At 50.2% G+C, this 71,563-nt stretch overlaps 3 long non-coding RNA genes across 3 annotated transcripts in view; 1 reads left to right on the top strand and 2 right to left on the bottom strand.

The window, feature by feature from the left end:
- LOC123479846 (uncharacterized) overlaps positions 1–11,362 on the bottom strand; it is an 11,837-nt gene extending 475 nt beyond the window's left edge. Inside the window, exons 1-3 of the long non-coding RNA XR_008425262.1 lie at positions 3,994–11,362; positions 1,105–3,918; positions 1–840 (exon numbers count right to left, since the gene is read on the bottom strand). The exon at positions 1–840 is cut by the window's left edge and continues 475 nt beyond it. This is a non-coding gene — a long non-coding RNA (uncharacterized lncRNA). The remainder of the gene's footprint in view (positions 841–1,104; positions 3,919–3,993) is intronic.
- A 38,141-nt stretch (positions 11,363–49,503) lies between these two features.
- Positions 49,504–52,357, bottom strand: LOC128779373 (uncharacterized). The gene is made up of 3 exons (XR_008425264.1): positions 51,626–52,357; positions 51,296–51,513; positions 49,504–49,607 (listed from the first exon to the last, which is right to left on the bottom strand). It is a non-coding gene; the product is annotated as an uncharacterized lncRNA (long non-coding RNA).
- LOC128779372 (uncharacterized) lies at positions 50,215–60,589 on the top strand. Its single transcript, XR_008425263.1, has 3 exons — positions 50,215–50,418; positions 55,384–55,517; positions 60,066–60,589. It is a non-coding gene; the product is annotated as an uncharacterized lncRNA (long non-coding RNA).
- Positions 60,590–71,563: the final 10,974 nt, after the last annotated feature.

Below are 71,563 nucleotides of genomic sequence, written 5' to 3'. Positions count from 1 at the left end.
TTAAATTTAAATCTTACAAACAGAAGCGCGGAGGCAGGGGAATATGAGGAAGTTATGGGAAGACGATGCAGAAAGGATCTTTCTGATCTGACTTGTGGAACTCGTTGCAGAGTGCAATCACAGGTGTTTTCATTTCCTCCTCTCGACAAGCTTGTGAAGAGGTTTTGTCTCCAGTTCACAGGTTAACCTGGCAGACTTGGGGTTCAGACTCCGGTCACTGGGCTCCACGCCCGGATCACTTCTCTCTCTGCATCTATGAGGTGGCTCCCAGGAAAGCTGCTCACAGACCAGAGATGGCGGGCTGCAGGACCAAGGTGTCTGATCTGGGGGAGCTGGCACAGAAGGGGCCGAAGGACTGTCTCTGAAAAGCGCTACACCTGCTCCGTTTGGCTCTGTGAGGACACAGAGCTCAGGTCTAGGTAGCCAACCCCTCCGAGAGGCCCGGCCACACAGGGTGGTGATCGCCCATCACCAGATGAGCTCAAAGCAAGAGGATATGCCTTTGGCAGGAGCCTGTGGCCCAGAGCCCAACAACAGGCTGGGCTCGAAGACTCAAAGTCCCGAAGATTTGAGGAGTGCTGGCCAAAGAGCCTCGGGGAGGGTGAGGGGGATCCACAGAACGACCAAAGCGGGCCGGCAGGACCTGTGGGTCAGGACCGGGCTGGGGCTTGGAGACAAGGCACGGGGAGGGCTGGGGAGGAAAGTCCACAAAGCCAGGGAAGCCACGGGCGCTGCTGTGTCCTGTCTGGTGAGCTGGGGCAGAAGGAGACACCGCCCACCATTCTACCTTCTTCCTCCCTCTGTTCTGGGAGAAGGTCTCGGACTGCTGGTGTTTCAGAGCTAAAGGAACGTCAGAAATGATTGTCACCACACTCACCCGCCCACCCTACACACACCACACACACACATAACACACACTCACACCCATTCCACACAGTCACCACACACACGCGCACACCCACCATCAGTATCGGGTATTTTACAGATGAGAAAACCGAGGCTCAGAGAGAGAGGGGGAGTTGTGCCCACAGCCACACAACCCCCACGCAGATCTGGCCCTTAACCCCCATCCCTCACCCTTCTCCCCTCAGCTCTCCTTGTCACCTGTCATTCTCCCTGGCCAGCAAGTGAAAGGGCCAAGATGGACCCCATAATCCTGGGACCCCGATGCCAACAGCCAGCTGCCCCAGGGCAGGGCGGACCACATGCAAGCTTTGCTTTGCTCTTCGCCCAGCACTGGGCCAGGCTGGCACAGTTGGAACTTTCTGAGGGGCCTGGATGTGGACAGAGAAGGCTAGAGGGGTGGGGGCAGGGGCATCAGGCCACGGAACAAACCGCTCCTGCTGTTTCCAGGGCAGAAGCACTGAGCTGGCCCATTGGCGGGGGAGCGCCTTTCAGGAAGAAATAAGGAGCTGGGACCAGAGTACTTCCCTGGGTGTGGGCGGAGACTCGGGCTGAGGCCCTGCTGCTGGTGGCCAACATCTCTCAGACAGGTGTCCCTGCTGCCTCTCCGCCTGGCCAGAGGAAGAGGCCGTGTGACGTCGGCTTCAACCAGGAAGGGGCTCCTGGCACCAGCGCCTCTGAGCCCAGAGATTGTTGTGTCAGCTGGGACAGCGTACATCTGCCGGCTGTCACAGGGGGTCCCCTAGGTATGTCTCCAGGAGGAGTGGCCTTCCTGGGGACAGACTGGTCCTGGCCTGCCTGTGGCTGCCGGGCTGCACTTCTGCAAGGGAACAGAGGCCTCCGGGCCTCCCGCAGCTGCCACACCTCATCTTGGCCTGAAGGACCTATCGGAGGGAGAAGAAGGGTCACAGGCAAGACCCCCTGCATCCCGATGAGAAAAGTGAAATCTTTTTGAAGTGAGGGTGTAAAACCTAAGGGATCCTAAACAGAAATAAAAAAAACACATCTGTTTCCAAATTTAGAAAGCGACCGTCTCTCTTCTTGGTAGGGTTTTCCACTTGGAAGGTGGGTGTTGGCTACTGTACGCTGGCCAGGTGGGCCCCCGGACATGGGAGGTCTAGGAGTGGCCCAAATGTGTCGAGAGAGCAGATTCAGCCCCTGCAAACCCATTCCCATTCCCTCTGGAACTTAACAAGGCATCTGAGGAATGTGGGACCAATTCCTCCAAAGGTAGAGAAGTGGACTATTTTTAATTCCTCCATATGCACAACAAGCTAAACGTTAGAGAAAGAATTTGTAAAGCTGAACCAAACCGGTAACGGGGCCTCCAGAGCATCCTGAGAAAACCTTCCCATTTAATAGAAATCACATGCAAATTTTTCCCTTCTGCCAGGCTGATACCACACTGTGCTTCAAAGCTGCAAACTCTTTAACTCTCCTGGGTCCGGCACCTCACGTGCCAGGCTGTTCCTGGCACCTGAGGAAACATTCCAGGTGAGCCGGAAACACGGAACACAGTTCCTTGGTGACCCTAGCTGTCCTGCCACACAGGTCCGATCCTAGACTGAGGCCTCCCAGACACTGGGACCCCCAGGCATAGCCCCCTGACTCCAGTCCATCCCATTTCATTCTCTTCTGCCTCCATCCCTCGGGGCCCTGCTCCATGTGATCTGACCAAATAGCCCTGTAAGATACTTTGCCTTACTTCTCCACCTCCCTCAGCTCTTCCATCAGAAGCTTCCCCACTGTTTTCCTGATTTCCACACACACAAATTGTGGTCTCCTCTGCGCCAGCGCCATGAGGTCATCGTCATGGGTACAATAAAGTTTTCTCCTGGAAGACTAGCTGGAGGATTCAGCCTGGGTCTCGTTGAGGGCCTGGGAACAGGGAGAGGGCTGATGTCTACTGAGCGTGAACTGGGCACAGGCTCTGGGGAGTTGAAAGGGAGACTGCAGCATCTGGGCTGGAAGGAAGGAATTCAGACCCGAACAGTGATGGAGACGTCACCCTGGCTGGTGTGGCTCCGTTGGTTGGAGCATCATTCCGTAACCTGGAAAGTCACCTGTTCAATTCCTGGTCGGGCCGCACACTAGGTTGAGGGTTCGGTCCCTGGTTGGAGCATGTACAAGAGGTAACCTATCGGTGTTCTCTTTCCCGTTGATGTTTTTCTCCCTCTCTCTCTCCATCCCTTCCCCCTCTCTAAAATCAGTATGTCCTTGGGTAAGGATAAAAACGAAATGACGGAGACCTCACAGAGGAGAGGATGGAGCAAGCCCTGTCACTAAAGCAGGTTTAGAGCTGGAAGACAGCGGAGGGAAGGCAGGTGGGCCCTGAATGGCGCTCCTTCCTCTCCTCCCTGCAGAGCCACTGCCCTGCCTGCACACACGTCCACGCCTGGTTGCTCAGTGACCCGTGGGCTCCTTGCCATTGATCTTCCCACCAGTGCGCCTAACGTCGTTCCTGGGCCTCAGTGCCTGTCTGATGAATAAATGACATTTTGTCTAGAAGCCCATCAGCACAGGGGTGCCTTGGTTGGAGGGAAGTTTCAGGGAAATATCCCCAACAGCAGGGAGCTGGATGGAGGTGGGGATGGGGGGTGGAAGGCAGGAGATGGAAGGATGGGAATCTATGAAGATGTCGTCCCTAGTCCTGGCGCCGCCTTGACTTCTCCGGCACCCAAGCGCTGCCACCCTGCATCCTGCTGAGCATGGAGACCGGACCCCACACCCAGTCTCAGTGGCCCAGCTGTAGCCCCCAGGGGTGCTGAGCTCCCGAGGCCAGCTACCTCTTCCTCGCTCTTCTCTTTGCATGTGACTGAGCACTGCCCTGGGCCAGGAGCCTGTCAAACCCCAAGCCCCAAGTGAGCGTTCCCTTTGCACTTTTTTTTGTCACTGCCAGGGACAGAGGTGACTGGTTACCTGTCAGCTGTGCTCCGGGAGAAGCTCCTAGGCTGGTTCACTGCCAGCAGAGTGGGATTCACAGCGGAAGCGCCAGGTTCTCCTTAGACAGCAAACCTGTGCAGGTACAGGACTTGGGAGCTCTGGAAACACGTTCCATAAGCTCAGCTATAGGGACCACTTCTCTCTTACCTTGGCAGCTCAAGGGCTGTAGAAACGCAAAGGAAAAGACCAATGACCAGCTCCCCCCACCCCCAAGAAGTGTCTCTGGTCCTTATCAGGCCCATTCCTGGTGGGAGGCAGAGGTCACAGCCTCTCCTGCTATCAAGGAAGGTCAATAACCAGAAGCCCGGCCTCCTCAGAAGGGACCCAGCTCTTTCTGTTCCCAACTTCCCCTTCCTGTGCTCAAGTAGGTAAACACTTGGTTCCAGGGAGCAGCTGCGATAAAGGCCAAGATTCTCACACACGTTATCTCACCCCTGCCCCCGCCTCCCCTGGTTTCTAAGGGCACGCAGGTGGACCAAGGGGCTGGGCTCCTGCCCTGTTCAGTAAAGCTGACTTCTGGGCCCTCACTTCCTCCTTGGCATCCCCTTTGCTGCTTGAGCCATGCTTCTGGTCCAGACCAGAGGCAGCCTCCCCAGGAGCCCAGGGGGTGGGGGGAGGTGGTGCAGGCCACAGGCCCTGTGATGCAGAGCAGCTGGACTTAGCACCCCACGGTCCCTGATGGCTCACCTTCTTACTCCTCAACCTCTCTTTCCTGTCGATTCTGTCATTGCATCTTTGCCACCTTCCACATGTCCCTTCCTCGGCACCGCTAAGTTATTTCCGTCCTATTCCTTCCCTGTCACTGTTTCTCCAGGCCTCCTCGTGGTCCCTGAGTCCAGGAAGCTCCCCCATGCCTACAAACGGGAGCTCTTTTTTGCTTATCTAAACACTCAGATGAGAGAAAGCCACGTGTCAACCAAGAACATAATATGGTTTACAAGCTACGGAAAAGGGGAGGGGAGTACACGCCGATATTTAAAACTCTGAACTTTAACAACCACTCCAACGTAGAAACAAAAAACAGGAACTATTAAAAGACCCTCACCACTTCCTGATGAATACTGTCGTCCCCCATCATTTCATGGGAAGAGCCGCCACGTCTGAAAAGGGGTGTCATGCGGGAGCCTTCACAGCCACGTGTCAGGAAGCCTGGGCCTGACCTGCGAGAGTGCTGGGCCACAGGCAGGGAGCGTGGCAGGAAAGCCAGACAAAGGCACAGCCTGTGGCCCCACGGTGACACTCGTCACTGGAGCAGCACTGCCCTCTCCCTTACTCTGCTCGAGCTTCTACAACAAAATACCAACTGGGGGTGCTTCAATGGCCAGAACTTATTTCTTGCAGTTCTGGAAGCTGGAAGTCTGAGATCAAGGTGCCAGCTGATGCTGCTCCTGGGGATGCCAGCTTCGGGCTTACAAACAGCCACCCCTCACGCTGACCTCACAGGGCAGAGAGAGCACTCTCTCTCGAGTCCCTTCTTTTTCTTCGGAAGACACTAATCCCACCGTGGGGACCCCACCCTCACAAACACATCAAAATCAAATTACCTCCCCAAGGCCTATCTCCAAACGCCTGCACATTGGGGGTCAGGGCTTGGGCATACAAATTTGAAGGGGGGACAATTCAGTCCATAGCACACTCCCCGCCTGGGAGCTCCCTGAGCAGATGGGTACCCCAGGGTAGGGGCTCTGCACTGCTGATCACATTCCCCATGAGGCAGAGCCAAACGGCTGGAATTCAGAATCCCACCTCTGTGCTGGTTAGAAAGGTCGAGCAGCCGCGAGGGGATGGATCTCCCCAGATTAAGCTGTCCTTCGGCCCATCATCCAGGACACAGAGGGCCCGGTGCTCTGTGCAGCCGAGTGGTGACTATTCTTCAGAAAGAGATAAGAGCAAAGCACTCGTTTCCACGTACTAAGAGCTTGGACACAGGGACAGGAGGTAAGGGCTGAATGTGGAATCACTGAATCATCTTCACCAGAGTGCGGAGCCAGAAAGGCCGTTTGGTGGGCTGGCTAATGTTAAGTCTGTGGGGGTTACAGGGTTCGTTCGTTAATAATTAATCACAGTCCTCGTTGCAATTCTGTTGCCCAGGATAATATATTTTAGGCCAGCTTTCTTTCTATTTCCATTAAGCAATTATTCATAATGGTGAGTGAGTGCGAAATGATTGCTAAGTTTGTAATAAAAGTGTAAAAAAGCTGACCTAAAAAAAAATTGTCTTAAGCAATAGAATTGTGACAGGACTGGGATTATTTTCGTAGGCAGTTACAATGCATGTTTGAATTTCTAAGTAAACCGCAGAGCAGTATGGACTAGAAGTGTGAAGAATATCATTCTGAGTCACACAGACGGGCTTTTTTAAACGCTTCCTTGTTGCCTCCCATAACTCGACTCCCAGATTTATGCTGGGAACAGTAACCCTTCCCGTCTTGCTTCCTTGGGCTCCTAATGCCGATGTCACCACTTCTCTGTCTCCAGAAGGATGCGATCTGTTCTTTTTCTGAAACCCCATGTCCCTCATGGCATCTCTGTCTTGGTGATTATAATCTTTTTGGAATATAATTATGTGCGAGCTTGTCTCAGCCTCTCCCTAAACCATTACTCCATAGGGACGCAAGGACGAGGGCACCTAGACGTTGTGTTTAATGTTCTGCTTCATCCGTGATACACACCTTATAAATGTGTGTGAAATGACTATCAAACCTTAAATCGAAATGTGATAGAAAACGGGCCTTCACAGAGCCATACTGATTCTTAATTTTATGCCTTATCCAAGCCATAAAGGTAGGAAGGGGCAGCTTTCTTCCCTAAAGAAGCTAAGGCTCCCCTTCCCTGCTGTCGGCCCCTCATTGGGAGAACTCCCATTCTTCTTCCTGAACCCAACGTCTCAGGCCAGAAGCAGTGCTCCCTGTACCCAAGACACTGCTGGACTTCGGCCAGCCTGTCCTCCCTCTGTGGGTGAACATCTTGAAAGCCCAATTTTTCATGTTTCTGGGGGTTGTTTTTATGAGAAACAGCACTAGGAGGTTTGGCGGGTGGAGAACAGAAAGGCTAGATGGAGAATCAGCGTGACTATAAAAAAATCAGATAAGGAAAGAACCATTTGGTGTTTCTAAAGCTGAAGAAATACATTCCATCTGCTATTTGGTTCCATGTGTTGCAACTAGAGACAAAAGAATTCTTGAAGGAGCATAAAGTTATTTTCATTTTTTTTTTATTTTGAGATACGTTGCTTCACTAGATGGTACTTCTGGTGAGCTTAGGTCTGACAAGGGCAGCTTTGTTTGTAAGCCAGATGTAGGATGAGAAGACCAGCAATGTGGTAGAGACACAAGGGTCCCTGGGCTAAAACAAAAATGTCCAGGAGCAAGAAGTTGGTGGGGTACACCTGAGGGAAGGTAGTGGAGAAGAGGGAAATGAAAGGGGAAATGTTTAACTGAAGAACATACATGGGAAAGGAATTTAAAGGTAAGCTATATTTGGACTAAATGGATAACACAGATGACAAGGACAAATCCCTTCAAAGCCACTTCTAATAAATATAATTCTTCATGGCAGATACCAGAGCTGAGGAGTTTTCCCAAGAGGGGCAGGGGTTGGGCAGAACAAGTTGGGATTGGACCTTTGTACTTTTAACGTGGGGACTGACCAGCCCAGAAACAGATCCGGGAGTACTGGCCTTCTGAGGGACAGCATGGTGGGAAAGGGGTCCCCGCAGAGGACAGGGGGCTGGGAGGGATAGCCGCAGGGGGCCTGGAGCCAGCTCTCCAACCCAAACCCACAGCCGAGCACCCGATGGAAGGAGACTATTGCTGGGGTCTTGAAAGCCACGTGGGACAGATCTGATTCTAACGCGCACGCCCATCCCCAGCTGTTGCTCTTCTTGGTGAACCCCGAAGTTCACTTCAGACGCGTAAAAAAGCCCTCGAGTAAGCTGTCCTAAGAGACTTCTGGAACGTCCCCTCTGCACATGGCTCATGCTGTAAGTGGAGTTGGAGGTTAGTGACATAAGGATGCGACTCATTCACATGAATTCCGGAACGTCTCATCCTGGAGATCAGACGTGAAGGGAGCGTGGGCCCCGGAGCAGCTGGGAGACGTAGAGGGACGAACGTGGTGTCTTCCCTTCCTTCGTGCCATGCCGAGGTTTTGTTCCAAGTGGCCTAGAGAACAAAACTGAGAAGGATCCCCTACCCTTGAGTACTTAGGGGGCTGTGTAATCCTCGGGCAAAGTGGATTTTCCTTTCTTCTGGTGGACCAAGGGGCTTCGGCCCTATAGGATTGTTTATAGCCTGAGGATGAGTCCCGATTAATGATCCTGAATTTCTTCATCCCAAAGAGGATTTCACGTGTAAACGTTTACCAGAAGTAAGAGCGAGGCCTGCTGCAGGCCCCTCTACCAAAGTTGGTGCACGAGGTGGGAGGCAATCCAGAATAATCCGTGTGCAGCTAGGGGGGGAATGCGGACCTAAAGGGGCAGAAGCGGGACAAAGACCCAGGTCCCTCTCCCCACATCCCTTTAAGTGAACCTAGCGCTAACCTTCCCAGGCTGCTCCTAGAATCCATTCGCATCTCCTCCTCTTACCCTCTCTCAGGTTAACAAGCTTAGGGACAAGGCCCATCTGGGTTGACCTTACATAAAAACTTCTTGGTCTAGGGCCAGTTTATATTAGTTAGTTTATGGTATTTTACTCTTTGTCCCTTTTAACTGAGGCCAATTACCATAAAAACTTTTTCAGGAGCTCTTAATAAGTACCATGCACTATTCAAATATTGACATGTATTACCTTATTCAAATATGATAGTAACCCAGTGAGTCAGGTGGGCACTGCTGGCGCTACCAATCTATAGATGAGGAAACTGGAGCTCAGAGAGGTTAAGTTACATCTCCGCAGTCACACAGCTGGTGTGTGGTAGAGACCAGATCCAAAGGCCACCTCTCTTACCTGCCTCCCCCACTTCCTAGTCCCTCCACCTGAACCACTGTGGGAAATTAGTTACCCAAAACTACAGTCTTTTTAACATTTCTGTTTCTCTTATAGAACACAAAACCCAGAAAATCAGAGACACAAGAGCATCAAACCCCCCCTTGGCTTATTCTGGAAGATCAATGTCAGAGGAAGCGTGAAGGCTTTCATGGAAGAGCATAGTTAAAAAGAGAACATCAGATGGAGCGAAGATCCCCGAGGCCTGGGCAGGACAGGGCCAGGCAGCAGTCTCTGGCGAGACCCCGTACCGGTGCAGCACCTGGGCACTCAGCGCGCTGGCCTTCCTACCCCACCCCCCGCCCCCCTCCAGGATGCATGTTAGCGACCAAGTTCCAGAGGGGAGGAAGGGGAAGGCAAATGGCAAAAGGCCAAGGGGACAGCCAGCCAAGTCTGTCCCCTGTGACAACGAGGCCAGGGTCACCCCACAAAGCCTGGATCTGGGCGGGCAGGCTTCTCACAGCTGCCCACCTCTTAGGTGTCAGGCAGGGCTGAGCTGCAGAGAGCCCAATGGGCCTGACAGCAGAAAGGCAGGAGTGGGCTGTAGGGAACCCAACAACTCACGGAGTCATTGGGAGGGCAAATGCAGGCCACGTTAGGCCTTGGGTCCATCTCCCAAAGCCACACCAGGGGACCAGGCACCTAATGACCCGCCCTCATGCCAAGACAGGGACCTCCTAGCCATCAAACCAGAAAGCTCCAGTTGTCATGCTCTCTCTGGGCGCCCCAACAGCCCTGCCTGCCTCCCCACTTAACTCCATTTCAGATTAGTTTCATCACGCGCCGCTGGCCCTCAGAACCTGCACGGCATCCAGAACCCTTGTGCAAAGGAGCTGGGAAGCACAGGCTAATGTCTCAGCCTCTGCACAACCCAAGACAGTAGGAGGGAGTTGGATCAGCTGCTGAGTAAGCCGATTGATGGGCGACATCACAGCAAATAAAACTAAGTATTTTAGCTTCTGAGCTGTGGTTGGGGGGCAGGGCAGGTCAGGGTAAAAGCAGCACATCTTATTTTGCAATTTAGAGGGCTTAGGTTGCAGGCAGCCCGCCGTCCAATAAGAAGCAGGGAACAGAAAAGTGACAAGAAGCTTCCAAAGAAACATGGCCACAGTGTTGCTGTCCTGAACTGCAGAAGGAGTCACCCTGGCTCTCCTTGTTATAACACTTGTTATTGCCCCCCAGACCCGGGGTGAGTGCCCACTGCCACTCATCAAGTCTAAAGAGAGAGACCCAGAAGGGGTGGGCCATTTCACAGATAAGCTGAGGCCCCCAAACTAGCCAGCCCTGCCCAGCGTCCTCTGGGGTAAAGCTGGGACCACCGGGCACATACTCCCAGGCAGGGTATTTCCTGCCAGCAGCAAGCCCCCACAGCGACCCAGGCTACTGAGGAGCTCAGACTCTGTGGAGCCCCCCAACTCCACATGCTGATTCAAAGAAAGAGCCATTTGTTTGGCAATTTTAATTAAAATCAATTCAATTGCTGTTTAGATTTTCAACAACACAGCATAAGATGGAGTTTCACACACAGCAAAACTAGTCTTAAATCCTCTTTCTCCATCTCTTCCATGCGCCCTCCAAAACTTCTCTCTAACTCTCTGTTCCCCACAAAGCCTGCCTCCTCGCGGCCCCACGTGGGTACCCCTTTATTTCAGCCCTACTCTTAATTCTCCCCTGTAAGTAGATCTCTCGTTCTTATGACGCATTTTCCAACCATCTCCCCACCACCTGTCTCCTTGACTCCCCCTGTCTTTCCGCCTTGCCCTAGTTTAGCCCTAGTTCTAAATCAGAATAGCCCAGGAATGGAGATGGCAAAGAGGGAACCCACTTTGGTTGGGGAAGTACAGAGGAAGCTGTCGATAGAGAGAGGCCTAGTCCCTTTTTGCTCCCGCAGCGGACAAAGGAAAACGGAATCTCCCACTCTCTTTGGAAGGCGGCTCAGCATGTATCGTCCCTGCAGGGAGCCCTCTATACACTTCCACATCCCATTAGCTGACTACCACCCTCACCCCATCACTGTGTTTGCACAGCAGATAAAGCTCTAGAACATGTCACGACTTGCCCAGGCTCATGGCAAAGGCGGAAATACATTACAAGCACCTGGCTCCCAGCCTCTCCACCTCCACCCTGGCTTCTGGACTATCGAATGCTTTTGTGTTGTGTGAGTAAAAAACGTGAAGGTTTCCAGGGTGGAGCAGGCTGGGAAAACAGCAGGTGCCCACAGCTTGGCCTGCCACTGCCCTCAACAACGGCTCAAATACTCGAAGTTCATTAAATCCGTTTACCAGGGACTCCGCGCCTTAGCTCAGCAACAGTTCATGCCCCTGACGGAGATCAAACCCAGGAAACATTTAAATATGATCTCCTGCCCAGCAAGGCACACAAATCATTTCCATCGTGGAAAAAACCAGGCAGGAAAACAATAGCGCATTGATCGCAGTTACGCAACCAACAGCGCCTGCGTGGTCAGAGTCCTGGCTTCCAGTTAGCACGGGGCACCCAGGTTGAGAGGGCCACCTGTGTATTGATGGGTTGATTGTGAGGTGAGGAAACCTCACCTTTTCCCCATGTTCCCCCACTGGCCAGAGGCCCAGGAAGTGCGGTATCTCCAGCACCATCCTGCAAAGGCAGAGAAAATTCCATTGGCTCCTCCTGACCTCCGGGGTGCCAGTGCCCCCACATTCCCCAAGCTAGACCCCTCAGGAACCTCTGGGCCCCTCTTTGCCCTCGTCTCCTCACGTGGCTGTGCCCCACGGCCGCTGGCACCCCTGCCCTCCTTCACTCCTGTCTCCGACTTGGCCCTCTCTCACCCGGACAGTAGTTCATCTTTCCAAATCTCACATCGGGTCACAGATATCCCTCAACAAAAGCCCGTCTTTGGCCAATGAAATGTGATGGAAATGATGATGTCACTCTGAGTAGAAGCCAGAAGAGCCCATGCCTGCTTGGCCATGCTCCTGTCACAGTGGCTGGCCACGTGGGACGAGGTTGTCCTGTGAGCCTGGGTCCTAGTGCCAAGCTCCTAAGAGGCAGAGAAGCAGCGACTGGGCCTGTGGAGCACAAGTGAACCACAGCACTTTGTACCAGCAAAGCCCCTGGATCTCGGGGTGCCCCCTCCTGCAGCACAAGCTCACCTGCCCTGGGTGGAGTGACCAGAACAGGGGAGCCACTCTAGCTGCTTCCTTCCTTACTTCCTCAAGCTCACGGCTAATGCACAAGTTAGAATCTAAAAAAATAAAACTGGAACACTAAGAGCCAGTATCATAGCATAAAGAATTTGACTGGCTTTTGTCCCTGGTTCCTGGAAGGGAGACTATGCATCCTTGGAATTTTCCAAGTAATAAGGGTGTGTTTGTTTTTCACGAGTCCCTGCATCACGCCCGAGGTTACGCTAGCAAAGTGATTCAGGTGGTCCCCTAGATAGATTCAGGGTGGGCTGGCTGGTCGTGGTGGAAAGACCAGCAGTGTGATCAGTTAGAGGGCTGGGACTTTTGAGTCACTGATTTCAGCCCAACCTCCCGACCTCCAGGGAGGGGTGGGGCCCGGTTATTGAGTTCAGTCGCATGGCTGATGATTCAATCATGCCTTTGTACTGAAACCCTGGTACAAACTCTGGACACGGGAGCTGGGAGGAGCTTGCTGGCTGGTGAGCACGAGGATGTGCTGAGAAGGTGAGGCGCTCTGAGTCCTTGGGAAGGGAACCCAGAAGGTCTGCGTTCGGGACCCTCCAGAACTCACCCGATGCACCTCTTCATTTGGCTGTTTCTGATTTGTATCCTTTAGAACAGAACTGTCATCACAAGTATAGCACTTTTGTGAGTTCTGTAAATCACTCCAGTGAATTAAACCTGAGGGGGATCCTGGGCCGCCCCCCCCTCCCCCCAGATTTGTAGCTAGTCAGTCAGAAGCTAGAGCAGGCCTGGTGTGTACTGTGTTCTTTAATATATGGCTCCTGCTCTAACTCCAGGTGGCTAGTGCCAGAATTGAAATGCAGAACACCCGGGGTGTCAGAATCACTAGAAAAATAGGTCACGTGGTGAATCAAGGTGGGAGACCCAGGCAGGAGCGCAGCATCAGAATGATGAGGTAGAGATGGACAACTGTGGACAGGCAGAAGTATTTCTCATTAAAACTCACATCAAGCCCTGACCAGCATGGCTCAGCTGGTTGGGCATCATCCTGCAAGGCCAAGGGTCACCGGTTCAATTCCTAGTTGGGGCACATGCCTAGGTAGCAGGTTCAGTCCCTGGCTGGGGTGCGTGTGAGAGGCAAACGATTGATATTTCTCTTTCGCATCCATTTTTCTCTCTTTCTCCCCCTCCCTTCCCCTCTCTTAAAAAACAAAAACAAAAACCCAAGTCAGATTCTTAACTCTCTCCCATTCCTATACCTTGCAGCCAAATGAGACCATTTGTTGCTCAGAGACCGGTTTTGGTCTGGCATCAATTGCCCTTATAGAAAAAGCTACCAAATGTCTCACTGCTCAGAGAGTGAGGTGTTCCTGCAGGGGTGGTGACAAGAATCCTTTCCCTCTAGTCTGCTCCGTTCTACTCACGTTCTTATTCTGTGCACACGGGGCTCAAGGGTTAGGGCACAGTCCCCAGGGATGGCAGGTCCCTCCAGGCTCCTCCTAATTTGCCTTCTAGAAAATTCTAAAGCTCATTTGCATACCAGGACAGGAGGGAAAAAGACACAAGCCCCTCAGGATAGGCCAGCTCTCTTACAGAAGCTTCACAAACTGTCTTCCTACAAGATGGCTCACACTGAAAATATATCACTTCAAAGAAAGAGTTAGGTGGAAAGAGAGATGACATCCGCAACCCCAGTCCAGTGTGGAGTGAGCATCGAAACCGCGAGTCTGGCACAGTCCTAGGAAAGAGGTGGCGGCATTGGGAGAATGGAAAGAAATGTGGCACAAACCTCAGCCACAAGGCCTGGACCATCATTTGAAGAAACCACGTTTCAGTGGGACAGCACTGCGAGGTGGGTCGTGATTAAATTTCCACGTGGCTCAGACAGAGCCAGAGTCAGTCCGGTGAAGAATTTAAAGAAGGAATTGAGCCTTAGGTAGACATCACAAATGATGTGGGTCTTGAATGGGTTCTCACCGAAGAAGATTTGTGTTTTAAAATTAGGTATTCTCACCATATACTCTTAACTTACTGAAATTGCATTCAAACCCACATCCATCGGTTGTCACAAAATGTCTAGACACCGTGGTCAGGATGCCCGGACCCCTGTGTGTACCCAGCAGACCGGCTACATTCTTAGGGGCAGCTGTCCTAAAAGGGCGGAAGACCAGGCACTCTGCCACCCACCTCTGTTCCTCTTCTCCCCAAGAATCTGTCTCTTGCCTACTTTTTTATACTTTGTATACTTTGAAGTGTATACATACAAGGTACCCCAAAACCAGTCCACTGGGGGTCAAGAGCCAAACAATATCAACATAATGCCAGAGCACCAAACTGAGTAAGCCAAAAAAAAGTTAACGTGTTACCAAAATCAGTGCAACGGAACCACATAGAACGCTCTGGGTGTAGTGAGTACGGGGGTCAACATACCTCCTGCCAAAGCTCCTACCTTCATCTACGTGAGCTCACTGGGGGGCACAGCTGGGATCTCAGTCAAGCTACCAGGAAAGGACCCCCCAAGAAACCCCACAGAACCTCATTCACCGTCTGGGTCTAACTGTGAATTTGATGACTGGGTGTGGGGGAGCCTTGGCATGGTGGGGCAGTGGCCATGGCTGGGGTTGTGATGCGATGGGCTGGCTCAGCACCGGAATCCTCGGGAAGTGCAGTCCTGAAAGGCAGCAAGGGTGTGTCCTGAGTCTGGTGGACTGTGAGCTAGAACAGAGCCCAGGCATCTGCAGCGGGAACAGGGAACAGGCTGCGCCCTCCAGGTGAGATTTAAAATCAGGGCTTCAGTCCCAGGAATGGCGTGGGAGACTTCCACCTATCTCTGGGAAATCTTCCCTAGACAACTCCTGCCTCCCCGGGCTGGGTTAGGAGTCCCTGCTGAAGGCTTCTGCAGCATTCTCTTCTTCCCTCCTCCGTTATTACCCTGCAGTGGAATCCTCCCTCTCCCGTCCTGCTACCCGACTGGGATGGGCGCACCTTGAGGACAGTGTCCACCTGTGACTCATCTTTAGAGCCAGCAAGCAATGCCTGACACTTGACAAGCGCTCAGGAAACATTTGCTGCGGCTGTTGCATGTGGATTACAAATCAGGGAATCAAGACAGAAACCTGAAAAGGACCACAAAGGCAGATCGACATTAGGGGGGCTCGTGGTCCTGAGACCATGTGTGAGGCCAAGTCTCCCCGGCATGTGAGACCTACGGCTACGGCAGAGACATCACACAGAGCCCGTCTGAAAAACAGAGAGGCTGAGCCCATGGTTCGATGGCTACTGTGGTCCCGGAGACATCAGAGCCTGTGGCTGATGGTCACTGTGGTCTCAGAGACATCAGAGCCTGTGGTTAGGTGGTCACTGTGGTCCCAGAGACATCAGGGCCTGTGGCTGGGTGGTCACTGTGGTCCCAGGGACATCAGGGCCTGTGGTTGATGGTCACTGTGGTCTCAGAGACATCAGAGCCTATGGTTAGGTGGTCATTGTGGTCCCAGAGACATCAGAGCCTGTGGCTGGGTGGTCACTGTGGTCCCAGGGACATCAGGGCCTGTGGCTGGGTGGTCACTGTGGTCCCAGGGACATCAGAGCCTGTGGCTGGGTGGTCACTGTGGTCTTGGAGACATCAGGGCCTGTGGTTGATGGTTACTATGGTCCCAGAGACATCGGAGCCTGTGGTTGATGGTCACTGTGGTCCCAGGGACATCAGAGCCTGTGGCTGGGTGATCACTGTGGTCTCAGAGACATCAGGGCCTGTGGTTGATGGTCACTGTGGTCCCAGAGACATCAGAGCCCGTGGTTAGGTGGTCACTGTGGTCCCTGAGACATCGGAGCCTGTGGTTGATGGTCACTGTGTCCTGGAGACATCAGAAGTCGTTGCTGGGTGTGACTGGGGAATGTTGCAAGCTGAGAATTCATGAGAATCCTCATTGGGTTCTCCCTCTGTTGAGTGTGAAGACCTACTCTGAGTAATGAACTTAACAATAGTCTTTCCCCACCCTCGGCAGTGAAAGGGCGGAGCTGTGCTCAAAGGCAGCCCCGGCTCTGTCTTTACACTCAGGACCGTGTTTATGGCACACACACTGTTTAACCTCCCCCGTGTTGTCACAGCTCTGCTCCCCGTACCCTGTGACCAACGACTGGGGCACTCATATAAACAGCTACAATGACGTGTTTACTGTGTAAGGAGATGTGGGGGAAGGAAACCATTCCCACCTAAAATCACTGCAGCTTGCCAGAAGCCAAATGGAACTAAAATCAGACAGGAGATGAGATGAGAATGGTACCTGCCCTCAAGCAGGGCCAGAGAAATAGTGGGCCGTGGGGTGAGGGTAGGGGTCTAAGCGGCATCTCTGTGGCTCCGACCAGGCTTTTCCCGTCCTTCTGGGTGGCCATGAGCACCATCTGGACTACACAGCCCCAGGTCAGCAGACCCTTCCTGGTAGCATTGGGCCAGGAGAGCCCAGGAATTGAAGCTCGCCCTGCTGCGCAGGGGGCAGGGCGTGGTCACAGGAACAGTCACCCTCCCCTTCCATCTCCCCTCGCAGGGGCTCAGTCATTCATTGCTCCGCCCGTTGCAGACTGTGGGTGGCAGATGTGACCTCCCCCGTTTTAGCGCTGGGGAGAATAACAAGTCACCTGCTTACCTTGTGGAAGTTCCCGGCTTCCAGGTGACTTAGTGAGTGCACAGAACGACCCTGAGGGGTGGGATTTTGTCCCCGTTTCTCAGGTAACCGAGGAAACCATGTCTACTGGGAACCCCCTTCCCCGAGGTGAGGGGCTCAGGAGCAGGCAGAGTCCCAGATAAAGGCTCTGGGCACCCTGCTTCACCTTCCCTGCCTCGGTGGCAGGCTGGCAGAGGGCATAGCCAGGCGCTCAGTGCCCTGGCAACTTTTCGTGGGATTTACAATCAGATAGAAGCTCAACCGCTAGAGATGGTCAGCGTCTCTTCCTTCTCCGCCACTCTGTGGACTGGCTTTTCCTGCCCGTCCTCTCTGCTCAATTAAACCTGCTTTTCCACTTTCACCCCTTTTCTGGCTCCCTTCTCGAATTCTTTCCTGCCTGGACCGAAGAACCCTCTCGGCATGGGGCTTTCCCCTCAGGCGTCTCTGAGCGCCAAAGGGAGCTGGTGTAAAGAACTCAGCCCCCCAGCAGTGCTTGCTAATCCCCTACCACCTCTTTGCTTCCAGCGATGACTTTTAGGCCTGCGAATGCCTGGCGCTCACTACGTTTGGGATTCCTACCAACAAATTTGTTAACCTGGGATTTTAACCTCCCAGGCGCAGAGCTCGGGTCTCTTTCAAGGTCATTGTACTCCCCTAAGGGCATGACCACAGGCAGAAAGGCCCCGACTCCTCGTGGTGGGGCGTGCAGACCGAGGTCCCTGCACTTCTGATCCCTTGTCAGCAGGCATTATCTCAGCAGCCACAGACCCATCAGGGAAATGCACCCTTCACCCCGTGCCAGGCCGTCCTGCCTCAGACTTTCAAATCAAGCTATTACTAGCCTAGAAGCTCTATTGTTATTCATTGGGCTTCAGCTTCTTAGCTCTTATCTAATCAACACACAAACCCAGTTATTCAGCCAGTATTTACATAACCCCTTCCCTCCTCCTCAGCCCTCCATCCTCCAGCTGCTCCCCTGGGCTCAAAGCTCTGGTTTCACTTAATCGAGCGATTGTCCCAGGTAACAATCCATCTACGCGTTTGTGTTGGCAGGATTTGAAGGTGAAGGAAAGACAACACAGAGCCCTCCCTGCTGGTGCTCAGGCCTGGGGAACAGGCTGTCCTGGACGTGTTCGAGCAACGTCACTCCTTTTGTGTCCAGGACTCATGTGATTAGATTTCCTTCAGCAACTCAGTCTCCGCTGGGGACAGAATGCCTGGCCCACGAGATCCCCCGCCCGTGCTCCCCACGGGCGGAAGGCAGATAACAGGCAGGGCTGGCATTAACTCGGGGCAAACGCCACACTTTAACCTTGACCCCGACCCTGAAGTGTTGTTATCTCCACTTTACAGATGTGGAAACTGAGGCTGAGGAACTTGTCCTAGGACAGACTGCTGGTAAAACCGTGCTGGATGGCTCAGCTGGACCGGGGCCACTCAGCTCGGCTCCACACAGCCAGTCTCCACCCCCAGAGACGCTGCTTCCACAGATCTGGGAGGCTCTCGGAAATCTGCCATTCTAAAGCTCTGGGTCTGAAAGATGCTAATAAGAAAGGACGAGGTGGAGGTCCCCACCCTTCCCCTTCTTATCCCGATGACTGTCCCCATGTGCTGTCCTGTGCTCCCACAGTGGGACTCCCACCAAGTCAGGGCGCCTGGTTCACAGGAGGACAAAGGGCACCCCTTGGTGAGGAGGCCCCAGACCCCTGGTGCCGGCTTCCCCCTGATGGCCCGGAGGGAGGAGATCTCGGCTGTGGACCCCAGGAGACTGAGGTGCTGGAAGAACAGGGGTCAGAGTCAAGTGTCTTGAGCCCTGGCCAGGCTCATCTTACGACACACATTTGCCACTTACCAGTGACATCCTCTTGGCCTAGATGCAGGGACGGGCACTTCTGCTCAGGGCAGACCACCCAACGGATGGCCGTCACTCCAGCAGGCTGGGTTCGTCTCTGACACACATCTAGGGCGAGGCCTCAAGGTGACAATAGGAGCTTTGGGAGGTGCCTTTGAACGGAAGGTCCTACCCTGCAGTGCACCCTCACAGCAGTGTCTTCCCCGCCCACCCTGTCCGAAAGGGCACGGGCACGTTCCAGGGTGAGGCGTCCCTGCAGGCAGGCCCTTGGGGGCCTTGGGCATTCAGAGAAGCTGTGAGAGCAGCTGATAGGACCTTGGAGCTCTCCACCCCGAAGCCCTCTGTGGGCACAAGTAGGCTTGGGCACACGTAGGTGTGGGCACCCAACGAGCAAGAGCCCTTGTCTGGGCCCATCTGCAGGGCCAAGGTCCGCCAGACAACATCACTGGGTGAGGATGAGAACTTTCAGGAGTCCACCTGGGCAGGCACTTCCCAGCCATAGCAGCATTTTGAAGAGGAACTCCTGGCCCTCCAGCTGGAAGACTACCCCCAGGGAGGAACAGTACTGTGGTGGGGAGCTTGGCTTCGAACCGGTGCCCTGAACAGGGCACCGTGAGCAGCTGGAGTGTTGACGCTCTAAATCAGTGGCCTTGGTGGACAGACGTCCTCTCCATGAGGCAGAGGCACGAAAGGATGCGGAAACAGCATGGTGGTCTCACATTTGCTCACTGCTCTGCAGGTGTGCACACACACCTGCACACACACGCACGCACACAGACACCCCGAATACATCCCTCTCACACTCACTCACCCTTATTCTCCCCTCCATCACTTGCTCACTCACTCCCTGCTTGCCCCTTCTTCCTGTCTCCTCTCTGTAAATCAGGGAATCTCAGGCAACCCGGCCCGTCCCCTTGGCCCTCTGCAGAAAGGCCTGCAGAAACATGAAAGTGACGTGGGGGACAGAGGCTGGTTAGACTACCAGAGACCACGCACTGGTGGGCCGCGCTCCCGCCCCAGCGATGCTGCAACATCCCAGAGAGTGGCGTCAGAGGCTGGAGCCAAAGCCTGGACCGGTAATGAAGTGCTCTTTTGCCCGGAACTGTCTCCTGGGCTCCTCTCCCACAGGAGGGACACAGAGTGGAGGCTGAAGATATGAATCGGGTTCCCGTGCTCCTGGCATTGGTGGCTCTAATTTCCCAACGCACAAGGAGAAGTGCCTTTTAACTCATGACTTTGCAAAGTAGCAATTGATGAAGGTGAACAGAACTGAAATCACACTATGGATTAAATATCAGCAGGTTGCTGAGCATGAATACAGAGAGATGCCATGTGCATCAGCTTCGAACCCCGCACACACGTAACTGTGAGCTCATTACTAACCTGCATCCCCCTGCTGCTCAGCCAGTGGCCCAGCCCTGGTTTGTCCAGGTGTTCCACTTTTGTCACCTGGCTCTGTCCTCCACCTGTGTGTCCCCAGCTAGTCCAGACTTGTCTCCTTCCTGGGTCGGGGGGACAGGCTGGTGCAGCAGCTCAGCTCTCCACCGCCCTAGCTCCAAGTTCAGTTGTACAAGTACAGAACCTTCCTGCGTCAGCACGCTGCATCCTCACAGCTAGCCTGCCGTCTGGCCACGGGGAGCCCTGCCCGCCCTTGAAGGATAAAAGGCCTGGAAGTCTTCTGCACTCCCCTCGTGACATGTCCCTGCTGGGGAAAAGCCTGTGACTAGCACAGGGTGTGGTGGAGAGATCCACACACCTTGTAGGGGCAGTGAGGGGGAAGGTGCCTCTTCTGCAAGGAGCGCCCTGGAGCAACCGTGGGTCCATCAGGACCCTTCCTCTTTGTGATGGTTTCCTATCTCTCCCTCAATATGAAACCTCCCCCCACCTCTGGTATAAAAAACAGAGCTAAAAACCAACCACTCACGGACTGGTGGGTTTACCGTTTTCCTGCTGAGTGTTAAGTGTCCGAGACACAAGCAAGGATGGGGCTGGTAGTAAGACAGTGTGAGGAAGAGCCCTGGAGAGCCGTAAGTATAAGCCCTTGACTATATACATGGACTTAACCTCTTTATCAGCCACCTTAGGTTGATGTGCGCTCCCCTAGCAAACACCCCCAGGATTTCAGCAACTCACTCGTGTCAGAGCCAGAAGGGTCAGCTTTGGTCTCAGCCTGCTCTGTGTTGTCAGGGCTCCAAGATGGAAGGGGAAGGAACAGCTCCCCTGGGACACGCTGGTCTCACGGCAAAGGGACACTGGGGTCTCACGGCAGAGGGCAAAGAGAGATGGGCAGCCATGCAGTGGCTCTTCTGTCTCCTGCGAAGAAGTGCCACCATGCTGACCCTCTGTTCCAGATTCACTCCATGGTGCGCTGGCTCATAGCAAAGGACTGGGGGGTCAGTGGATGAGGACAGTCACCTGGCCCTGATGACTCAAGTAGTGCAGGCAAGTCATCTGTCCTATGTCACCTCATTCAACCGTGTACCTGAGGCCTGCCTGGCTTCTGGGAAGCAAATCTGGGAGCAAACCAGTCCCAACAACTCTTCGTGTTACCAAGAAGACACGTGCCTTTCTCGTAATAACTGAAACCCACTGGCCTCAGGCCAGGGGTGGACGCCTTCTTCTTTTACAGGCTGCGTTCTGGCAGCAGAGCAGGCTGGGATGTGTTCTATTGTCTCCAGTCCATCTCCCACCGGCATTTACGTCCCTTCCACGAAGAGGGAAGAAACAGTGGGCTCCAGGGACCCAGGGAGACTTCCTTCAAAGCAACTGATTGAAGCTTGCTTGTCTCCATGCCTCCGTTTTGTCTTCCTTCGCTCAGGAAAAACATATGAAGTCGTTCCTTGAGTCAGTTCAGGGGACGATGACCGCACAGTATTCTAGAAAAACATAGCAGCAGATTTGCTGGAAGAGGAAGGAGGGTGGCCCTATGGACTTGGGAAGACACGTCTTTGACACGAGTTTGAAACTCCCTGATAAACACTTTGTCAAAGAGCTGAGTCTTTAACGCTCCCTGACAAAATTAGAAACCACCTTTGTTTTCCCTCTGTCTTAACAGCCCCAGTGCTTAGTCAGCGATTGTGCAGGAAAAAGAGCCGTGTGCTCTAAGTCGGGAAGTCTGTAACGTGGAGGGCGGCCTCTGGTTTCCAGACCCGCCCTGTCTAGGGACCGCTTTTCCTTTCACCTCTGACCAGATACCCAAGTGGAACATCTGCTGGCCAGCGGAGGAAGGAAATGACACAAGGAAAAAGCCCCCACAAATAAGTCAGCTTTGCCCAGGCGTGCACTTCAAGTGAGGTGCATGGAAAAGGGTCAAGCACTTGGCAGAGGGAAGGGAGAGAAGGAGGGGCCCGCAAACCCCGCCAGGCTCCGTGTCTCAGAGATGCTCCCAGGCTCCACACAGCATGGGCTCACGTCCCACCTCCGCACTCCCTCCGTGATGGCCACATGCACTGTTGTGGGGTTTCTTTCCCCATTCTAGCCCTGGGCACCCTGAGATGCTGTGCAGAGCGTGGGCCTGCCCCTATTCACCTTGCAAGGCAATGCATGGACCAGTGACTGCACGCTTTCTCTAGGAGAGGGCAGCAGGTGTGTGACTGAGCCCACCGTATCGCAGGGGAATGCAAGGCAGCTGGGGTAGAAAAGGGTGTTGGGAGGTGCGTGGAGTCATCCTTGCAATGTGAAGCAGGAAGAACACCATCTCATGGACAACGGCACTGCAAGGAAGCTTTGTTACTAGGAAGGCTGCCTTTGTACCTGAGCGTCGATGCAGATGGAAGCAGGCCTGTGATGGAAGCAATGTTCCCATACAGAAAACTACAAACACTCAATCTAATTTGATATAAAAACTCAAGCTATTTTGGTCTCTCTTTTCCCACCTTACACTTGGTCTGTTCTGGGACGGGTCAGGAGGGAGAGCAACTCCCCAGAAAGCACACAAGAAATTGTGTTTATGAGCACAGCCTCCTGTACAGAAGGGAGGACTGGTTTTTTTCTGTTGCTAATGACTCTGAAGGCTGTTTTAAAGGCTCATTCTGATTCAGCCCTCAGCAAAGGCAGGAAGAGAGAGGGCTTCAGTGTGGAGGAGAACCAATGGATGCAGGTGGGGGGCGGGAGAAGGTGAGAAAGGTACAGAGACATAGGAGAAGCTCCGAAGCCAGGGGCCTGGTGACCGCGGGGTCAGAGTGGTCAAGTGTGGTGCTAAGTCATCTTGCTGCAGTGAAGGGAGGTCCCCTGGGTGGGCGCAGTTTATTGTACTTATTTTCTTTTTAATTTTTTATGGATTTATTTTAGAGACATAAGAAGGGTGGGGAGAGTGAGAGAGAGAGAAGCATCGATCTGTTGTTCCACTTATGTGTGCATTCATAGGATGATCCTGGTATGTGCCCTGACCAGACATCGAACCCGCAACTTTGATGTATCCTGACAACCGTCTAACCAAACCGAGTTACCCAGCCAGGGCTGAAGGGGTGCGATTTAAATGCCCAGGAGCTTCTTCAACTCAGCCACCTGCCCGAAGAGCTCCCAGCCTCCCCCTGGCCAGCACTGGGTACCCTGGCCAGCCTTGTATCCTACCCTGGTTCCACACACTCAGCACACAGAGCACCCACGTACCCCACAATGGCAAGGGGTGTCCTGGCACCGTGCAGGGGTGGACAGCAGCTCCTCTGTGCTAGGGGTTGAATCGAACAACCCGAGCCAGAACAGTGGGTGTGAACACACCCCAGGAATAAGCACTCCTTTGAAAACAAAGGGGTTGGGGACCCCCTGTGGCAAAGCAAGTTTGGGGGACACTGAGTAACATGGCGTCTACCTAGGATTGTGTGACATCATGGGAGCCAACCTCCAGGTGGCCTCCAAAGACCTTGGCGCTTGGCCTTTATGTCACCAAAACCAAACCCTGAGCCTTGCTGTTCCTGGCTATGGAGCCCCCCAGGGAAACTGCGTCCAGAGGGAGCCCACCTCCTCTCTTGAATGATAATGGGGTTCAACCCTCACAGTGACTTCAAAGACAAGAAGTCAGGGTGGCCTGGACACCCAGCACCTAAGTCACTTTCCCAGGCTGTTTCCTGGCATCACCAAAGCCTGCTGTCCCCTCAAACATGGACTGAACCTCGTCCCAGCCTCACTTCCCTCATTTGCTAAATGGGGGATAATAGCAAGGCCTCCTAGGACATTGGTGGATAAGGTGAGAGCAGGAAATGCCAGGTCCTGGCTCATTTCACTGTCCCCCTTGCTCCCCACTCCACCCCCACCACCTGCTCTGCCCTGGCCCGCACCATCGGGGCTCCCTGTTGATGGCGCGTTGATGCTAGAACGTGCAAGATGCTACACAGCAGGAGAAATCCACTTATTAGGGGAATCAACCGGGGGAAATTTTTCTTCACTAAAATAGGATTTTTTTTGCTTCACAAAAGGATTCACTTAAAATAGCTTTATTGCTTTCAATAGAAAGCTCCCCCCACACACACATTTACAGGCAATTAACTACTCAGGAAACTAAAAGAGGAAGCATTCGAGGGTGCTTGATGATCAGTTAGAAATGAAATGTCAGCCAAAGGTAAAATATTTATGAAAAGCAATTGACACACAATTTTCCAGGAATATTCTTAATTCTAAAACGAGTAGGCGTTCCAACACATCCCGCCCCTGTGTTCCAGCATGAAAAATGGCCTCGGTCCCTGAAAGACTAACCAAACTAGGGCCAGTGCCTTGCTAAACGGCCGTAATTTCATGGTGAAAAATGCCCCGTAATTACATTGTCAAGAAGCCAGTTCACATCATCTCCCCAGTTTGCGTTTCAAATACCCCTCATTAAACAGAAGTCACACCAGTTTCGTGTAAAAAAATCCCTCGTCCCGTTCCAACACGCTGCCATGAAGACTCCACAGGGTGTGCAAAGCAGGGGACTGGCTGGCCTCCGGGGACCACAGCTGTGGAGCCCCCTCTGTCACCCAGCAGGCTGACTTGGTATGAGACACCCACAGGGAAGCAGCTGGGCACCCGGGCTGCAGTCCACCCCTCCACAGGCCACAAACCTGCCCTGTGCAAACCCAGCTCTGGTTCTAGTCCAGGTCCCCAGCCCTAAGTCATACAGGGCTGCAGGGCTCACAGGAGCCTGGCTTCAGAGGACCTGTGGATGGAGCACCATCTCCCACGCCATTCCCCTATACACCCCCCAAGGGCACTAGACAAAGAACAAGCAAAGGAGCCTCGTGAAGAAGGCAGGTCTGGGAGGAGCCTTAAAGAATGGATGATAAAGCAGTCACGACCGTGTCTGAGCTCCTCCCATCTGCTGGGCCCTGGGCGGAGTGCTTTTCATGGGACTCTCCACCATGTCACTCTTCTGTCAACACTTGGAAATTGCCATTGCTATTTTCATTTGACATGAGGTCACTCTGACTCCTGGGGTTAAATAAGGTCGCACATAGCCAGCCAAGTGGTAATTACATAATTTTAACACGTGTCTCTTTGACCGCAAAGCCCATGTTGCTTGCTAGAATTCTACCCACTGAGATGAGTAGGAGGCAGGAGGAGCTGTGGTTTTCAAGGAGGCAAAAGGAGAGGTGGGCATTTGAATGGACTCGGGACTGGGAGAGAAGGGGGGATGGGTCTTCCACCTGCACTTTTCCCTGGGCCTACAAGTATTAGGGGGAGAGATGGCAGCATTAGATGCATTCATACCTCTTGACAGCCCACGAGGTTAGTACCGTGACCTCATTCAGCAGATCAGCTGATGGAGAAGTCAAGGTCACAGGAGAGGACACAGCATGGCCAGAGGGGGAGCTTTCAAGAATAGGTGACCCTCTCTTTTGGAATTTGTGTCTAAATAATAGGGCAAAGTCCCCATACCTGCAGGGACATCACAGCCACACCTGGCAGAAGTCACATGTGCAGCCCATAAGGACACTGGAGCCTTGGATCCTCCAGTAATCTTCTGCTGTCTCTTCTGATACACCCCTCTTTTTTCCCTTGCGAGAGAATAGAATGACCAATGAGCCCCCTCATAGGAATGTTCTGTGACAAATTTCTCTCTATATCAGATATAGCACAGCATCTGCTCCAGCAAGTTCAAGCGCGGGGATTTCTCCCGAGACAGTAAATGGTTTACAGCTGAAGAAACAAATACGAGGCTGGCTTTCCAAGAATGACAAGGGGCTGCCCCTTGCCAGAGTCCCTAAGCTCTTCATCACACAGAGAAGCCACTGTGATGGACCCCAGCTCTGGAGCAACAGGGCTCGTGCCTGAGCCACACAAGCAAACAGGCCTAAACTCTGCCTCCCTCCCCTTTCAACTCAGCTCAGAATGCAAGTCACTCCTCAGTCACCTAGTCAGCGGTTCTAAATCATCTCTGGAAACTTCGTCGTGAAGGAGTCCGAGAGATGTTGGTCTTCATTCACGAAAACCCATCAGAAAGGGTGCAGAGTGAGCTCCGCCTCCGTGTGCACCACACCCCCCACCAGCAGCTTTTCTCCACATCCCTCCTCACAACCCGGGGCATCGAGTGTCCACCACAAGAAGGACAGGGGACCTCAGCACGGGCATCGAGGGTAGAAACCCCCAGCCTTCATTTGGACACCAGGGGGCATCCAGCAGGCAAGTGACCACAGGCTGCCACCTGAGGTGCTGGCAGACGGCGCTGAGCAATGGGAAGGGGGCTGGGTGGCAGGTGCCAGGGAGCCTAGAAGGCCTGTCCTCAAGGCCTCCTTTTGCTTTGGAGGTGTTTAATACGGGGTCTAGTCCATCCTTGGTCCTGTGTGGCCTGAGACCACCCTGTGGACCACCACCCTCGCTGAAGGTCTTGGGGAGAGACGTTTTAGTCAGTTCGCTTCAGGGACTGAAATCTTGGAGAACCGAGGCAACCAGGCATGGACTTGGCCCCAGGCAGAGCACAGCTCCTCACTACAGTCACCAAAGGGCGGTCCTCCCTGCATTCTCTCAGGCCACCTCAGGGACAAAGCCACAATTAATTAGCCCTTCCAGACAGAGTCCCAGTGCTTGTATCCAACCTCGGATGCCAGCACAACTGGAGAGGATACAGGTCACGGGTACGAGGAAGAATTCAAAACCTGAATCAAATTCCTGGGACGACCAGGAAGTCATCCTTTTCTCTAGATGATCGATATTCAGGAAACGCCTAGGACCAGATCGGACTTATGTTCAGCATCTCAAAGGGCCCGTTTCTGGGCATTACACGTGTGCTTGTGCACAGAGACACACCCGTGCTGTCACCTGGAGGCGGCCCACACTCCGCAACCTGCAGCGCAGAGCTCAGGGGGAACCTCTCCAAGCCCTGCCCTGCGCACCCCGCCCTCAGAGGACCTTGAGAAGGCGCTAGGACGTCCGCCTCAGTGCCATGCCTCGGAAAACACATTCGGGAGACGGTCAGGGGGCTCCCGACAGATCTTTAATGGCAATTCAAATTATTCAAATTCATTACAGATTTTCTGACGGCAAAGCTTTCGGAGGAGAGGAAGGGCAGGGTCTTACAGAACACACTGCTCATGGCTTATAATTAAAACATGGTCTGGGACAAAGTGATTTTTGGTAAATCTGTTTCACCCAGAGTCAACAGGGACAGATACAAATCCAGGCTGAGTTTTTGTCTTTCAGACATGGAGAAAATACGAAAGGTTCAGAAAGGTAAACATTTATCCCAGGTCATACCAGGACAGGTGAGAGTCAGGTAGAGTCCCAAGCTCTGTGGTTTCAATCTAAGTCCCTGCCAGGTGGGGACAGGTGTGCTGCCATTGTTCCCATGGTGACGGAGTAGCAAACCCAGGCACAGATGTCAGGTGATCACGGCATGGGCGTCTGCTGGCTTCTCAAGTCATTCTGTGGTTGGGTCTTTTTTTTTCTTTTCTTTTCCAGTTTAAAGGGTTTTTTGGTTTTGTTTTTTTTTTTTATTGATTGATTTTAGAGAGTGAGGAGGGGGAAGAGAGAGAGAGACATCAATTTCTTGTCCCACTTATTTATGTTGTTACTTGTTGATTCTTTTTTTTTTAAAGATTTTATTTATTTACTTTTTAGAGAGAGGTGAAGGGAGGGAAAGAGGGAGAGATGCATCAATGTGTGGTTGCCTCTCACATGCCTCCTACCGAGGACCTGGCCTGCCACCCAGGCATGTGCCCTGACCGGGAATCAAACCGGCGACTCTTCGGTTCACAGACTGGAGCTCAATCCACTGAGCCACACCAGCCAGGGCTATTTCTTGATTCTTGTACGTGCCCTGTCCAGGACTCCAATTTGCAACCTTGGTCCATCTGGACAATGCTCCAACCAACGGAGCTACCCTGCCAGGGCCACTTGGTTGGGTCTTGACAGTTAAAAGACTGGATCCCGACCTCTACTCAGAAATATAATTATTAATCACAGAGCAGAAACCGTGTTTTCAAGGTTGGTGGGAAGATGGTTGAGGAGTGAGAGGCCACTGTGAAGAGCAGAGCAGGGAGGGATGAAAAGGACTTGGCGGAGGGAACAGGACCAGACCAGAGGGGAAAAAGGGCAGAACCCACACCCCCAACCCACACACAATGGGTGTCTGATGGATCTGCCATTATCAGAGAAAGTAGGACACTTGAGAACACCAAGAACAGATTCTTTCTTCAATGACGCCTGTATGAATGAGTGAGATTTGTCTGTGAGGAGACCACAGAGCCAACTTGAACTCTGTTGTGCTTTTAGGTTTGCACATGGTAGGCAGAAGTTACTTAGATCATCCTGTTGAAGAGCTTCTCTTCCTAGGTGTGTATCGGCTGTGCAGGGGGAAGCTAGTGTGCTCAGTAGGCTTGTGTGTTGGGAACAGGGTCACACAACGATTTCTAGCAGTGTTCAATGACAGAGTGGATAATAGAGCCCTTAGGCTCTCAAATGACAAAATACTAGAAGGGAAGTGAAGGATTGGGTAAAACACCTTTAATACAATGGCAAAACAAAAACCATTTAAAAAGGAATTTGGTAGAGAAGATGGCAGAGCATTATGCTCAGAGAGAGAAAATAAACATAGTCAGAAAGAAGGAAATCTCGGCCATGCACCCGGACCCTGCAGGGCACCCCTGCAGGTGCATTCCTTATCCACGTGGGGCAGTGTGAAAACCAGCACGTTTAGGGCAGTTTACAAGGCACATTTCCCACATCTGACTTCAGGCTCAATGCAGAGGATGAGTGACCGGTTTGGACCACATGGCTGCCAGGACTCAAACCCAGGGCGTCAGGCAGGGCCGTCCCTCATAGAACAGCGAGAGGGTGATGGCCCGGTGAGGTGTTTGTCCTGTCGAGTCAGCTGACATTTGCAGAAGAGCACACACACCCAGAGTTTAAATGCAAAGAAGTTTTTAGTGACCTTGAAGTTGACACTATCCTAAACTCAAAACAATATAACCTCAAAGGGTTGCCAGTGGAAGCGGGGCCCTTTCTCAGGATCCAGGGGAAAGCATTTCACCGACCCACACACTGGAGATTGTAGTGTAGCAAGATTTAGTCGGGTGGAAATAGAAGGATGCTCCCGTGTCCCACCTCCATCTCTCCTGCCCTGGAAAAAGTCCAACTACAACTTCAGCAAGGCAAAGCAAAGGGCAGTGTCCAGAGCTCCTGCGCCACATTAAAGCTTAGTCCAGTCCAGCCTTTCTCACCATCAGGCTAGCTTAGTTGCTGTTCCTGGCTGCAACCCATTGCTGCGGTATCCAGGCTCCTGCTCAGAGCCTACATTTGGAGTCCACATGGCCAGCCACACGGCTGCTAGGGCCACGTGGTTACAGGGAGAGAACCCATGAATGCACCAGCGCAAGCGTGGGTCATGAAGAGAGCTCTTCTTTGTTCCTTGGGACCATGTTATCTCGAGCCGGGGAAGGACCAGGAGCTTTTTCAAAATAACCAAACAAATTCCCAAGCTTTTGCAGCTTCTGATGGACCCGCCCCCTAGCCAATTGATTCCTTTCCCAGGTTAGACTGACAGGCCTCTATGGTCAAGCACCTCCCCCTGCGCCACTTTGACTTCTATTGCACATGCTTCTCTCCCTCTGCTCCCCAACAATGCGGTACCAGAGAGCAGGCAGTGCTGCTGCGGAGACTTCCTGTCTGCTCTGAGGATTAAGTGTCCCCGGCAGCAGTCCCCTGGAGTGTGTGAGTGAGTCTGTAAATGCTATAACTTTCTGGTAAAGCAAATAGGTTCACGCTTCTCAGCGCATGATGCTTAACAATGTCCAATTCCCTTTGCTTCCTTCCTTATTAATAATTAGCTAACTACCCCTGCTAACAAAAGCATATGAAGCAACAATTCCTCCCGTGAAAAGAAATCAGTGAGTCAACAGTTGTGGGTGGAGATTTAGCACAACTCTCGCAAACACTCATGGCTCGGGGAGACAAAAAGCATGAGCAAAGCTAGAGAGTACACTGGAACTATCAGCTACAGACAGAATTCAGCTCTGACTAAGAGGAAACACACACTCTTTCCGAGCAAGTGGGGAGTGTCTACAAAAACTGACCGTGTGTACCTCAGTGGGTTCTAAGGAATTAATATATATATACACACACATATGGACTGTGTCTTACATATATATATATATATATATCTTATACATATCTCACTGTATCTTACACATATATATATACTCTGACCACGTAACAATAAAATTAGAACTCTATCAAATAAGTTTCTTTTAAAAATCTCAAACAGCTGGAAACCTACTAACATAATCGGAGTCTAACAGTGTATTAAGAAAAGTTACAGTTAAGTAGGATTCACCCCAGGAAGGCAATAATGACTCCATGCCAAAAATAATCTGTCAAAGCAGTCATTTTAATACTACTGAAATGAAGAAGAATAAGTCTACAATTGTCTTAATTTTTACAGAAAACACACTTGATCAAGTGTAATACCTATTTGTAACTGGGAAAAAGAGGTCTTCACCTACTGCAAATAAAAAGGAAGTTCTTAACTTAGAAAAAGTTGTATACCAGGAAACTTTGAACAAGCGTATGTGTGAGGGAGGAGCTTTACCCTTATGTCTCTGAGACTGAGTGAGACAATGCTCTTCCCTCATCACCACCCTTTAACGTGGTCCTAGAAGTCTCAGCCAACAGCATGGGAAATTTTTTTGAAAAAGCATAACACTTGGAAAATATATATATATATATTATCTATATAATGATTTGCTGACAATGTGGTCATCTGTGTTAGGAAACCAAATGGAGTTCATAAAAACTGCCAGAGCAAGAAAAACTTGCAAAAATCATTACAGACTTTCCCTTTAACACCAACGAACAACAGGAAAATAACAACAAAAAGGTGATTCACAGTACTGGCAAAAATTATCTGGTATCTGGGAATGATACCAAAGACCTCTACGGAGAACAAGTGTTAACTCTTTTAGAGAACATTGTAAAAGATCTGAATAAATGGGCTATCATTCCACACTCTAAGCTGTATTCATATATTATTATAAAGATATCTATTCCCCCCCTAGTTAATATGTAAGCTAAATGTATAGCTTACAAATGATAGCTAAACTTCTTGAGGAATTCGATAAACACACTGTAAAATATGTATGGAAGAATGATGTCCCTATGTAGCTAAATCCGTATTGGAAAAGGAAGGCGAAGAAGAACTTGACCTTCTAGATACCAGTTTCTTCCCTAAAGCTCCACTAATAAATCAGCATAATAATGGCTCCACAGTAAAAACCTGTGGCAAGCAAAACTGACGGCTCAGACAGGCCCAGGTGTGTCCGGGGCTGTGCTAAAGGTGAACCGCAATCAGGGAGGCCTGGATGTTCTGGGATGGGGTTGGGAACCTGACTCACTAAGTGGCAAAAAAAATAAAGCTGGATGCTTCCGTAAAGCCATATGAAATGCTGAGAGCCAGATGGTTTCACACGTCAACGTCAATGGTGAGACTGTAAGTTTTAGAGAAGGGAAGGTAGGAGGCGAACTTTGTGACCGAGGAGTGGAGCAGAGTAACTTGGAATTCCAAAAGCACAAAAATATAAGTGAAAGGAATTGCTTCAAAATGAAGGACTTCTCTTCAGCCAAGAACTGTAGAACAAGGTTAGTATTTTGTACTTAATTAACAAACGCTCTTATAACACATGCTGTGTGCCAGGCACTATTCTAGGCTCTTCCAATGCTGGCTGACTTACTATTCTTAGCCCTATGGAGTGGGTACAATCATTATCCGCATTTCACAGACAAGGTCCTGAGAGGCGCCACGCGAATTCATCCCGGGTCACAGAGGTACCGACCCAGGCAGATCGCAGACCCAGGTCTAGAAACAAATGTCCAGAGCCATGTTCTTATCCGTCGTGCTGTGCGGCCACTCCACACAGAGGTGACAGGTGGGGACAAGACACCTGCTGTGTCTAAAACAAAGAACTAATGCTTGGAATATATAAAGAACCCCTGCAAACCAACAAGCCTAAAGCAAGGAAACCCAACCAGAAATCGTGTGCCTGCAAAGTAAAAAGACCAGGCCATTTGCAGAAGAGAAGACCCAAAGGAACTGACAGGCATGCGGATGAAACATTGAACTTATTATTATCGGAGAAATGGAAATTACACAACAACAAAATAGCACGTCGTACCTAGCAGACTGGCAACGACGGGGAAGCCGGGCAGGAGGCTAACTGCCCTGCTGGGGGGAGGGGTGTGAACTGGGGCAGCCGGGGGAGAACAACCTGGTGGCTGGCATTCCCTGCAGGTCCACAATGAGTCCACCCTGTTTTACACAATGGATCCATCTACCAGAGCACGTGCTTCCCTTATCTATTTAGACTTTTTTTAATGAGGTTTCCAATAACACTATTAAATAACGCATCTTACCAATAGAGCTACACCCATGGGCCTTTGGGGACATCTGGTGTTTTTTGCTTATTTGCTTGTTTGTTTTTGAAATACAAATATATATCTGACTTGTTTGCTATCTAGTGTAAAAAGGTACTTTGGTCTAGTGTTGGGAGCAGCTCATCTCCGAATTAGGGTCCATGTACCTCAGAACTAGTCATGACAACCCCCTGGGGCATAGAAAGAAATGTTAGAGAGGTAATTAATATTTATCTCCCAGAGCGAAGAAGTTAGGCTTTGTGATATTCGCTGTGGTTAATGAGGCTGTTCCTCCTTCTCCTCCACATCAGACAGTCGCAGGTTGGGGGTGATGAGACACAGGTGTCCAGAGAGAGGCCGGAAGAGGTGAAACGGGCTCTCATGCACCCGTTTCTTCTGCAGAGGCTGCTGTGTGATGCTGTCAGACCGTCTAGTTTTAACTGTATTCGCTCTTCCGCAACGGCCTTAAACAACTCCTGCGAGAACACTGTAGCGTGAAGATAAAGCTAACCATGCAGACCCAGTGAACGACCAAAAAATAGCAGATGAGACCCTCTTCCTATCTATCCCTGATACAAAGCCTTCACCAACCATTAACAAATAAAAACAGCGACACTCTATAACCCACATAATGGAAAATCAGCCGGAAATACTGAATAATCAAGAAGGTGGTTTGGGAAATGACATAAAGCTACGCTTAATCTCCTCCAAGTGCATCCTGTGCTCGGACAGTGGCTACTGATAGCGCAAAACCATCGTGAGAGCGAGACCTTTAAAAGCTAAGCAAGAATACAGACGCAAGGACAGACCTCCACCAGTCTAGCCCTGTTTAAAGTGGAAACGTATCTAATCCACCACCTCTGAAAAGCTCACTGAACCTAACGATAAATTTAAAATCTTCTTTCAAGGCTTCCCATTTCATGGCGGTAGGCTAACAAAAATCACTGAACATTTGGGAAACATTTTTTTTTCCTCCTGGGGAAAGAAGGAATGAAATAAAAGATGAAAAACAATATGGCAACAAACTAAAATGTAATCCTTTTGTTAGCAGATGTTATTGAAAGACATAAATCTCAATCTTGGGGCGCATTCGAGGAAGCAAATGTTAGAACAAAGTCATTAGTTGAGGTTTCTCATTGGATGAAAGTATGGACGTTCCAATGTGTCTTAACTTACAGCGGTTGTTAGATTCTGTATCAATAATAAAACGTACTTAAAAAATTCTTTTTTTGTGAGCTGCTAAAAGATGCCCTGGAGAAGATGTATGTAACATGAAATGATATCTTTAATAAAATTATATCTTCTGGGAAGAGTTTATCAAGTATAGCCATGGAGGGAGCTGATGCTTTAACAAGAATTCTTTTTTTGTTTTTTAATATAAGAAGTTCTGGGGTTAGGTTTACAGACGAAGTACCTCACCTGCAATTCACTTGCAGACCAGGGAGCATGGCCTGGAAGTTGATGTCACCAAGTGCTTAGTTCTACAAAAACAAGACCTTTAAACTTCCATTCAGAGGGATCTCAATGTTTGTGCTGCGGTGGTTGCTTTATGGCAACGCACTTAAAAGACTTGTCAAACCAGCCATGCCCCGTGTACAAGGTGCCCCAAATTGGCTGAGTTTCTGCGATGACAAGGGGCATTCGACAGCATGGCTGTCAACAAGTACTATTAACATATATAAATAAACTTTGAAAACACTTCCAGTCTTTAAGGTAAAGGTAATATTGTAACTAGAAGTGAGAAAATGACTCTTAAAAAAAGAAGGTTATACACTGAAGATATCATTTTTAAAACTGATATTTGGAAATGTTTCCATGGTACTTCATTCCCAAAAAACCATCTACCTGTGACACTTACGGAAACATTCCTATCTACACTCTTTAAAATCTGAGAAATATCTAGAAGATGAAAATACATCCCAAAATATGAAAAGACGTATTTGCCAATCATATCATATAACACACAACTCAATAATAATAAGACAATCCAATTTTAAAATGAACAAACAACTTGAGTAGACAGTTCTCCAAAGAATGTACACACATGTCCAGTGGGCACATGCAAATATATTCAACATCATTAGTGAAATCCAAATCAAACCCACAATAGGTACGGCCTCACACCCACTAGGGTGGCTATAACAGAAAGAACAGATGATGACGAGTATTGGCAAGAACGTGGGTAAATTAGACCTGTTGCGGCAATTGCCCCATTGGCGCTGGTGGAAATGTGCAGCTGCTTTGGAAACCGGTCTGGCCGTCGTCCCTCATCAGGTTAAACCTAGAGTCACCACTGACCTAGCAATTCCGCTCCCTGCTACATGCCCTGAGAAATGAAACCACATTTCCACACAAACTTATATGTGAATGTCTGTAGCAGCAAAATTCACGATAGCCCAAAGTGGAAACAACTGAAATGTCCATTATCTGGTAACGAATTTTTAAAAAGTGATATTATCAATGCAATAAAATAGTATTTGGCCATACATAAAGGAACGAAGTACTAACACGGGGTACAACACGGATGAGCCTTGAAAACATTATGCTAAGTGAAGAAGACACCACACGTTGCATGATTCATTCCCCTTATATGGAACGTCCAGAACAGAAAGTAGACTTGTGGGTGCCTAGGGCTAGGGGGAAGGGGGACATGAGGCATGACGGTCACGGGCACAGGGTATTTGGGGGGCAATGAAAACATCCTGAATGACTGGGGCGATGGGTGAACAGCTCTGGGAATACACTAAACACCATTAAATCGTGCGCTTTAAGTGGGTGCGCCGTTTGGCATATGAGCGATACCTCCATAAAGCTCATACTAAAAAATCCCTGAAAGCAGACCTATGCACCCTGCCTTTAAAATTGCCAAGCAGTGCCCACACGGAAAGGCAATCCAGTCAGCTTCAAGCACTTCGCTGATTAATGCCAGAAAGGTAGAAACTGAGTTCCTGAATTTCACTAAATATTCTTGCATAATCAGTAGATATAACTGCAGACAGAGTGATGACACTCAGTGAAGATCTTAGCGCCTGTCATCCTCGAGTGGCTTCCACCTCTCCAGGGGTGGCAGCCATTAAACCCGAGTGTCGAATAAACCGTACTTAACCCCGGCCTTGGAATCGACGCATCACTCAGAGTTCAGCCAAGATGTCGAAAGAAAATAAAGGACATTCACTTTTTTTTTTCCTGAGAGAAAACAATTTTTAGACTCTTTAACAAACAGTAAATAAATGCTAGTTCAAAATCTTATTTATTGCATCATTGTAGTCTTCATTTTGTGTATATTTTTAGTATACAAAATAGACGCACACGGCTGTATGTGGCTAAAATAAAATGTATGCCTACATTGGGGGTGCGTGCCCAAAACCTTCCTGTTGATATGAACGGATAATGTAAGGACCCAGGTTTAGAGGAGGAAGGCGAAGCTGGAAAGGTGGGACATTCCACAGGCCCCCGCACCTGCTGCATGATTCCAGGCAACGGCGTGACCGTGAGGGGCTGAGTCACACTCGGGAGCCCAGAGAACAGGCCTCCATCCTCTGCATCCTGTTTCCTGCAGTCTGGGGAGACCACACCTGCCCTTCCAGGGGGCCCCGAGGTCCCATGAAATGGGAGTCAGAAGGCCTGGAATCCGGGCCAGCTCTGCACCAGGAGTTCAGTCTCTGCGGGAGCAGGTAGGGCAGAGGGTCTGAGATCACAGACTGGAGCTCTCAGCCCTCCCCCTCCCTCTGCCCTCCCTCCGTGTCCCTACCCTCTACCCAGCCACCAAGATGGCTGCCCTGCCAACCCTGTCCCAGCTCGTACAGCCCAACGGAACAAAGAAACCTACGCTCACAGAATCGAGATCTCAGAAACAGGAAACCTTGCCAGCTTTTTGCCCAGGATAAAACAGGAGTGAGGTGTCAAGTGCAGCCCTGGCGCAGTCGCCGTGCTACCATCAGCGCTCAGGGGACTGGCAACAAAGATTACCACACCTCGGGGATGACAAACCATACGGATGAAGTTACCCCTGTCACGCGGGCATTAGAGGCTCATGGGAGGATTCGGAGATAGTCTTTAATACAGTCAGCGGGCTGACTCGGAGGGACTGCGCTAACTTCCCGGGGTGACAAAATTAAAGTCACGCTTCGCGCTGCAGGGCGGCTTCCAATTTACAAGGCTGCTTACTCTCCAGCATTCCCAACAGCTGGCCCATGCTTGAGAGCCCTCTGCCTCTGAGGATGTGTCTATCTTGGGAGGCTTCACTTCAAGCTGAGAAACTGAGTATCGGGAGGCCTCCCTCATCACGAAACCCCCTACCGCCCTGAGCATGCATGCTCACTCTGTAACAGCAGCCCCCTTGAGGACAGGGGTATTCTTTTCTTTCACAGATGGGGACTGCGACCTTGGAACAGACTGTCTCAGGGCTGCACAAATGCCAAGTGATGGAACCCAGAGTTCAGCCTGGCCTGCCACCCCCGAGCCAAGTGTTTTTCTCCCACGTAGTCACACACGCAGAGGCAGAACTATTGTTTGCTACTGGACGCTGTGTCTGTCCCTCATGCTACTGGACACTGTGTCCATCGTTCACCCTCATGCAGAGCTAGAGTCCCATTCCCAAGTCAGCTCGGTCCCTGGGACCCGACCACTAAGCCGCTCAGGACTCTCTCACTTTGCAACAATGATGGGCAGACCAGGAATCACAAACTGGCTCCCCCTCCACCCTTCAGCGCCATCACTGTGAATGGGGGCGGGAGGGGGGGCCGCACAGTTGGCTGTATGCCTGTAGGAGAGCCAGCTGGTGAGTCAACTGGCAGCTGTGTGTCCCCTCCCTCTGCTTCAGCCGCAGGTGAGGAGTCCTTTAGATGGTCTGAAATGAGTGTGCACTTCCTTCCCCATCACGCCTCCCCTTGTTGTCTTTCCCTGAACCTCCCTGAGGTCTACAGTTCACACGCGCGCCAAGCCTGAGTCCCCTCCTCCACTGTCTCCTGCCGCCTTCGACGGGTCAGACTCTTAACTGAGGCTTACACCTCACTCACTCGGGATTCCAGGACTGGAAGGCATTCGATAACCTAAGAAAAGGTTTTCTCAGCACATCACGGTGGAGGTAAGCACTTACCTTCCTCCACACAGCCTGGATGAACTGAGGAGGAGTGGGAGGTCCCCACCCCAGGGACAGGATCTGAGAGGGCTCCCACAGGTCAGGCCCCAGCAGCGGGGCACTTTCTTCCGGAAGCATCTGCCACCATCCCCTCTCTGAGCCCTGAGCAGCTCTTTCCCCAGCCATTTCTAGGAATGATCCTTGTGGACTCCAGTGGGGGATCGCAGAGTACCAAACACCAAAACCTCACCGCTTCCCTGAGCATCAGCCGAGGGCTACGTGCTACACAGCACAGACTTGACCCTCTGCTGGCCCGCTATCTGAATTTCAGGCGTCACCCGCTGAGAGTGTGCAGACTGCTAAGCCCACGAGGACGGGTGCTCTGCGGCCCCTTGCAGGTCCGTGTCCGGCTCAAGCCTGGGCGAGCCGCGGGTCTCCTCGGACATTCAGCTGCGACCCCGTTTCCCTCCCCAGGCCAAGGTGGAGGGTGGTGTTGAATGGACATACTAGCCTCTGCTGACATACAAAGGGAAGTATGAAGTCACTGCGTGACAGCTTTCCCCAGGATGGGGGGTCACGAACTGTGTACCACAGGACAGCCCCTCCTTCCCATCTGTTCCACACGAACATCAAACGCAGACCTTGTCCACTCTTCTGCCTGCTTCTTTAGGGACTGTTCTCGAAGCTTCGAAGGAGCTTTTTTCCGGCAGGCGCTTGGCGTTTCAAAGGGTCCAGGGCACGATTTCTTTTGTCCTAGGAAGAGGCTGCAGCAATTTATTCCTGGTCGGGCACAGAAAACCACGGCTGCCTGCAGGGTGTCGGGTTGCAAAAGGCACTCTTGTCAACACATTTGCTGCATCCTCTGTGGTTCGACACACAAGAATTCTAACTTATTAGCCTTCTCGACCCCTCAGCCTCGGGGCTGCCTCACATCTTTCCCTGTCTGATGACTGCCTGGTGGCAACAGAAACTAAAGACAAAACCCAGGGAACATCTAAACACCCCCTCACCTGATTGACAAGTCCTTTCTAAAGACTCTCTCTTAAGTAGGAATGTTCAATCTTTCTCTGACTCTCACGGTTGTGGCCCAAAGATGACCTCAGCCCATTCCTCCAAGGGAGGGAGGGGAGGATGGAGAGAGAGGGATTCGTGGTCTCCCCATCTCAGCAGCAGGAGTATAAGCCCCTCTGGACACAGTCAGCTCCTCACTGCAGCTTAGGGACTCAGTGGCTTGTCAGTGGCTGTTTGAGAAACGGCTTCCCAAATAGGCGCCCCCCAGGGAGACTGGGTACCTACTCCATGATCAGAAACAAAGTCAGTTGGCTAGGACGGGAGTCCTAGCTCAGGTGGGGGCACCTCTCTTTCTACCCAGGATGGATTTACTTAGGAGGAGTAAGTTTGCCAAACCACCCCAGGAATGTGCTGGCGGCATTCAGGGTCAAGGGCATTTATGGGGCCTCTAGCCCTCTGATGCTACAGAGAAGCTCTGAGCTCCTGGTAGCTGAGCCGTCACTCCCAGCGCACTGGCACCTTGCAGGAGTCTAAGGGCAGAGCTGGTGGCTGTCCGTTCCAAAGCTCAGCTTTGGTGCCTGCAGTCTGGTCTCCCCGTGGCCCCAGAGCTCATACCAGAGCAAAATTAGTACAGACATTGCCCTCCCAGGAAGGGGCGGTTCTGGGGTGCTTGGAGGCCAGCCTCCAGGCTGGAAGGTGAAACAGAGCATGCAGGTGTAACCAACGTAAATGAAGTGAGGAAAGGGCTCGGGCTTCAGCTGAAATTAAATTGGAAACAATGGAGAGTTTTTATAATGAGCCTCTGTCATTCCTTGGCCTTGCAATGCTTAGGTCGGGCCAGAAAACCAATGTCAGGCAAAGCAATCATGCCAGTAATGGCTTATTGGACCTCACACCCACGTCCCCAAAACCCCAGCTCTCTCAGCCGACCTGAGCACCCTGCGGTAGAGAAGTCACTTCATCAGTCTAGGGGTCATCCAGGCAGAGGGTGCCCTGACCTGAGTAATTTATTTCTTTAACAAACTTTTGCATAGCACTTACTAACTTCCAACTCTCATTCAAGCACTTCCTGTGCACTAATCCCTTAGGCCTCCAAAAAGACCCATTGGGTAGATCCAGTTATTATCTCCACTTAAAACATAATGATCTTCTCTGACCACTCCTTCTTTTTAGAGTTTATTTATTTATTTTTAGAGAGAGGGGAAGGAAGAGAGAAATAGAGGGAGAGAAATATCAATGTACGAGAGAAACATCAATTCGTTGCCTCTCATACGCACTGCAAACGGGGACTGAACCCGCAACCCAGGCCTGTGCCCTGACTGAGAATTGAACCGTCGACCTTTCGATTTTCAGAATGACGCCGAACCAACTGAGCCACACCAGCCAGGGACACTCCATTTACATATTGTACTGGTAGTCCTGGCTGATGCAATAAGAAAGAGGCTAGCCAAGGCTAGACTAGGCTAGGCTAGGCCGGGCCAGGCCCCTGCACCATTTGACAATTCAGCGAGTGAAGAGGATGACTCATAGAATTCATAAGACAAATATTTAATTTTTGCTGATTTGACAAAAATACTGACATCAACATAAATAATATAAAACCCCTAATATACTAAGACAACTGGAGGGACATTCACAACGAATCAGTTAATGAGTTCTGTCAAAGCCAAGGATACTCATCATTAGTCACTTGCACAAAAAGCTTGAATTGACCAGTACTAGAGAAAAATGTTATCCTATGAATAACTACTAAAAGGAAGAGGGGAAAACCAATTTCTAATTATTAAAACTCCCACTCAGTGTTTCTCATTCACAAACATGAAGAAAATTCAGTGAGGAGACTGAATTGTTAATGAACACACAAAAATAATTAACTCAATATCCTCCAATATAAACTAATCACAATCAGAAGATGTATTAAAGAAATTTACAATCGAAAAAAAACTGCCTAGAAGTAGACTTCCAACCAAGATGGAGGCGTAGGTACTCACACTGTGCCTCCTCACACAAGCAAAAGAAGGACAACAACAAATTTAAAAACAAAAAGCAACCAGAAATGCCAGAAAATCGAACTGTATGGAAGTCCAACAACCAAGGAGTTAAAGCAGAAACATTCTACCAGACCTGTAGGATGGGCCGGGACAGGCAGCCAGGTGGAGAGGACTCACAGCAAGTAGGCGGCCAGAGGACCAGGGCAGGTGAGGTGGTGGCTGGCAGAGTGAGCGGTCCCACGTTCACGTGCGGATAAACCAGGAGGAACGACTGCGGAGCGAGACAGACCCCACAACCCAGGGTTCCAGTGGCAGGGAAATAAAGCCTCAAACCTCTGATTGAAAACACCTATGGGGGTTGAGGCGGAAGGAGAAACCCTCCCTGTTGGAGAGACCCACAGGTTGCTAGAACATACACAAACCCACCCACCTGGGTATCAGCACCAGAAGGACCCAATTTGCTTGTGGGTAGCAGAGGAAGTGACTGAAAGCCAGCCCAGAGCAGAGCAAATGGCACTGTTCCCTCTCAGACCCCTCCCCCACAGGCAGCACCACAACGCAGGAACATGGGTTGCCCCGCCCTGGCCAATACCTAAGGTTCCACCCCTTACTACATAACAGGTGCACTGAGACAAAAAAAATGGGTCAAACAAAAGAACAGATCTAAGCTCCAGAAAAAATACAACTAATCAACAAAGAGAAAGCCAACCTATCAGATGCACAGTTCAAAACACTGAACTGGTAATCGGGATGCTCACAAAATTGGCTGAGTATGGTTGCAAAATAGAGGAAACAGTGAAGGCTATGAAAAGTGAAATAAAGGAAAATGTACAGGGAACCAACAGTGAAGGGAAGGAAACTGGGACTCAAATCAATGGTTTGGACCAGTAGGAAGAAATAAACATTCAACCAGAACAGAATGAAGAAACACGAATTCAAAAACATGAGGAGAGGCTTAGGAACCTCCAGGACAACCTTAAATGTTCCAACATCCAAATCATAGGGGTGCCAGAAGGAGAAGAGGAAGAGCAAGAAATCAAAAACTTATTTGAAAAAATAATGAAGGAAAACTTCCCCAATCTGGCAAAGGAAACAGATAGACGTCCAAGAAGCTCAGAGAGTCCTAAAGAAGCTGGACCCAAGGAGGAACACACCAAGGCACATCATGATTACATTAGCCAAGATCAAAGATGAGGAGAGAATCTTAAAAGCAGCAAGAGAAAAGGAGAACGTTGCCTACAAAGGAGTTCCCATTAGACCATCAGCTGATTTCTCAAAAGAAACCTTGCAGGCAAGAAGGGGCTGGAAAGAAGTATTCAAAATCATGAAAGGCAAGGACCTCCATCCAAGACTACTCTACCCAGCAAAGCTATCATTTAGAATGGAAGGGCAGATAAAGTGCTTCCCAGAGAAGGTCAAGTTAAAGGAGTTCATCATCACCCAGCCCTTATTATATGAAATGTTAAAGGGACTTATCTAAGAAAAAGAAGATCAAAAATATGAAAGGTAAAATGGCAACAAACTCACAACTAGCAACAACCGAAACTAAAAAAAAATTTTAAAAAAAAACCCTAACCAAACAACTAGAACAAGAAGAGAATCACAGGAATGGAGATCACATGGAGGGTTATTAGTAGGGCAGGGGAGAGGGGAGAAAGGGAAAACATACAGGGAATAAGTAGCATAAATGGTAGGTAGAAAATAGACAGGGGGAGGTTAGAATAGTATAGGAAATGTAGAAGCCAAAGAACTTACATGTACGCCCCATGGACATGAGCTGAAGGGAGGGGAATGCAGGTGGGAGGGGGTGTGCAGGGCAGAGGGGAATAAAGGAGGGGAAATGGGACAACTGTAATAGCATAATCAATAAAATATATTAAAAATAAATAAATAAAAGTTAAAAAACTACCTAGAAATAAACTCAAGAAATAAATTAAAATCTGTATAAAAATCTATATTTAAAAATCTATATAAAAATCAAATGTTACCATAGAACATAAAATATATCCTGAGGGTAAAAAAATGATCTATTCTATTCTTGTATTAGGAAACATCATAAATGTCATTTCTCTCCCAAATTACTGTATAAATAATAAATAATCCAAGTCAAATACTAATGAGATCGTTTAACTAGGGAAGCTGATCCTAAAGATCATAGAAATAAGTGGGCAGAGCAATCAGGACATTTCTGAAAAAGAAGAATAAGAATGGGTTAGCCCCGGCAAATATTGACATATTGTAATTATTGAAATCGTGTGGTCCTGATGAAAAACAGACAGGCAGATAAATGGGACAGAATTAAACGCCTGTAAATAAACCCAAGTGCAAATGAAAATTCCGTGTATGAAAGGGAAGCCCTTCAAGTCAGTGCAGGAAATAGGATGTGCAAAGCCATCTGTGGGGAAATGAGGTTGGATTCCCACTCCACGTCTTACACCAGGATAAAGGTGGCACGGATTTAAATCCTTTTTAATTCTCACCTGAGGGTATTTTTTATTACTGATTTTAGAGAGAGAGGAAGGGGCAGGGAGAGAGAGAGAGAGAAACATTGACGTGAGAAACATTGACGTAAGCGCCCACACTGAGGATCGAACCCGCAACGTTTTGCTTTCTGGGATGACACTCCAAGCAACTGAGTCTCCCGGCGAGGGCTGGATTTAAATTTTTAATATAAAAAAAAATCATGAAAGCATTAGAAGACACCATAAGATCATTTTGTAAAAAATTATCTTGGCATTAAAAATATGTTTCTTACTGTGAAACAAAATAGAAGCCATAGGAGAAAAGATTGACCTATTCAACTGCACGCAAATGTTTGAGTCTGCACGGCAGAGGCCAACATAAGGAAAGTTCAAAGTCAAGTGACAAACTGGAAAAGACGTTTTGCAACTCACATCACTGCACATATAAAGAACTCCTTTACGATCAAAAAGGAAAAAAACATAACCCAATAGAAAAAGAGCAATAGACTGGGGAAGGGGGAGTTCTTCCGCAATGAAATGAACATAGCTTTAAACATGAAAATACGTTCCGATGCACTCAGAGTAAAAGAAACGCAAACTAACACTTGCGAATTAAAAGGGGGCACCATTTCTTTCACCTATAAAACCGTAAATGTCAAAGAATGGCCATCGATTACGCAGCGAGCACGGGATAAAATAAGCAGTTACAGATGGTGCGTGGCCTTGTCGATTGGAATCTCAAGGGGAGGAAATCTGACAGTATCCACCAAAACTACCAAAGTTTTTCACTCAACAATTCTACCTTTCATAATTTAACCTGCATTATACTCTCATGTGCATTATAAAGGGGAAAACTGGAGACAACCGAAACAGCCAGCGACAGGCAATCACGCCTAAAACCCTAGGTCACCTGTACAATGAATCACCACGCAGCTCAGGAACGGATGGGCCGTGAGCTCCAGGATGTATTTTTAATCAGGCGAAAGAAGCAAATCACAACATAGTAATGAACACCTGCTAGGATTTGTCCTCGGTGCCTCACAGAGTGCCCGGCGCGCGTGCGGCACCCGTTAAATATTCGGAGAACAAGCAGGACCTCCAACGCCTTCTGTGCTCCGCCCGCTCACCTCCTACTTGTCTTTTCCATTATCTGGCATTCTCATACCCGCGATTCCCAGCCTCCCCTTTGCCAGGCGCCCCATTTACAAATGGTTGCCTCAGATCAGCTGCACCAGTCCCCTAGCTGTCACCTCCGCAGCCTTTGCTGGAGCCTCCAGGTCTCTGGGAGGATTGAATGGCTCTGAGACCACCTCTGGGGGCACCATGTCTGCTGTGTCAGTGAAGAGACTCAGGGAAGAACAGGGGGTCCAGTCAATCCGGGAAGACCACGGAGCACGGGTGGTTGCCTAACCCCAGCAACTGCCTCACCTGGACTGTCTGCAGGTGGCCAGCACGGCACTGAGCGGAGACAGCAGATGTGGGGAGGGAGAGGCTGCTTTGTAAGCACACTTTCCTGGAGGAGAAGTGTTTCTTAAAGGGGTAGCTGCTAGCCTCCTGAATCAGAATCCTCACAGGTGCTTGTGGAATACACATTTCCCCAGGCCCACCCCAAACCTGCTGGAGCAGAATTCCCGTGGCTGGAACCCCTGACTCGCTGCCTTAAAGACCCCAGGGATTCTAACACAGACACCTGGGAAACGCACCTCAAGAAACCTGGTCCTGAGAACTCCTACCGTCTGCTTTTTCATTTTGTAACTTTTTATTTTGAATAATTTCAAACTTCAGAGAACCAGGAGTAGTGCCAAGGACTCCTTTATAGCCCTTATTCACCAAGTGTTCATATTTAACTGCCTCTGTTTTCTCTGTCTATATACAGTCATCTATGCATATATGTTTACATACAGATTTATTATTTCCTGAACCATTTGAAAGCAAGTTGCAGGGACTTTGTTTCCTTTTACCCCTAAATACTTCAGCACTTTTTTTAAGAATGAGGATATTCTTTTACATAATAGCAGTATAACTTTCAAGTTCAAGAAATACAAAACTGATACAATTGTGTATTCTATAAGCCATACAGACTTTTTCAACGGTCCAACAACATCCTTTACAGCCATTGTCCCTGACCTGGGACCCAATCCAGGCACCCACATGTGGCATTTAGGTGCCGTGTCCCTGTTAACGAGAACGTCGCCCCCCCGCCCCGTCTCTCTCCAAGCTCCTCCGTGGACCCCTGCAGTTGGGCCTCTGGGCTCTGTCTCCTCTCCCCTCGCACAGACCCTGCACCTCCGAGGACACAAGCAGACACACAAACGAGGACAAGACGGAGCGACGAGACCCTGACCTGAAAGACGTGTAGCGGTTACACTGATTCCTGACCACCCTGCCAGAGCAGTGTGGCTGCAGGTGGCCGAGGGTCCGTCTGTGCATGCTGCAGCCCGGGCCAGGCTACTTCCCAGAGTTCCGGGAAAGACACAGATACAGTTATGCCCCAGAGACATGGGCTGCAGGCACACAACCTAGCTCACTTGGAACCACACACTTGCACTCGAGGGGGGACTCCCAGAAGTGAGCCGACCGATTTCCCCCACGTGAATAATTCAGCCTCCCGACCTCCTGCTCCTGATCAGAAGGAGAGACATTTTCAGCTCAGCCTGAAACCGCTGACTTTTCAGTTTCCACCCACACCTATAAGGAAAAGACTCTGTGGCCACCCTTACCCCACTGGCTCCCCTCTCCCTCTTTTTTCTTTTCCCTCCCACTCCTGCCATTGTTGCTGTTTTTCTCATCGTTCTACTTCAAGACCAAAGCATTTGGATTTGCTCCTAAGAAAATGCTTTTCCTGGCCTTGGAGTAGGCTAGTAAAGATGGGAGGGTCTGTGGACTTGGAGGGAGGACCCAGTCCTAGCTGCCATCCCCCACCCCCGTTCAAACCAAAGCACAACCAGGCAAAGCAGGTGAAAAGGGAGCACCTCTCAGGGCCCGGAGCGTGGGGAGACCTCACAGGGGGTCCCATATGCCTGCACGCAGACTTCCCGGAAGCCAGCAAAGCTCGGGCCTCAGGCCAGGGCCTGGGAGGGGCCTGAGCAGTGCATTTGGGCAGCCCTGTCTCTGGCAAATCTCACAAAGTAAGATTCTTTGTATTTTTTTTCTCTAAAACGGCCACCCAAATTTTATAAGCTACCACTGCACAAAACTGGTATCCATTCCCACATACACAGGTAACGTGTGTGTATGCAATAGGTACGGATGGACACATGGATACAAAGATAGATGTGGCATGTAATAATAAAGGGTCCTCCAATCAGTTCTTTTAAGGAGAATCGAAATTCAAATAACACTTACATTTTTTTTTTTTACATTTGACTTTGTTTTCAAACAGAAGGAAAGGGACTAGCAAGCCAATAGGAGCATGACCATTAAGAATTACCCTGAATCTTTGGAGCATAATTCCAGATTGGAGAAAGATTTTATCTTTTTTTTTAACCTTTTTTTTTTTTTTTTTTTAACAGTACTGGATTCTTCCAGGTTCTAATCCAAAATGACTTGTCTGGCCCTCTCTTTCCCAGACCCAGCGTAAGCCCACCAGTCGATGCGATGCAGAGATCCGAGCTGCAGTGCACGGCCTGGGCTGAAGGGCAGAGCAGAACCCACCCAAGGTCTGGCGCAGAAGCGCCGCGGACACAGAGCCTCTTGTTGGTCCCCCGCCTCGCGTCCTCTTCTGGAATGTTTCAGAGTAAATGCCACTCAAGTCAACCGTCTTCCTATCTAAAGTTGTGCTCATTTGGTCGGTGGGTCCCACATGCAGCCTCATTTCAAGAACATAAAGACCGTTTTTCATCTTACTAGTTATTTCATGTAAAAGATTCTCTTACTGAGTAAACTGATTGAATGCTAGATAGAATGGTTTTCCCACATTTTTATAATAATTCAGAGAAAAGCCTTGTGCTTAATTACCATGCCTTTTCTTAGAAGAGTCCATGGGCTATAAGCAAGACTTGCTCCTTTTTACGTAGAGAGCTTCTGTTTTACTAGGCCAGGTGATAAACCCAGTGAGGTGGTGGGAGCCCAGGAAGAAGACTCTAAGAGGTTACGCAGGTGGGCTCCCCATTCCAAGGTGCCCTGAAAGCCACGCTGCCCCCTCGGAAATCTCAAATTCGACAGGACCCAAGCCACATAGGGCCTTTCCAGAGAAGAATCTGGATCTGCCATTCCTATCCAAGTTCATACCCTTGAAGTCCAAGGGCCAATGACCTGTGAGGTGGCAACTAGGCCTTCGGTGTCCTCTGAAAAAGTCTTCATCTAGTCTCCTTCTACAGAAAGAGAAGCAAAACCGGAAACACGAAAAGCAGCTCCCATTTACCGAGCCAAGCGCTACACTGAGTGTTTTCCATGCATTCTCTCATCTAACCCTTAAAAATAAAATGCTGCGGGGCTAGTTTTTAAAAAAGACAGAGAATAGCAAGCGTTGGCAAGGACGCCGGCGTCCTCCCACACTGTTGGGGGAAACACAAAATGGTGCGGCTGCGGTGGAAAACGATTTCTCAGGAAATCACCGTGTGACCTAGGAACTCCACCTTGGGGTGTAGACCCACAGGAACTCACAGCAGGGGCTTCACAGATACCTGTACACCCCTGTTCACAGCATCTTCATCACTCACAAAGGCCAGTAAGTGAAAACAACCCAAGTGTTCGCTAATGAATAAATGAATAAACAAAACGCGGTCCATCCACACAATGGGCTCTTGCTCAGCCTCATCCAGGAAGGGGATTCTGACCCATGCTCCGATACGGGGAAACCTTGAGACATCGTGCTCAGGGAAATAGGCCAGTCAGGAGAGGACAAACACTGTGTGGTTCCACTTGCGTGGGGTGCGCAGGGAGGAGGTAGATTCACAGTGGGGAAAACAGTGCTGGTAGCCAGGAGCCGGGTGAAAGAGGGAATTGGGAGTGGACGCTCAGTGTGAATGGTTTCAGTTTTATGAGGCGAAAGGAGTTCTGGAGAGGGCTGGAGGTGATGGTGGCACAGCTGTGCGAAGGTATTTGGTAGCGTCACGTAGCGTTCTCGAAAACAGTGAATTTTATGATGCGTATATTTTACCACCATAAGAAAAGTGCCGAGAGAGGTGCTATTGTTCTGCAGATGTAGCCACTGAGGCAAAAGGCCAGGCTGCAGGTGAGAGGCAGAGAGAGAGGGTTCTCACTGCACAGGTAGGCTGCAAGGCCTGGGGCCTAACTCCTACCTCAACCCTCTACCATCTACTTGGTAAAAACAAAATAAAATCACAAGTTAAAGCAGTTAAAAAAAAAAAAACAAGTAAAGTATCCACGCTTGCTAGTCTGAAGAGTTGGCATAGCCCTCCCCGGGTAGCTGCTTACAATCAGAGGCTGACCCTCTGTCCCAAATCCAGTGTAATGTAGACACAAATTAGTAGCAGTCTTCCTCTATAACATGAAGTGGGATTTGAACCCAGCACTTGCAAAACCAGAATAAATTCTCGTAATGCTTCACTCAGTTCCCAGTTTCCCAGACTTCAGTGAGGAGACAGCTGCCATCTCTCGTTGCAGCGTGGTCTTTGCAGCCAACACATCCATGCAACCCCCTCTGGGGGTCGTGACAGGAAAGCTGTCACGTGGGCAGAGAGCCAACAGGGGAAGAGAACCACTGAAAAGCAACAGAAGCACCACCCATTCATCCCTGGTGAAATAGCGTCCCCTCAAGGCTATTTGCAATTTGGTCATCTTCAGAAGGTCACGCAGCGGCACTGGATGGTTTAATCTACTTACCTCAGGGGAGCGACAGTTCACAGGTGTCCTGGGGGTGGCGGCAGTGGCTGAGACCCCACCCTCCACCCACCCACACACATGGCCACGTGACTGTGCTTCCAGGCTCTGCGACAAGCTCCACTTGCTCTCACTCCTAAAGGAGGAAGGGGCTGGGGAGCCCTCTGCCTGTCGGGTCAACCTCTCCCAGGGTCCCCGCACGCAGGCAGCTCGGTTAAACCCCAAAGCGTGGTATTCCCACAGAGTGGAAAGGGGAAGGTGTCAAGGAGACAGCACTGAAAAGCAAACACTGCCCAGCCTCCTGAACCAGAAGCCTGGAGGCACATTTTCTTTGGGGACAGGCCAGCTATCTGTCCTTCCTTTTCGGGGTGAGAGGTTTATGTACCTGGAAAAGAGAGCTTGGCTTAACTGTGTGTGTAAGTGTGTGTGTGCGTGCGTGTGTGTGTATGTGGAAGGGGGCCTCGAGCAGCTAGTCAGCATCCTGCTCCCTGAGTCAGAAACAGGCCTGACTCGAAGGTCGGGGCCTGCACTGGGGTGAGCTCCGTGTTTCTGGAAAGGAAGAGAAGGAAGGGTGGAGTGACCGTCGTGAAGGCCTATACGGACTGGGAGGGGGGCCAACGGGCGCTAACATTTTAGGCAACGATAAGAAACATTTTCACTGCAGCCCAGCACACACATACACGGAGACACATTTACACACATACGTCCTTAAAACAACGCTTGCCCTTACTGTATATGAATATTGTACTCTAGTTTTTATATTTAACCTTCGATTGAAATCTAACATACCAAAATAAAATGCACCATCCTAAACACAGAGCTTGATGGATTATTTTAGGGCTTGCCAACCTTCTTTGCGCACATAGCTTTGCTGAGACAGGGTCTACATACCGCAGAATTCATCCATAGAAAGTGCACGACTCCACGGTTTTTAGTGTATTTCCAGAGTTGGGCAACCATCACATTTTGGAACTTTAAGACTTTCCATCAGGGGGCTGGATGAAAGAAGGGGAAGGGAATAGCCAATGAGCATGCGTGCATCACCAGCACACACAGACACCAGTGTGGGGATGGCCAGAGGGAGGGGGGCGGGGGCTGGGGGCAGGTGGGCACACGGGGTAAGAGGGAATGGGGACATCTGTCATAGTGTCAACGATAAAAATAAAGAGAAAACAACAAAAATAAAGTTTTTTAAAAAGGAAAAGAAAAGAATTTTCATCAGCCCCAAAATAAACCCTATATCCAATGTCTGTTTTATTTTATTTTACTTTTATGCTGGTCGTAACCCACCAAATTCATTTCATTAGTGGGTCACAACTGCAGCTGATAAAGCCAGTGTCAACATTTTACCAAAATATTTCATTTGCTCCTCACAAGGGCCCTGGAAGACACGTTCGCTGTGCTCACGTCCCAGGAGCACGGAGGGGCAGAGCAAGCGAGCGAGCAGTGACTGCAAGCTCACAGCGCCCAGAGGGACAGAACTAGTCTGGCAGGTTCCCTTCATCACATGGTGACAGCAAGAGCCCTTTCCTCCCTCACCCCCGAAAGGTAAAGGCTAGTCAGCAGGGTGGGACGGGCTTCTCAGAACCCTGATCCCGCATTGTGGGGAGACACCCGGCCTGGTCAGCAGGGCTACTCGTTTGCACAAAACTGATTACAATCCGAGATGCTGCCAGATCACCCTAGTGCTGGAGAAACTGCATTCACACCTCATTAACGGGGGACTCGGCGATGACATCCACAGCCCTGGCAGAGCTGGGGTGACCCACACTGAAGCAGGATTTAGGAGACGGGTTTGAGAAGCAAGTGAATAAGTAACAGCACAAAGGCGCTCAGGGATATTGCTGCCTCCAGTTCTTCAAGCCTGGAGCAGACGACCACGTTTCAGAACTGCCGATCTTAAAAAGAACATCTATTTTTATAGCATGTAAACTATTGTTACCAGTAAAACTTAGAGGAACTTTGATCGGACATACATTGAAAAATCCTACAGGATAATTGTACTGCATCTTGGGATTAAGTACAGATGAAAAGTTGATGTCTTCTCTCATAGCCCAGCCCCTTCTCTGGTGGGAGGGTGTATGGAGCAAGGGGTGGGGGTGAAGTGTGTGCGTGTTTGCGTATACGTGTGTTTCTGTGCATGTGTGCACAGCGGACCCTTGAACAATGCAGGTGTTAAGGGTGTCAAGCCCAGTGCCCTTGAAAATCTGTATATAAGTTTTGACTCCCCCAAAATTTAACGACAGTCATCCATCAGTATCTGCGGGAATTTCATTCCAGCAACACCCCCCTCTTTGGATATCAAAATCTGCAAATGCTTAAGTTCCTCGTATAAAATCATAGAGCAACACATACAGCCAGCCCTCTGCAGCCAGTCCCCCAACAGCAGATCAAAACACTGTTTTCAATCTGTGGTTGGTTGAATTCACGGATGCAAGACCCAGGGATATAGAGGGCCGACTGCATGTTTACTGAAAAAACAAACCCACATGTAAGTAAACCCACACAGTTCAACCGGTTGTGCAAGGGTCAACTGTACCTGGGTGTGTGGGTGTGTATTTGTATGCGTGTGTGTGTGTGTGTGTTGGGTCCTCCCCTCCATCCTGGATGATCCAGAGGCTGGAGATGTGAAGACCGTCCAGCCCACGATGCCATGAATCACACGGACACAGACATCACATACCTGCCCAGCGGCTGCAGGAGGGGCTCCGTCGGAGAGGAAAGGAAAACCCAGAGGGCCTGGGGTCCAGATCCCCGACAAACCGAGCCATCCTAAGGTGATCTGACCCCCGCGGGGTCGAGGCAGGGCCAGGCAGGACAAAAGGCAGGATGCAGGGACTGGCAGGTGACCAGCCTCCCACCGTGCGCATCCCTGCAATTTCATCAGCACCTCGTATTCATCTGCCACGTGGTTTCATAGGTGGTAGAGGAGAGCAACAGTCAGTAGGAGGGAGAAAGAGTGTTAAAAATGAGTTTTCCCATTCCCATCCAACCCCATCGTGTTCGTGGGTACCTGTAAGGAACTAAACCGGGAATCCTGATTTCCTGCTCCATAAGAGGGGTTTATTCATCCATTCAATAAGAATTTCTTGAACACCCTGAAAGTGCCGCCAACAGGTAGAGAGAGGGCCAGAGCTGTTTCATTCTCCAATCAAAACTCTCTCATGGTCTGGAGTCTCAGCATCTAAGATGTTTATACACAAGCCTCACCAGCTTGGATGCTGGGGAGGAACCAAGTTCGGTCAATGCCCAAGAGCTGTGGCCAAGAGCCTGCAAGCCTGCTCCCCACCTAAATACACCTGGGCCTGGGGCTCAGAGAAGCCCACCTGTGCCCCACCGCCCCAGTCAAACACCAGCCAGGGCCCTGCAGAAGAGCAGGTACGCAACGGGCGCAGAGCTGTGGAGGCAGACGGTGGAGCTCCATCGCTGCTGAATCTGGCTGTATCGCCCACTGGCTCTCGGACGGACTAGACATCTGTTTCGTGGCCGTGAGGGTTCCTGCTGCCAGAAGCAGGGAGGGTCAAAGGCCACAGCCTGATCCCATAAAACAGAGCAGAGCTGGTCTTTGGAGGAGTTGGGCCTCCCTGCTCCTGACACTGACAAGCAGCACAGAGCAGGGGGCACCCAGAGGTCCCCGTGCCCTCAGATCCAGGTGCTGTCGCTGCCAGATCTCCCTAGGATATGGGTTCCTTTGAACTTTTCAAAGGTATGGAAGAAAGCCCAGCTTTTTATGAGATCGGCTGCAGGCAGAGGAAGTGGCTGTGTGCAGAAAAGGTGGCCAATTAGAGGCAAAGGTCCACGAGTTGCTCCCCAGCAGGGCTTGCTGCAGCCTGCCCTGGGGTGGGGGGGGTGGGGGAGGGGCCAAGCTCCAGCACTCTGCTCCTGAGGGCTGGGGCTGAAGAAGGGGCTCCTGGGAGCAGACAGAAAGCCATTCCAGGGTGTCCTCTTTTGGAAGGAGTGGCTGTCGGCCCCTCCCGCTGCTGACCTCTGGAAGATGGGGCTTGGCCTGGCTCCCCCATTCATTAGGAGTTGTGAGGAATGCCCAAGGAAGGCCAACAGCGGTTCTGGTGGAAGGAGGAAATGGCACGGTTATTTCTTCCTGAGCAGGGTTCCCTCGCGCCTGGTCATACCCTAGAGCCACACGGCTCTCTCATCTGAGGTTAAAGCCGAATGTACTACGCACACGAGGTGGCCAGTGCTCCCTGGCACAGAAAGGTTTCCTGGGACTTAGGACTTTCAGGGCCAAAACCAGGATAAGTCAGTCACTCTAGCCCCAGGACACTTATCCCTCCACTGGGAGATGCAGGTTTCCAACGGAAACAAACCAAATGTAGCCCTAGGGACAGAAAGCACGGCTCAGGGCAGACCAAGCCTCGCTTGAGGTTTAGAAGACAGGACGATGGAGACTTCTCAACATGTCCCAAATCGCACCACCAGCCTCAGCCCAGACCTGAACAGTTTCTTGGAGCAAAGCCTGGACACTCAGCCTGACCTTCCTCTGACCCAGCTGGGGCTGTGCCTTCGCCCCCTCCAAGTTCCCTGTCCCCTACAGCAGCTCTGCCCACAGCTGCCACGGCACCTAGGGGTCCACACAGCACCGCCTGCTCAGTGCATCTGGCCATGAAGAACACTCCTCTAGATGTTGCTGACCTCTCACCCTGGCTGGAGGCCTTGTTGGTTACAGTGTCATCCCGTGCACCAAAAGGTTGAGGGTTCGATTCCCCGTGGGAGCACATACCTCGGTTTCAGGTTCGACCCCCAGTGGGGGTGCATGCAGGAAGCAAGGGATCAAATGTTTCTCTCTCATGTGGATCTCTCTCTCTCTCTCTCTCTCTCTGAAACCAATCAACATATCCTCAGGTGAGGATTTAAAAAAATTCCTGCTGACACCCCATATACTTGGCTGGGGGGAGAAGGGGTGGGTATGGTGAGAGGCCTGTGACTGATTTCGCCTTCCTTCCAAGTGACCCTGAGCCCCGATGAGGTTTGTAAACTGCATCTGAAACGTTAAGGGGAAGTAGGCAAGGGTTTGCATGGCCCGGCAGCCTCCTCGTTGCCCCTCGTCCCTAGGTATCCTGGCCCTGCAGGCATCGGGCTAGTCCCAGGCCCCAGATACAAGCAGTGACAGGCAGCGAGGAAAAGCAGGGCAAAGAAAGGGGAAAAGAAGGTGGATGGACAAGGAGAGAGGAAAGATTGATGTGAGTGGCCGGAGTGCCCCGAAATTGCCACGGTGCCCACTGAGTAACAACAGCTGGCATTTGCTACACGCTTCATGGCCAAGATCTCTACCAGCCACACAGCGACTCTTCCAACAAGCCCATGAAGCAAGGTGGGTTCTCCCCTGTTTTTACATAGGGAGAAACCAAGCCTAAGGGAGGTTAAGCCACCTGCTCAAGGTAGAATGTCTCCTCACAGGTATGTCGGACTGCAAGGCTCTCAACAACTATAATGTGCCGCTTTCCGTCTCCTAAACTGCAATGTACCGAAGTACAAGGTGAGCTCTTCGCCAGGGAAGGTTTCTATCTTCCCGACAGAAAGATCTGCAGGTGCTGTGCTTGGAAGTCACGAAGAGACGCACTTGTCGGTCACACATTCCAACCTGGGAGCTCGGAAAACAGCCGCCTACCGCCCCCTGCCGGCCTCTCCGAGCGCACCTGAAATCCCGGGCAGGCACGGAGGACCCTGAGGATGCCTCACAAAGAACCAGAAGGGCAGCCATGCTGGAGACGGCTCTGGGTTTGCAGGATGTCCTGCTGGAGACAGAAAAGCAAGGAGGGGCGCGTGCAAAACAGCTGGTTTCCTAAAGGAATCCTGAGAGTTGTCCCTAACACGCACACGACCGTTCAGATTGAATTCACACAGCCTGAATTCAAAGTCCAAAGACAAGAGAGACCTGATCCTTGACTAGAAATAAAAACGGTGATAAAAACCGCATGTGGATATACAGAGAAGGTTAACCACAACAGTATTGGAGCTAATGCGGAATAATAGTACTTAGCACCTAGTAAGCCCTATTCTAAGAGTTTTATCTTCATTATCTCCCTAATCTTCACAGCAATCCGATGAGGTATTATTATTAATTAATTTCTCAGGTGTGGAAAATGGGGCACGGAGATGCAAAGTTTCTTGCAGAAGGCCACACGGCCAGACACTGGGGGAGAGAGGGTAGATACGGTAAGCAACAGACCTGCGGGAGACAGATTACATGCTTAGGAAGCAAATGATTCTGCCTCGCCGGGTGTGCACAATGGCAGCGTTTCCAGGAGTAATCTGTCCACTGCTCCTCGCTTGTTGTTATCCCCCTGGTAACCGGAAACGAACAAACGAACAACGAAGCATCAGTACATTGGACAGGTAAGGCGGCTTGTGTCTGGCCACCTCCTAGGAAGCCCCACACGCTCCCCCTCCCAGAAGCAGACTTTCTGCCTCTGCACGGTGAAAACCTCGCCTCCCCCTTGAGCCTGGCAGCCCTCAGAGGCAAAGGGGTAAACTGAGGAAGCTTAGGTGCAGAAGGACTGCATGGTAATAATCTCATGGCATCTGAAAGGAACCTGGCATTGCAAGGAAGAGGTGGACGCAAATGCGCTGAGGTGCAGAGACAACTGAACCTTATTCTTCAGACCCTGAGGGTCCGTGGAAGGTCCTGCTTCCCACTCTTTTCTGCTAACAGATGATGTTGTGCCTACTTGCCTGACAGGAGAGCTAAGTGAGTTCGGGGGGCAAAGTTGAAGACAGCTGACCTCACTGTGACTCTTGGTTCTTCCCTATTAGTACAAAGCCTGCTGGGGTCTGGAACAGAAGAGAACGAAGAGGAATAATGACAGGACGGCAGGCGCTCTGCTTTACAGAGGGGAGCTGAAGACACCCTGAGCCCTGATTTCTGCCCCAGCTGGAGAAAGGAGTTGGTGAGCTGGGTCAGAGAGAGGGCGGTGGCCGCAGGGGACAACTTTAAGCCTTAAAGCTGAAAACATCCTGGGGATGTTGGCAGGGCCTTAGCCCTCTCACCTGCCTCCAGGTGAGGAACACAGTGCTGGCCACTTGGCGGCGTTCCCCCAGGGTTATGCAAGGGAAGAGCTAAGCTTTTGGCGGCACGCTGGGGCACACGTGCGCCAGGGACATTCTGTTCACAACGCACAAAGGGTAGAAGGAAGGAACAAACCATTCTTGTCCCCTGTTCAGAGACCCCCATTGTGTTCATTCAACAGGACACAATCCGTTTCATTGAAGGCTCCCCCATGGCCCCATCTCCAAAGTCAGACCCCTCTCAAGACCAGCTGGAGCCCCACCCCTGGCACGAGGGCCCGGAGGCTCTGCCGCCAGGGGGTAAAGCCTGCGGCTCAGACCCACCTGGGGGCTGGGACGCGGCAGGCCACTTTGGCCACACCCCACCCTCTCAAGGAATCACTCCTTTCCACTTGTCTGAGCAGAGGGGGAAGCAGGGCCGCCGGAAACCAGCTGGAAGGGAGGTTGCTGGGGCCTCCCTGTCACTGATTTATGGAGGCCTTTCAGGGCCAGAATGACACCATCCACCTCCAGCCTCCCTCCCGCTGATTTATATTCTCGGAGCTTTAAATCACGGTGACAGCCCTGCGGGCCCTTTGACCAGTCAGGAGTTGCCAGGGCCCGGCGCTCTCACGGCGGGTCTGCACTGCAGCGGCCTCAAGCTGCGCCCTGCGCTTGGCCCTCCTGCCCCAAACCACGCCCACAGCTCCTGCTGCTCCTCGGCTCTCTGCTCAATCAGCAAAGCAACCGCTTTCTTTTCACTGACTTAGACGCTCCCTCAACTGAAAAAAAACTCCAGAAGTTAGAAAAAAAAAAATGATTGATATTATGACTCACCCTTCCCGTGTTTTAGTGCTAAGTCTCAGAGCAAACACCTGCTACTGTCAACAGAATAAATAAATGTTAACTCGCTAAGGTAGCTAAATTCTCTTTTAAACACATTCTACTACGCCACTTCAGTCTGGCTGCGCTAGAGGAATATTCCCATTGCCCACGGCAACTGAGTGCCCATTCTTTCCACCCCACCTTTAAATGCTAGGCCAAGCCTTTGAAGTCTACTGCAAAAAAAAGAAATAAAAATCACAACACATTAGAAAGCCTTATTATTTTTGAGAAAACCACAGTAGCTCGTTTTCCATATGGTAGCGATAGTCAAAAGCATACACACACAAAAAAACCAAAGCAGGGAGAAGCAGAAATTAGGCAGGAAATGAAAACCAGGCGGCTGGAAACTGGAGAAAGGCCTTAGGAAGCAATGTGACAAGGAGAAGGGAAACCTCATGGCTCCTTCTCTGAGCTCAGAGCTGCAGTCACAGCGGAGGAGGAGCTGGGCCAGGGCGGGGCAGCCAGGGAGCGTTCCCTGTGCTCCCACGGAGCGCTTGTCCAGAACCAGAAGTCGTCTGAGTTTATCTAGGCTCTTGTAGAAAAAGAATCCCCCCCTTAAAACCCAATTCATCCAGAGTGCCGATGTGGCCTTACCTCTCCTGCTTCTTCTGACCAAAGGGATTCTGTTCCTGACACAGGAGGCCAGAGACAGGCTGTGACCCACCAATTCATCTCAAGGAGAAACTCTGGAGCCTGGGATCTGGGCCAGGACCCCCCTCCCATCCCCGCTTGCTTTAAGTGCAATGGGCTGGCATATCTCTGTTTTCTCCACAACTCCAAACAGCAAGTGAGGCTTGTGACTTACTTCAAAGGGTGCAGTGGGGTGCCGACACTGTCCCTAAAACTTGGGGCAGGTGAACGCCACCGTTCCAGGTAGGGTGCCTCCTACAGAGTCTGACTTGGTGTTTGATTCTAGTGTGATCCAAGCAGTAATTTGGGGGGTGCAGAGTCATTGTATAAAAGGGGGTCTACTTAGGACTATCTGAATTTACATTCTCGCTGGGAAAAATCCATCCGAATCATCGACAACTCCAAAATTCTAACGATGCCATGAGCCAACAGAATGAGTTCGAGACACATCACATCAAAAACAATCAAATGGCCAGCTACTGGGAGAGTGGGACTGCAGACAAAGCAGAGGTCGGCGTGAGAAGGGCCAGCTTGGCCTTCTCAGTGTAGGGGACCGGGCCAACTTTGGGCAGGAAAAGGGAACACGCAAAGGCACCACTATCAGGGGGCACTACAAACAAAGACATGAGGTGCAAACAGAATCAACAGGTTTCTGGGGACAGGGTGAACCTGTAGTTTGGTTTCTTGCTAATCAGCTGGGTGCAGTTAGCAGATAAGTAAGAAAATGCCCACTTTTAACAGCTTTGTGAACTAACAAGGCAACTGTAGTAATAAAGAACCAACCAATGTCTTGGCTTTCAGCGGGGAGGGAAACTAATACTTCCTGAGTGTGTATTGCATGTAGACAGTTTATGTAAGCCATCTCATTTACTACCCCAACAGTCCTAGAGTCGGAGTTTGTTATTCCTGCTCTACAGATAGGGACCCTGGCATTCTGAGAGGTTAAGAAACTTGCCCAAGGTCACACAGCTAGTAAGTTGAGGATATCAGTCAATCTTTACACTGTAACTGACTTCTGAAGAAAGGATGTTCAAGAGTAACCCACGCTGAACTTAGTTCAGCTGAACATTTGGACCTCGTCATTGTAATAGTGCTGGATAAAGCAAAACTTAGAGGCGAGGTAGGTATTGTATACCACTAACTACGTTGAATGAGAAGTGGTCAAAACACACTACATGGGACGTAAAACACAGTACATGGGACGTAAAACACACTACATGGGATGTAAAACACTACATGGGATGTAAAACACACCACATGGGACGTAAAACACACTACGTGGGATGTAAAACACACTACATGGGATGTAAAACACGCTACGTGGGATGTAAAACACACTACATGGGATGTAGAACATACTACATAGGATGTAAAACACACTACATGGGCATAAAAAGGTGAAAATTACCATTAAGGAAATACACCCAGAATTTTTTATTAGAAAATGTTGTATAAAATCTTGAAGTAGGGCATTTCTGTAAAATGTAGTATCTATAGATTAGAAAGATGAAAAGACCTGCTTTATTTTTTAAAATATATTTTATTGATTATGCTATGACAGTTGTCCCATTCCCCCCTCTTTATTCCCCTCCTCCCTGCACCCTTCTTTTAAAGTAAACTAAATGAAAATGGACAAGGTAAAAATCTAATAGTATCTGTGGCATCAAGTTAACTTATTAAAATTAATGTGAAACCTGTCAGAATGACTAAAATTAGAGGGCTGAAATTACCTAGTCAGTGAAGATGTAAAACACCTGAACTCCCACACACCACTTGGTTGGAGCCTAAGTTGAGGGTTTTTGAAAACTGTTTAACATTATCTACTAAAGCAAAACATACGCCTACATCCTGCCCCCTAAGTCCACTCCGAGGTAAATACGCAAAACGAAATAAGGGCACGTGTCTACCCCAACATTCATAGCAAGTTTCCTTTCTTTTGTTTAATCCTCACTGGGGATATGTTTTTATTGATTTTTAGAGAGAGAGGGAGGAAGGGGGCGGGGGAGAGAGGGAAAAAGAGAAAGAAAAATATCAATGTGAGAGAGAAACATAGATTGGTCGCCTCACACGCATCCTGACCGGGAATTGAACCTGCAGCCTTTTGGTGTCCCGGATGATGCTCCCCCCAACGAAGCCGCCCAGCCAGGGGCCAGGGTGCAAGTTGCTTTACAATAGCCAAACACTGGAAACAACCCAAATGGTTCCCGGTACTTGGACATTTTCTATCTCTTGGCTTTGAGGTCTTCCACGATTTTCTGCTGTTTTCCAGGTCCATTGTTAGTCTCCATTCCTATTGCTTAAACGCTCACAGTTCCAAACAGGGAAAGAACAGCACCGAGCTGAGTCCCACGGGCTGCGGGGGCACAGAACGGGGATATGTTGGTGATTCTGCACATCACGCAGCAGCTCAGGGGATGAGGGTGTGAGAACAAGACTCAGGAGCTGGAGGCAGAGAATGAATTACCCCGGGAAGGTTTGAGAGGCATCCCAAAAATACGTAAATTCATAAGTGTAAATAATTAGACACAGAAAATTATAACCCTGACCTAGAGTTTGAGCTAGTGCCTAAATCAGAGTACATCTGTTACAAGCCAGCGGGCATAATAAAAGTTATAATAAGAATAATAAACTGGCTTGGACTTCTAGAGTGAATTTCTTCTAGCAGGGTCAAAGCACTTCCTTCTACTCTTTCATCCCCCTGCCTAACGTTTGTAAGAGCTGTTGTTACAGTTATTTAACAGATGAGAAAACCGATTGGGCGGGCGCAACATTGAATCTGACGTCTCTTAGCTTCAGATGACAATATAGTTTTTCACCTAATAAGCCTTCTTTGTGAGCAAATAGGGATGCGATTGATAATGACACTTGGACAACAAGGTGGAAACCAGAAGTGTCCAGGGCACACGTTAATTCTCACTTCACAAACTGTGTTCCAGAGAGAAGCTAGAATGAGAAAATGTCATCTATATGGTTTTCACATAATCCCACCAAACTTCCTTCTTGGGACTTTGGAAGGTGGAAGACGGAGGAAACAGGTGGTTCAGAAACCTCAGAAGCCCGGAATCCTAGGAAGCCAGGAAGAGGCTGAGACTCCCTGTTCCAGGCCTGGAGCAACAAAGTAATTAGCCTGTCAACCCGTCACTTCACTCATTCGGGTTTGCGAAGCAGGAGGAGTCCAGAGGAGTGGAAGACGAGGAGGCGGGGAGGCGGTACCTGTGGCCAAAGGCGCTCTGAAGTCACACCCAAGCCTCACCTCTGGGGGTAAGTAATCGCAACAGAGATTGGCTGCATTCAAGTCTAAAATAGTTACTGTCCAGCTCTTCACAGAAAAAACTTGCCAACACTTGGTCTAAGGCAAAAAACTTCAAAGTATTTTGGGGATTTATAAAACATACAGACATAAAATACATATGACAAGAACAGCAGAAGGGGGGGAGGCAGAAATGCAAATATATGGTTGTACAGCTCTTTTTCTTATTTTTATTTATGAGAGAGAGAGAGACATTGGCTTATTGTCCCACGTAGTCATGCATTCGTCGGTTGCTTCTTGCATGCGCCCTGACCGGGGACCGAACCCCCAACCTTGGTGTACTGGGATGATGCTCTAACCAACTGAGCTACCCAGCCAAGGCCTGTTGCAGGGTTCTTACACTCTGCAAGGGAGACTGATAAAGTGAAGACATATATTGTAGGCCCTAGAACAACCACTAAAGAATAATAATAAAACAAAGAGGCATATCTAATAAGCCAAGAGCAAAGACAAATAGAATTGTAAAAAGTATTCAATTAATTCAAAACAAGGCAGCAAAAAAGAAAGAAGAAACAAAGAACAGATGGGACAAATAGCAGGAAAATGCAAGATAATAATCGCGACCAACTGCATCAAAAGTTACATTAAATAAATGGCCTCAACACTCCAGGTAAAAGGCAGAGACTGTCAGGCAGACTTTTTAACAAAGGAGTCTCAATGTTCAATGTCTATGAGAAACCCACGTTAAATATAAAGGCATAAATAGATTACAAGTCAAAAATAAGAGGCTGGTACAAGAAGCGCCTTACAGACAACGCTGAACTAAAAAGAGCTGTGGAGACTCCATTTATAGCAGGCAGAACAGACTTCAGGACAAAGAGTATGGTCAGGAATAAAGATGAACAACATTATGTTATGACCGATGAGTCAATTCTTCAGGAAGACATAACAAGGCCAAAAATGTAGTCCCTGTAATAACAGCTTCCAAACACAGGAAGCAGAAGCTGAGAGAAAAGAAGACTAGACACATGCAAAGTTACAGTGGGGGATTCCAACATTTCTCTGTTAGCAGTTGGTAGAACAAGCAGACAGAAGGTCAGCAAGGAAGATTTCGACAACACTATCAGCCCACTTGACCTGATTCCCACAGAACAGGCTGTCCAGTAACAGAATCCACATCCTTTGCAAGGGTGCCTGGAATGTTCACCAAGAATGACTACATTCTGGCCTATAAAACAATCTCGATAAACTTAAAGGGATTGGGTCCAGACACAGTGTATTTATTTGCTGATCACAATAGAATTGAACTAAAAAGCAGTAACAAATAAAGTGTGACAATAGCCAATGTCCAGAGGGTGGGCAGCAGCATCCCCACACTGTGGGGACAGGAGTGGAAATCAGCACGACGTTTCCGAGGGTGCGCGTGGCTCTCCGCACGGGGAATCTTCAGGGTGCACCCACTCGCGGCCCCCCCCCCACCCCCCCGCTTCACTGGTAAGAGTCCTGCTAAGGCAGGCACCAGAGATGTGGACAAAGACTTAAGCACCAGAAAGTTCAACATAGGATCTTCTTAACTGCAAAAGGGAGGGGGTGTGTATAATCTTAAATGTCTAATAATAGCAAGTTCAATAAATTTGGATATAATCGTATAGTAGAATGCTATGGAGTAATGTAAAATATTTTTATAGAAAAATACTAGCGTGGGAAAAGGCTTGTCGTACAATGTCAGTGTGAAAGAGGTTAGATCATGAAACAATACATACAGTATGTCGCACGAGTGTGTGTGCACATGTGTGTAGATGTGCATGCGTGTAACAGACTAAACTACATGTATCGTCATGTCAACCTCAGTAATCTCTGATTATGAAATAATAAATAATTGTAATTTTCTTTTTTGTGTTCTCATAAAATCCAAATTCTCTGGACTTAAAGTTTTTTTTCTTTCAAGATTTTTTTTTTATTTATTTTTTAGAGAGAGGGGAAGAGAGGGAGAAAGAGAAGGAAAGAAACATCAGTGTGTGGTTGCCTCTCACACACCCCCTACTGGGGACCTGGCCCACAACCCAGGCATGTGCCCTGACTGGGAATCAAACCAGTGACCCTTTGGTTCACAGGCTGGCATTCAATCCACTGAGTACACCAGCCACGGCAAAATTCTCTGGACTTAATATGTATTGCTTTGAGAATCAGGCAAACAAGTTTTATTTAAGAAACCTTTTCTCTTATGCCCTGTTTGAAATACATTCTCTTTAAACAAAGTCTACCACTACATTATGCAGAGATGCACGTTTGCTTTCTTGTTTATTTACATGAAGCAAGCAACTGTCCAACAATGTGCTAACAATAACCTCTGGGTGGGAGTGGGAGTCAGAGAGGGAAAGAGAGAGAAGAGCTTCTGAGAATCAGAAGAGGTGCAGACCGTGCAAAGGGGGGGGGGGGACCTTCAGAATGCTAGTTTAAGACACAGAGCAAGCACACGTGCACACGCGAGCGCTCACACACACACACACACACATGGGAGGGGGTGAGGGTGGGGGCAGGAGCTGAGACACCTAAACAGAGAGAGAAACAGAAAGACTAAGAGAGAGGAACAGCTCACACTACGGCTGCCTTGGGCCAGAGTAAGTTCCTCTTCTTCTCCACCCTGACCTCCCCCACCCTCCCACCCCAGGCAGAATCACCTTGTGACACTATGGAACTCCCCCAGCTCCCTCCCAGCAGATCCCCTCCCTGAGGTTAAAGAGCCACTTTCTAGAGTGATAATTTTTTTGTCCCTTTCTAAAACCTGAAGCACGCTAGGACCCAGGGAGTCCTCTCTGCTTTGGTGTGGATTAAATCAACACGTTTCGGGGTGCTTCCTGAAAGATACCGCATTAAGGGGAAAAATAGATATTGATACCAGATTCCTGGAACCAATAGGACCTACAAGCAGCTTACAACTCCGTTTAGAATCAGTGAACATATTCGAAAGCTAACAATCAACTGACTTGTGAGAGAAGGAGCAACGGGGTGAGGTGCAGGAACGAGGCAGGAGGCAGGGACTGGGAGGCTCTGACAGAAGTCTGTGAAGCCTTAAAAATAGACCCACAAAATCTCTGAGCCTCCTCCCTCTGGGAGGTGGAGCTTAATCGCCTGCCATTTGTGGGCAGAACGTGCTTGCTTGCCTCTAATGAGTAACACGGGCAAAAGCAGGGGTGGGGTTCAGGGCCAGGCCCTCCAAGCTGTGCCACTCTGGCCTGTAGATTATTTTGGGCTGAAAACAATCAAGGCCCAGAAGCTTCAGGAAGAACCTCTGACCTTCCCCCAACTGCCTAAAGGAAATCGCGATGGAAGGTCAGTTCCGAAGACCTCCGCACAGCGCGATGTGAGCAAGGTGTGGTACCCAGGGAGGAACCTAGCAAGGCAGCCATCAAAGTGCAAACATTTGCTTACTGCATATTAACTCTCATCACCCTGCGAACGGCCTCCCTTCCCCCTGAGGCCCCAGGCCTCTGCCTCCTTCTCCCTAGTCCAGAATGACAACTCTACCTCATTTGGCCTGTCTGGCTTTAGAATTTTTTTATGCTTATATAACTTCCCCATATGTGTATTCAAAACTTGATTTTCTACTGTTAATCTGCCTTATGCCATTTTACGTACTCAGCCAGCCATGAGAACAAAGAGGGGAAGGGGGGGATTTTCCTGTCCCCTACAACGGCATTGTTGGGTGTCACAGACCAAGTCGTACAGGGCACAGCTCGCTCGCTCTCTCTCTCTCTCTCATCGCCTGTTCCAACAACAGCCAGCTTCTGGGAGGCCTACGTGGTGAGTCGGTAATCTCGCGAGTTCACCTTCTTCAAAGCAGCCCTCCCTGCCCCAGTCAGGCCCTCTGATGGCTGCAGCCCTGGCCAACAGCTTGACCTTGGGAGAGACACTGAGTCAAAGTCACCCCGCTAAGCCACTCCCAGATTCCCAACCCTTGGAATTTGGGGGTAAAGTGGCGCACGGCAACGTAACTAACACAAGAGAACGATGGGAGAAACCATGAGCGCTGGGGCTGGGGTGACTTTCAGTTCGATTCAGATTCACTTCCTCCCCACCCGCCCTCGCTCCTCGCCTCTGCTCAGGGAAGAGGCTGAAGGGAAGAAACTGCACGGGCCTGGGGAATGGGCCTCAAAAGAAAGCCCCTAGCCCGCCTGGTGGAAACGAGAGCCAGGGTTCTAACATTTAAAGCCACAGAGATGGGGGATGGGGAGGAGTGTCCATTCATCCATTCATTCATTCGGCAAATATATGTGGAGCACAGGGAGCCTGGCGACGGGCCACCCACAGGTGATGCCACAGGGAGAGGCAGAACAGACACTGGGCCTGCCCTCGTGGCATCTACAGTCCCTTCCTCCTGTGCCTGGTCACAAGAATCCAAAGATGCACAGACTGAAGGCTGGAAGTGTCCAATGCTGGCTGCTCCTTGGTCCAAACAGGACTCCGTGGCAGTAGAAAAGCAAGGGCGTTTTATCTTCTAGAATAGACGCCAATCACGGCATCTTTCTGGAGGCACAGACACCTCCAACGACTTAGGAACCTGGCCGGTAAAACATCCAGCATCCAGCCGGCTGGTCGCCCTCTCTTCCCAGCACAGCCCCTGGGGTACACACAGGTCACTGGGTCATCTCCTGGTTGGGAAATACCCTCCCCAGTCCCGCCCAGGTGTACACAGGTATCATTGTGTGTTTCAGTCCAAGGTGCTGCTGGGGAGCGAAAGTGAGGCTGAACCTGGCAGGGAATTCCGCCAGCACGCCCTGGCTGCCCTGCCCATCCTGGCACTGAACCAAAGCTGTTCTTTGTCCCCATCAGCCCCAGATCCTGTGTCAAGACAAGGCGAGGTGCCAGTTTCCCCCAGCTTCCCTCCCTGGATTGGGCCTCCGTGGTTCCCAGGTCTGGCTCCACCACCCTGTTGCCTTCACTGCCTCCCTCCAGCAGCTCCCCGCTGTCTCCCCCAGATTCCTCCTCGCCTGCATTTGGACCTGGGCTTCCTGGCTCCCTGTGTGGTCACTGTGCCCCTCTCTCCATGTTGGCAATTCCCCAGGAGGGAGCCACACTCCCCAGGCCATTCAGGGGAATGTCTGTGAGCCCAGCAGCCTGTAGGTGACAGCTGAACCGTCACCCACATGCCGGGACCGTTCACACCCTGTGGGACTGGAGACCAGAAATCTCCCCATCATTGTAAAGGGGCCTGCATACCTCAAATAGCTCCTTCCTGATGCTTTCTTTCTATGACAACAGAGGACGGGACCCTTTTTTGTCCCTTCAGTTGAAGGAGAAATAATGTCCCTTTATTTCTCAGCAGTGACAGCCACTACCCGATACGGACTGGCACCTCTGTTCCCTCCCCCAAATCCTCAGCCTTCTGGGGACGGCTCATCCCTCTCACACCCAAGCAGAGTATGTTCTTCGTAAGTCCTGGAAGTGAGTGACTGTCTGCAGTAACTGCCACGCAGGGGCTTCCGAAAGCATCCCTTCTGCTGCGATAGAGCTTCCTGAGGACAAGGTCACTGGTTGTCATAGCCACGACACTGTCCTTCTGCCCTTTCCCTTCAAGCCTCCTAAGATATTCGGACCAACTTCTGTAGCCAATGCATCTAGGTAATCAAAGTAATTTGCTAAGCCCATGGGTTCCCGAAAGCTCAGAGCTTCTGAACAGAAGTCAACAGATAGGTAGGAGCCGGCCTCCTAGGTAACTAGGGAACTGGTGAGCTGCAGGCTCCTTCAGGCCCACCTGTGGAGCAGGCAGAAACCACCCACGCACGCCCCAGGCTTGGGGATGAGCTGTCTGGTCCCTGCCCTGAGGCTTTCCTACGGCTGAGAAACTTCTCAACGGAGGGGTCAGTGCTGACGGACCAGCCACTCAGGCAAGTCTTAGAAGCAGGACCCAAGACATGGGACAGAATCCAAGTGCTCTTCCGCACCAGAGAGCACTGTTAACGTTTCAGCGTGTCCACTCCCAAACCAGCAAAACGTGGCGAGCACCTGTTCGTGCCCAGCATTGCTGTGTGCTGGCACTGCCAAAAAGAGCAACCGGGTTTCCTGCCTTTGAGGGACAGCTATAGGCTCAGGACAAGCACTACAGGACTAGAGAAGGCCGGCTTGGTAGAGGAGATGACATCTAAGCTGGACTTTGAAGGATGAGTTGGAGTTTGCCGGGAGTGGGCAAACTCTCACCATGGAGAGGTGCACAGCTGTGATGTGTTGAGAGGAACGTATGCAACAGCCAGATAGAATAGGGGGGGCGGGGGTGCTATTGGGTGAGGCTGGAAAGGAAAGGGCCAGATTATGTACAAAAGATTTTACCGGCTGTGCTGAGAATCTTATGTTTTGTCTTTTTTTTTTTTTGACAGGCTGGCATTTAGTCTGATAATAAAATACAGATCTGATGCTTAACTAGAGCCTTGGTTTTAAGCTTCATCTGATCTCTTAGGGATGAAAAGTGGCTTTCTTCACTCATTTTTTTAAAAACCTCCAGAGAACACTTTAACCAACATAATCTCTTGTTCTTTCTTACTCTGACATGAAGTTGCTTAACAGGGAAATAATTCATTTCTTTATTTCTCAATATAGCCAGTTGTGAGGGGTTTTAGGTTTTATAAAACTCTGATTGCTTATGGCTGCTGGTGTTCGGGGAAAACCTGAAGGCTCTCCAACGCACAGCAGAGAGGCCCATTTCCCTGGACAAAAGAGGCTGTGTTAGGTCTAAAAACGCAGAGTCACAAACTGAATGAACTGAATTCTATGTTAATACAAGGAGTGAGCCCTACGGTGCAGTATCCACGGACTATCCCCCAAATGCAAAATAAATAAATAGTAGATAATGCAATGCTTAATAGTCTCCCCTCCTCCTTGTCACCCACTCTGTCTCCCTCTCCCTCCCTCCACTCGTTCCAGGTGGCTTTAAGTACCAGCTGTATACTAAAGCCTCCAGAACTTCTTTCTCTGACTGGCCGCTCGACTCACCCACCCACCTGCATCCTCGACACCGCAGTCACGCTTTGCAAATCTTGGTTTCTACATCCATCCCATGGCAGACAGCATTTTCCAAAGATGGGCACAGGAGCTCCCATCCCACATGCTCTTCTGTCCTGTGACCTTGACCTTGACCCTCCCCCCCCCGTCCCCCCCCCACATTGAGGACCTGATCCTTATCGCCTCCCCTTGAAATGTATGTCTTCAGGAGGCTCACCCTCAGGCACAGCCACCTGCTCTGAGGCTGCTACACAGAGAGGCCAGGTGGAGGAGTCCAGGCCGGCAGCCCAGGGGAGGACCCAGCCACCAGCCGGCCTCCATAGCAGACGGGAATCTGAGCTGTCCCGGTGAGCACTACTTGCACCCAGCAAGTCCCCGCTGAGCTCGGCCCACCTTGCAGATTTGTGAGTGGAACTGTGCCTGTTGTTGTCTGAAGCCACCACGTTGGGGACGGTGTGTTCCTCGGCCACAGATAACTGGAACCCTCTCCAAATCAGCCCCTCCTGACGTCTTCTCTTTCTCCGAGAAAAGGATCGTGTTTGCCCCATTGCTCAGGTCAAAACCCAGATGCATTTTTCTCTCCCATCCCACATCTCATCTCTCAACAAACCCAGTTGCTTCTGCCTTCGGAGCCCTAGTCCTGCTCAAAACTCCCTCACTGCGACCTCCAGACCGCTGACCCACAGAGACTGGGAGAAGCAGGAACTGTCTACTGTTTTCAGACTCTAAGTTCTGGGGTGATTTGTTAAAGAGCAATAAATGGCTGACCCCTTTCACTTATTCCCGCTCCATTCCTGGGCATCGCCGCCTTTGGCTCATTGGAGAATCAAGTGTTCACGATGTTCTCCATTATGACATTTCCACACACGGCTCCACGTAGACTGACTTTGGAGCCTAGCTCAGCCGTTGACACAGCAACACCCCCGCTTCCTTCACATAAGTATGTAACATTTGCACAATGCCCTGCCATGAACATGTGTTTACATGCATGCTCACACGGCATCCTCACGAGAACCTTGGGGTAGGAAAACACTTTTGCATCCCTCCATTGCTTAGTCAGTAAAATCAAAGCTCGGAGAAATTGAAATGATCGGCCCAAGGCCACCCAGGTAGTAAGCAGTAGCTGGGACTCAGGATCCCAGACTCTCTGTTAGTTTGCTGAGGCTGCCGTCCCAAAGTAGCACAAACTGAACGACTGAAGCAGTAGAAGTTTATTCGCTCATAGTCCCACAGGTTTGAAGTCCCAAGTCAAGGTGTCCACGAACTTGGTTCCTTCGAGAGGCTCTGAGGGGGAATCTGCTTCCCCCACCCTTGGACCCCCAGCGTCTGGCATCGATGACAATCTTGCATGTCCCTTGGCGTGTAGCTGCCCCTAATCTCGACCTCCATCCTCACCGGGAGCTTGCTGCCTGTGTGTCTGTCTCTTCTTCCGGTAAGGCACCAGGTGGGCTGGATTAAAGGTCCACTGACCTTAACTTCTTCCACTACATCCACAAAGACCTGATTGTCGAATGAGTCACATTCTCAGGTACCAGGGGTTAGGCCTCCAACATATCTTTGTGGGGACACAAATTAACCCAAAGCACTTTCATAAATCATGGTTCTGGGCCTAACTGGGGGGTTCTTGGGCCTGTTTTTGCTGGTGGGTCTTGCTTTGTCACAAAGCACCACCTGGGAAACACGCATCCAGGAGAGTACATCAAAGTACCACCAGGGGGCACCACTTGACCAGGAAAATAACAAAAATAGCTGGGGTTTATTTAATTCCCTAATGAATTTGTTCCGTAACTTTATTCCTTTAATTAGGACCTTAAAAATATGATAGCCCGGAGAGATTCAAATATTCTCTGAGTTTCTTATCACGGATTTCCAAGCAGCTTTAAAGCTCGCTGTTCCACACGCCTAGCAATGGGCTTGGAGTCTACCGTTCAGGAAGAGAGGGAGCGCCTCGGGGTCCTGACTACAGGGACCTGTGCTGTGAAGCCAGGAGAGCCACATTGCAGCGGTCCGGCGCTCCCACTGGGGCTGAGATTTAAGCAAGATCACACATCAAAACATAAGTTGAGCCCTGGCTAGTGTGGCTCAGTGGATTGAGCACCAGCCTGCAAACCAAAAAGGTCGCCAGTTGGATTCCCAGTCAGGGCACATGCCTGGGTTGCAGGCCGGGTCCCCAGTAAGGGGCGCGCGAGAGGCAACCACACATCAATGTCCCATTTTGCAGATTTGTGAGAACTCTCCCTCTCTTTCTCCCTCCTTTCCCCTCTCTCTAAAAATTAATTAATCTTTTTTAAAAATACGTTGAAAGTAATTTTTAATAGGATGGCCAGCCCTCCAGGATCGGACCACCCTCCTATCTCTCTGGGGTAATTTTCAACTCTAGACAAAGCTGCCCAAGAAAAGAGTCGCTCCTGGGCCATCGCTCCCTTGCTGGTCCGTCAGGCACACATCCCACACACACCGCCAAGCCCCAGTGCATACTGGGTCCCAAAGAGCCCCAAGTTCCAACACCACGTCTCCCACAAAGTTTCCAGTTCCCTTAAGGTCAGTAGTAAGGAAAGGCCCTCTTTGCACAAATGCAGTGTGAAACTCTTAAGCTGAGTAAGAAGGGGGTTGGAAAGAAAACTCACAGAAGAAAACTAAGTATAAGCGCCCCTGAGTCTGGCCCCCGGGTGTGACACACCTGTTCCTTGGGATCCTGGCTTTTCACCTTTACACAGGTTGTGGGCTCACCTGAGATGGTTACAGGGGTGTCCAACCCGTGGCCCGTGGGCTGAATGTGGCCCAGGATGGCTATGAATACGGCCCAACATGAAATAGTAAATTTACTTAAAACCTTTTTTTTGCTCATCAGTTTTCATTAGTATTTGTGTATTTAATGTGTGGCCCAAGACAACTCTTCTTCTTCCAGTGTGGCCCAGAGACGCCAAAAGTTTAGACACCCCTAGTAGAGGCTCCACCTATTCTCCATGGTTATCTTTACTGTTTCCTTACAGGTGCTACCAGCTTCTATTCACCCATCCATCCATCCATCCATCCATTCCACAAAATTTCAGGGCACCTAAACTGGGCCTGGCACTGGAGCAGGTTCTACAGGAAATAAATAAATAAATAAGGAGAACAAGGAAGGGAAGTTCTGTGCCCTCAGAAAATTTACCTCCAGGGTCAGAGGGCTCCGAGCTCCTTGTCCAGCTAATACTAGAGTATTGCTACAATATGGGGAAGGGGAGAGTAAACGGGAAAACCAGATGCATTGTGCTTTGAGAAGACAACCGACCATCAGAGAGAACCAAGAAAAAGTCTTCGAGTCAAGATCCTCCCTGAGAAGGTGAGAGGGTGATGAGATGGCGGGGGGCGGGGCGCAGAAGGATGATGAGAAGGGGGATGATCAGGAAGGGGGACGGGGCGGATGCAAAGCCACACTTGCACACCAGCTTTTGGGGGTACCTCTTGCCTGTGGAGTGTTGGCTGCTTCCCATGAACAGAAAGCTCTGGCTGACGGGAGGAATAATGGACGACTCCTGATGTGGAAGGGAGTGTCCCCCAAACTCTGTATAGATTCAAATTTAGCCCACAGTGTATTTCTAACCAATCCCTATTTTTAACTGGTAAGGCACCTGAGCAAAACGTCTTCCCTACTCAGACATAAAGATGCTGCCACTCTGCGTTTAATGTTCTGCCAACCTCTGCTTCGCTCCATCCCATGTCCCACAGGCAGCTGGGGCCAGGGCCTTTCGTAATAAAACCATTCCCCAGCCCACACCCGGATTTCTCTCAATGCGGAGACCACCTGCATCGGAAGCACCTCAGGTGCTTGTTTTTAAAAAATACGGAGTTCTGGGCTCTCCCCCAGACTTGGTGAGTCAGCCCCTCTAGAGCTGGGATCCAGAAACCTGTGTTTCGAGCAGGTTCCTCAGGGGTTCGCTGGGCTCTGCGGTCTGAGAACCTGCAGAAATCTGCACTTGGCTTACAAGAAGACAACACGGACCAAGGACGGTGTTCCTGGGGTGCTGTGCTCATGCTTCTGTGGGCGCTTGGTTAATAACAAGTGTTAGGGGATGGCTTGTGTCTCCCCACCAAACTCCCATGTTGAAGTCCTAACCCCTAGGATGTCGGAAAAGGACTTAATTTAAAAATGAGGTTGTTGCAGGTGTAATTAGTCAAGTCGAGGTCGTCAGGGTGGACCCTACT

Source organism: Desmodus rotundus, chromosome 10 (assembly GCF_022682495.2).
Source record: "Desmodus rotundus isolate HL8 chromosome 10, HLdesRot8A.1, whole genome shotgun sequence".
In the NCBI taxonomy this organism is placed as follows: domain Eukaryota; kingdom Metazoa; phylum Chordata; class Mammalia; order Chiroptera; family Phyllostomidae; genus Desmodus; species Desmodus rotundus.
This window is presented reverse-complemented; position numbering and strand designations above follow the sequence as displayed.